Raw genomic sequence first — 72,089 nt, forward strand, 5'->3', positions numbered from 1 at the left:
GCAGACTGTTTTGCAGCTGCTGGCTGCAGGGCTCTTGCTTAGTACTGGACCAATTACAAAAACTGTTCACATTAGTCATTAAGTGACAAAAACATGAGAAAATACAGTCCAAGTTGGAAAATAGGCTAACAAAAAAATACCCTTTAAACCGAAACAAACCTGCAAACATAGCCAAAGCTGTAACAATACCTTCTGTGAGTGCTTGTGAACAGACAGATTGCTTTAGAAATCCTCTCCCATGCTGTAAAGTAATCCCTTCTAAATTATAGAGCTGCCTCCAGAGGCGTCACAGCTACAGTGAGGTCATGTATTTGAAGAGACCTGACACTCTGATTGTTTTGGTTGTTTTAAGGTGTGTAGGAAAAGGAGGATATTTCTTGTCTCAAAACCTTTCAGGTAAAAACGTTACAGCTCTCCGGGCTGCCTTCCATGTCTCACCCCCTTCCGTCACTCTCCCGACCAGACAGTTTAGGATGGGTGTAGTCTAGATGAGGAGTGGGCGAATGCCTGCCTAGCTGGCAAAATGCTATGCCAGCCGAGCATAAAGTCTTCCAGCCTTGAGCTGTCCACCCACTCCAGATCCTGTTCTTCTGTGATTAGCCTGCAGCCTCCTTTAGCTGCTATTCAGGAGCTCCCTCAGTCTCAGGTGTAAAGTCTGATTTCCATACAACCTATTCAGACTTTTCTGTACGCAATGTCCATCCACATCAGTTATGTGTAATGAAGCAATGCATTTAAATTGGGCAGCGTCCAGGCGGGGCACCGATTATCATCTTTGCTTTAGTTCTTCTTGCCTCAGGTTGATGAAATGTCAAAAGCTGTACTTATTAGATGAGCAATGTTCAGTGGAATCCCACTTCTCCTTTTGACTAAATATTTTCGGCCGGAGGCTATACATCATAGTCTCTGCTTAGAAGTAAGTCCCTGTGTGTAAACCTTTCTCTAACTTATAGATAAATCTTTTGAGATGACAAAATATGGTTTTAATCAGCAGTGTGTCAGCCAAGCTGCTGGCTTTGGGCTTTGTTATTATCTTTTTGCAAAGGCGCCATCAGCTGCTGTAGTAGTGTGTGTGTGTGTGTGTGTGTGTGCTAGTGTGTGTGTGAAAGAGAGAGAAAAGAAGAGAAAGAACTTCACCAGGAACAGACAGTGCTGATGTGATGAGGTGTGACACACGGGGCATCGCTCCATCCCTGTGTTGCAACGTGCCCAGACGCTCCACTGAGAGTTTGCATGGTTAAATCGCAGCCGCTTGTGAACATGCAAATTACTGCAGAGTCCAAACAGGTCCTGGCTGTAACAGCCTCGGCAAATGAGGCAGCTTGAAGAGGAGCAACCAGTTAATTAGCTTTCCCAGCAAAGGGATATCATGTGGTGTTAGAAGACATTCAGTAAGTGCTCTTTTCACTAAAAGCCGCAGTGTGATTTACTGCTCAGGGCTGCTACTGTTTGTTTGGGAATGCCCATATTGTGCCAATTTGTACTTTAACCCTTTGAACTTTGAGCATTGAGGTGCGATTTCTTTCAGCAATATAGGAAATAGGCAGTAAGAGCTTGGAAATGTTTCACAAATTGCATGAAATTAGTAGATTTTGAAAATTGTTAAGGCTGTCACACGATTCGTTATTGCGATTATATTTTTTACTCAGATGTGTTTAATTCCATTATTTTGCATTCTCACTAGAGTGGGCATTTTTTTTAATGTAGGAAAAAATGTCTCGTTGGAAAAAAAACAAAAAGTAAGGGAGTAACTATATTAATAATTTTCATAATTACATATTTAAAATCATGTTAAAAGTTATTCTAATTTCTAGAGCACTCTTTTCAGGTCATTTTCTTGTAATTTTTACTAATTTCTTGCTTATTTCGGGGTCATTTCTTCATTTGTTGCTCATTGCCTCCTTCCCACGTTTTTGAAAAAAAAAAAAAAAAATCTGACCAATTTGCTCAGGTTTCAAAGGGTTAAACACACCCCCATGTGAATGAAGACACTCGCCTCTGCTTTTTCTTTGGTCACAGAGAACTGAGTACTGGTTAAGAGCTGTTTAAGTTCCTCCGGCAGGAAAGAAGAAACTTTCCTCTGGTTAAAGCCGGCCCCAGACAGAGTGGGAGGAGATGGAGATGAAAGCAGATCCTGAATGTGTCAATGTATGTTTCCCAGAGTGATTTCTATCCTTGTTTCACGATCCACACCAACAGAATGACTCTGCAGTGTGTCAGCAGCCTGGATTGCTTTGAATCTATAAGAGAGACAGAAAAAATGCATTTTGAGTCACCTGCCAGCATCTAAAGGAGAGAAGTGTCTGCCTCTTCCCTCTCCCTCAGCTCTCTGTGTCTCTCCCTCCCTCACTGCATTTTTCCCAGACTGAGGCGTCCATGGACCCTCTGGCTCCGCTGCTTTCGTCAGTGACTTGGAGCGCTCTGAGAACTTTGTGAACTCTCCGTGTTGGGAGAGGGGAAGGGAGAGGAAAGGGGAGCAGTTGATGGGACGCAGCCCGGCAGCAGCAGCAGGCTCCTCTGGAGACAGCATTGGGACTCGCAGCTGGAGATAATCCCCCCCGGGTCATGACAAGACAGCGCCTCAGCCTCCTAACCCCCCTGGCTCTGCTGGGACTCCTCGTGGGGCTCGCGGACCTCAGCCACGGCTCTACCGGTGAGGATGAGGATTACTACATGCAGGAGCTGCTGACAAGAGAGCAGTACAACCAGGTCCAAGTGCTGGAGAAGCCTGTGGCCTCGATACCTGACAGGCATGAGCACCCCAGCCAAAACCCTGGCAAGAAAGTGCCCAAGGGGAAAGCAGACAGCAGCAGGCAGATGGATAAAAGTGCAGCTGATGCAAAATCAGGTAAAACTAATATCTCTTTAGAAGGACAACTTGAAAACTTTCTTAAAGTTTCATTACAAAAAGCAGAAGAAAAATAATCTTTACAGTGCCAAGGGCAACCAATCAGCTCTAATGATTTCTTAAAATTATTATAAAAGAGTAAAGTTCTGCTAACAATTTTAAAGTAACTCTGAGTCAGTGTTGCCACTAGATGACAGTGTATGGTTAAACAATTGAACTTTTTCAGCAAGTATTCATTAATTTTTCAGTAAAATAGTAATTGCAGAAAAAAGTAAGGAAATGCTTCAGATATTAACCCCTTGAAACCTGAGCAAATTGGCTTGTTTATTTCAAAAACAGAGAAAGGCAATGAGCAATGAAGGAAGAAATGATAAAATAAAAAAAATCCAGCAATTAGTAAAAAAAGAAAAAAAAACTATCTGAAAATTTGTTAAAATAAAAGACAAAAAAGGAAATGAAGGAAATGACTTGGAAAAAGTGAGAGTTATGACAAAATTTTAAATATGTATTCATGATAATTATAAATATAGTTTTTCCCTAGACTTTTTTCCTCCAGCTTTTTTTTTTTTTTTTTAAATCTGAATCAACTAATTTGTTGCAGTTTGAACATTTCATAACAAGTTGATAATTGCATGTTTTCCATGTTTTTGAATAAAACTGCACAAATTTGCCCAGGGTTCAAAGGCTTAAATAGTTTAAAGAAGCACAAGAAAAATTACATTGCTCCAGGTTTCAAAGGATTAAATGGTAAAATGCAAATTTTAATTAAAAATAAGACTTGTTTCTGTGGCTTTTTGTATCTGCTGATGCCATTAAAGTTGAATTTGTATGTAAAGCTGAAAAATCAATGTTGAAAGTTGCATATTTCAGAAAGTTTTTTTTCCCTCAGTGTCAGCTAACGCAGACTTCAGAGGAGCAGCTGATTTTAATTCACATGGTGATGGATGTGCGGAGAAAAAAACAATAACATGACCTCCTCAGGTAGTCTTCCTCCTCACTGCCCCCTCCTCCCCATGTACACATAGATCAGAGTCTCTGTGTGGCTTCTGCACAGCAGCAGGATTAACAGCCTCACCCGCTGCAGAGGTCAGGGCTGCGTTACATGTCGGAGCCAGAACACATGTGAAATCCACGTTTTTCCCAAAGCTCTGCTGTCCTGGTATAGTCCACACAGAAACGCACAGCCCAAAGCTCTCCAAACGGGACGCTCCGCACATGCAGTAGCAGGTTTGTAGGTATGTTTGAGATCCTGCCAGACGATTGGAGGACAGTAACAGGCGTAAGGGTTTTCGGTTGGTTGGTGGCAGATAATTTAGAGCAGCTGTGTCGATAGTGACCTCATGTTTCAGGCATCTGGCTTCACGTGTCTCAGCAGGGATACCTGCTGCAGGTGGTACTACAGGAGGAATATGATAACAGAGAATTATTACGTAGTCACTGCTTCCATTTGATGGGATTGTTTGTTTTATCTTGACACTGCATCATATTAAAAAGATACACTGTTGCTTTTAGAGGCCCAAAAATTCTGACTGCAAAGACTTTTCAAGTAAAGTCATGGACAGGATGTTAGTTGATGACAGGAGAGAAAATGAAAACTCACGTGTGGGACTCACACTCCACTCAAAGGGACAGTCCACCTCAAAACCAAAAAGAAATATTTTTCCTCTTACCTGTAATCTAGGTTTTTTTTGGTGTGAGCTGCCAAGTGTTGGAGATAACAGCCATAAGGATGTCTGCCTTCTCTCCAATATAATGGAGCTGTGCATTGATACACGTGCCAACCCAGCCCGTTCTCACTCCGAGCTTGATGTCTTGGAGTCTGGTGAGAATGCATCTGAGCAGAAACTGTCGCTTGCATTTGAAGTACAGCAACCATGTAATATAAGGAGCACGATGGCATCTATAGGGCGGGCAGGAGGCTCCAAAACACCTGACTTTTATGTGGGAGTCTGGTGTTTACATCCCATCTGAATGTGATGGGTTTTTTTCTCTACACCTTATCATGTGCCTCCTTCCCCTAATCCTTACCACCCATGCCAGCATGTGCATTTGTTGTGTAATGTATTTTTTTGGCACTTCCAGCACCACAAGCTGAGTGTCATATAGTTTCAATATATTCAGGAGAAGGCAGACATCTCTACAGCTGATATCTCCAACACTCTGCAACTCACACCAAAATAATACAGACTAATAAATAGCACTAGTGGTAAGAGTAAAAATATGTATTTTTCATTTTGGGGTGGACTGTCCCTTTAAGTACAGTTTTAAGATGCAGGTTCTTGAAATTCCCTTTTTGAGATTGTAAACTCATATTGAAGGCCGTTATTGGGTAAAATAAAAACTTGCTTTGTTTAAGCTTGATGGAATGAATTTTTGACATATCTGTAATGTTTATGATAGGGAAGGGGTTAGGAGAACCTTACCCTGTAGAGTAGCACGGATAACTTTAATTGATCTGAAAGCATACAATCAGATTTTTTATGATTTTTTCATAATTTCACATCATACATTTATTTTTTCCAATTATTTCATGGTTAAAAAAACCCGCATTTTTAATATTGGAGACTTTGATTCACCCCAAATGTTAACATTTAGACAAAATTGAGGGTAAAAACCTTGTATCTCAGGTATTTATTTATTATTATTTCTATGAAACTTGAACATTTGAGCGCACTGTAACTAAGTACCTGAGTAATATTTTAAAAACAGGACATTTACATGTTGTATTTCATTGCATTATAGCTACTTCATCCAAATGATCATATCTCAGAGCCGTTACACTGAATCAAATATGTAGCTGGGAGCATTGTGGAGGATTCAACCTGTCCCTAGAATAAGACAAGGATAAAAACTTTCAGATGTGAGATGGATTGTTATCACGTGGGGCCTATCCTGATCTGACACCGTGTCAAATACAAAGCACACGCCTGACTTCCATGAGTCCCTGCTCGCGTCCTGTGGCGCTGTAACAGTGACAGTGAACTTTGGCATTGATAAAGGAAAAAGACTGGCACTGAAAAAAGGTTCCACTGACAAATAAAACCCAGGCATTATTGATTTCATTTCTTTTCTAAAACACATTTTTTGCATTCTTATGTGTTTTACAATGCCATTTCTCCAATTTTTTCTTCATGTCATTTCCCCCCGCTGTACTTCTTACTGTTTCCCAGTCTCAACTTTCTGTCACTGTTTAGGGAAGAAGGGGAGTTTAAGGGGAGGAGAAAGAACAACATGATTTACATAGAATCTGCATACTAAGAAAGTAACATTTTTTCTGTACCCACAGATTGACGATGAAAAAAGTTGAGGATTGTCATTGAAAAGCACATCAGAATGCAAAAAAATCAAAAATCAAATAAAATAAATTTTAATGCATGTGTTTTAGTTTTTCTGCAGATTTTCTTTCTGTGCTAATGTTGCGCAATAATTTTTTTTTTAAAAATCAAAAACAAAAATAAGAAACAAAAACTTAAAATAATGAAACAAATAAAAAATGTTTAAAATAAAAAAAAATTAAAAACAAACAATTTTTTTTCTTACTTACTCTTTACTTTTCTATGCTTTAACTTACTGTCACTGTTATAGCTCCATACCGTCCTGCCTTTTGTACAGGGTGCTTACATTTTCCTATTTTGACTCTTGAGACAGTTATATACATGCTGCCACTGTTTAAAGATCTAAATGAGTTTCAGTGTAGTCACTGTAAGTGGTCAACATACTGTAATTGCATGTAAGGAGAAAAAGAGTTAAAAGTTTTCAAATTTTCTGCCCAGAGATTGTCTCTTGGTTCAGACCCCAATCTTGAATCTATCCATATGTGCAGGACTGAATCCAAACCCATTTTTTTTCTGTGTAAACACTCCCTCTTTTCACTAACAATAAATCAGCAGTTTTAAAGGTGACTGGACCTGTCGAAACCCCTTTAAAAATGGAAAGGTGTTGAAAAAGCCATCATGCATTAATTTTATTTCCTTTCTCAGTAAAAACAGCCAATAAAAAAGCCGAGAAGAACAAGAAGAACGGCCTGAAAACCCCAAACAGCATCTCAGAGGGAGAAGGACAATACAGCTCGCTAAAAGTGGGTGAGTGAACAACTGGTGACACTCTCGCTTGTTATGGGAAATTCATGATCTCATAAAAATTCATCTTCCCTCCGACGCGCATGGATCATTTCTCCGCTTTCACGGGAGCCGTTAGGATGAGAAAAAAGAGATGAACTCTCTCAGAGATGACAAATATTTTGGAAAGTGGAAGAGTTTTTCAGAGAGCACATTTTCCCTGAGAGGAAAGGTTTGGCACTATAAAATGATGCTCTCAGAAGTGGAGTCAAGCCACAGAGGCACTGATGTCTTCTTTACTTATGAAGCATTGTGTTTGGTTTCAATGCATCACTGTATATTTGTCTAACTGCAGCCAGGATGCCCCAGAAGCCTCCCTGTCATGTCAGATGACAGATTAAACTCGCTCGACTGAGAATGTGATTTAGGGGCAGAGCACATGTGCTTTGACCTCAGACTTTCCACAGCACTGAACGTGGTGCTAATGCCCTTATTGCACTTATTTACAGAGCGTCAGACATTTCTAGCATAACGGGAAGCTGTATTTAATAATTCTGGGAGGTTAGGAGTGGCTGTGGTGGCCAACTGTAAATTTATGTGTTTATGTTGAAGCTATTGTAAGGAACTTACCGAGACAGACAGAAAGGCTGCCATTGTTAATTTGGCACCAGGGAATGGGAGCAGAAAGTTGGATATTCTTGCATGTTGGAAAATGGGAACTCGGTGCCGACACGCCTGGCACAAAGAAGCCCACACAGTCAAGATCTGGAAGGCTCATGCTCCCAAAATCATGTTTTTCACGGTTGAAACTGTGACTCAACACCAATCTGGTTTCCAAAATTGTTTCAGTGTCTCTTGGTAACAGCTGATTTATGTCAAATGTAAAAGTCATACACTTTCTATATACTATCAAGGGCTCCATTACTCAGCTTAAGAAATGCTTTGGCCTCCGAATTTTTAATTATTCACTCATTGTTGGAGGTGTAAGGAGAACCTCAGTGGCTGCCACAACCAAACATACCATAACAATAGGGAATTCATTAAACACTTGTAGGACCAGGGCAGATTTTCAATGTCTGACGCAGCGGATGTTTCAACGACCCATTCATCGTTCCCATCGGACGTAAAAGAAATGTGTTGAAGCAGAATGTTTCCGCTCTGATTTTACAGTTTGTCACATGTGGTCAGTCAAGCTACAGAGGCTGAGGTTAGACTGCTGAAAAGTAAAATACTGTGCCATGAGGTGATGTGCAATGATGCTGAATAGTCATGCTCTAATAGAAAAATCATTGAACTTATGAAAGAAGAAATGACCAAACCTTCTTTCACAACTAAAAAGCTTAACCCATAATCAATAAAGTATGCAATAAAATACTTAGAGGTGAACTGATACACTGATTCGACAGCCTGTTCTTATTCCGAGGATGTCAAACATCGACCCCTTTTCACAACCTCTGCATGTGACATCAATGCGAAACACACCGTTTCGCATCTTTATGAGATGCACAGGGCTTTCAGCTAACTCGCAAAGCCAATGCAAACCCATTCGCAATAATACTTGGTGCTGAGAGCAGCTGACGTACTATAAGAGCAAGAAAGTCCACATAGGGTGGGAGGGAGGGGAAGTGTATGGGTCAAACAAAACTGGATTTTCCTATGTGAAAACAAAAGTCAGTGTTGTTTTATGATGTTATGTCATTTACATACATTTTCTTTGGACTGAAATCACTCCTGTGACATATTTACATCACAGTACTGTTACAAATAAACTTATTTTAACCCAAAACATTATCTTCTTTCTAAACCTAACCAAGTAGTTTTGATGCCTTATACTAACTGCAATCATTTCACATCATGAACCATGTGTTACAATGTGTTTTGTGTCACATATAGGTGCTTAAGGATGACTTGTATATCACTTTGAGACACAGACAGGTTTGACAAAACATCGGTATTCGACAACCTGGCAATGACAACAGGATTTGCTATTACAACCTTATTCGGTCTGGTATAACCAGTAGATTTTGGTGGCTACTGTCTACATTATTCAAACTCTTGATAGATATCACTGTCAGTTACACAATAAGTTAATTTGTTGACTTACTAATGGATAAAAATGTTATCGCAAAAATGTAATGAGAAATAAACAAACCATACGTCATGGTGAGACATGTTTGTCAATTGCTATTTGCATTCCCATTCATACGTATACTATGAATGACAACTTTTGAAAGATGGCAACTGATTCAAACTATTCAGATGAAAGCTGTTTGCTGGGCGTATAGCCAACGCCAAAACAGTTGTTCAGACTTCCATGTTTTTGCTGACAACTAAATTCAATGCGCAACAGTTGCTGTTCGTGGCCATAGGGGGCGCTGTTCAACAAAAGTTTCCAGGTCCTTAACGTTTACACAATGACAATTTTATTCCTGACCTGCCCTACACTCCCTCAGATTGGCTAGTTATTGTCTGTGTTGGTTGGATTGGTTAGGTTTTGGAATGAGGGACCGGATGGGTTAGGGTTAAGTAAAGGTAAAATCGCAGCATTCGGGCACACGGGTTAAAAAGTTATTCATTTGTAAAGATCTCTTTTTGTCCATAAAAAGCCTGACTAAAACGTATTTTAAAAACCCAACTAAGATGTTTGCAGGAATGAAAAAAAAAGGGTTAGGGAGGGTTTGAGGGAGTAGGGCAACGAGAGAGGATGGGAAGGTCCAAAAGCAAGAGTAATAAAAACGGGGGGGTGAAGGTTTGGAGAAATAAAAAAACACCTTGTGAGCTGGCTAAAAGGGGCGTAAAGGACCGGACACACAGGTGAGAGCGGATTATGTGCTAAAAACAAGATACAATGGTAAAAAAACAGGCTATACTATACCAGTTTTGTTGGTATAGTTGTTAGACAGGAGTTTAAAGCTTACAGTCCACAGACATGATAATGTAAATAAATCACACATTAAAGTATTCCAACACAGTACCACCAGATGTGAATTAGGAGCTTGTGACATATGAAGCCTGACTTAACAATAATTCCAAAATTGGTGTTAGGCCTCAGCTGTAACATGCCAAGTGGAGTACATAGCAAAAGACTGTCTTTTCTGTCTTTTCACATTACACATTATTGTTAAAGCCAGATGCTGTGTCCCCTGTGTGGTTCCTCCTGCGAAGAATTGCATTCAGATGGTGATAATGATTTAGGGCTTTGCAACATGGCAGGCACCCATCCATTTTTTGTCCTGCTAACCTTTATCCTTTGAGGGCCGGGCTGCCCTAATAAGTTCGCTCCATTCAGAAAGCCTGTGGACGGACGCCAAGAGGATTTAAATATAGGAATACAGGGTCATAAGTAGATCAACACGTGTTTTATTGCTGTATAGAGTGTCTGTGAATGCTACACTAACTGGCCGTAGTTGCTAAAGGCTTGTTAATCAACTTTTACGTCTCGGTTTCACAGCAGGAATTAATCTGCTCTCAAGGTTTGCTTTACGCACCAAACATAAATTGTCTTGTGCATGTGTGGATTTTGGATGGTGAACTTTTCAGTCTGTGGCTTTGTTTCAAATCCTGGTTCATATGATTGACGGCTTACAGTGTCTCAGACATGTCAGACTGGAAGAGTTACTCAATGCAAAGCCAGCTTCCTTTATGGATCAGATATACTGCTTCACATGCAGACATGGTGTAAAAGCAAAAGTCCACAATATTCTTAGAGACAATATCTTTGTCTTTTTTGTGCCTGTCGTACTTCTGGGTGTTCATGTGCGAAGGCAGACCTGGCTGCATGACAGTAACGTGTGCTGCATATGCTACATGTACAAACAGACCATTGCCCGATCGGAAATTCTTCCTCTGAAATTCTATCACCGCGGTCTGGGAAAGTCCGCAAACGACATGATCTGACCTAAAGAGCTGTTGACCTTGATTTGCCTGTTTGGCACTCATTGGTTGATATCCATTGTAGTGTTAAGGATGAGCCAATCTCACACAAAGAGCTCCATTTAGAGAACACCAACTCGGTTTCTGCAATCACTTAAAGACAGGCATTTGTTCAAATGAACTGCAAACTCCCTCCAGCAGCAAATGAAAACATTCTTAAGTGATGTGCAGCTTTCTTTCTTTAAAGACTGTGCTCTTCTAGAAGAAAGGCGGAGCGCCTCAAAGACGGCTGCACGCCTGCCAAACCATTGCTGTGGCATCAGTGGGCGTTACTGGATAATTGCCATACTCAAGGAGTTAATTATAAGATGATTAGTCATATGGATGACTGCTAATTGCCATCATCTGCACTGCCAGTAAAGATCTGAACAACGGGACTCATTGCATAGATTACTCACATCCTTTGGTTTGGGAGGATACCTGCACATTATCAGTAGTCTAATCTTTAGTAATGACCATGTGATTGTGAAGTGGAAATATGTCTGAGAGTAAAGTTTGACCCAAATAACACATAGTGTGTCATCAGGGTTATTTCACCTTGTGCTAAGAGACCTCAAAAAAAAAAAAACAACAGAAAAAAACCCAATAGATTAGGCCAAACAAAAAGGCATTTTTACGTTGCTTTATAGAAAATGCAGGCTTGACCCACACTACAAGCAAAAACCCAGCATCTGCTGCTTTAATTTCTTTTCTTTTTTTTTTTTTTTTAAATATATCTGTCCCACAACTTTATGGCAGAGGAATTTAAAATTGCTAGAGTGCTCCAAGGGAACTATGATGTGCAAAAGGTCTTGAAGGATCACACAACTTTTTATGGTTTTGACCCATTTGTCAGCCTATCCAATATCTGCTAATAGGACTGGCACTAAAAACTCTCTCAGTCAAGCACGCATATATTTCAGCATACAGTGAGCATGCATTAAAGGGACAGCTCACCCCAAAATCAAAAGTGCATATTTTGCCTCTTACTTGTTGTGCTTTTTATCAGTCTAGATTGTTTTGATGTGAGCTGCTGAGTGTAAGAAATATCAGCTGTAGAGATGTCTGCTTTCTCGCCAATTTCTTTCACCAAACAACAGTTGCCAATCAAATCAGTGCGACGAGAAGCTTGTGACAGCTCGAGATGTAAACATTAATGATGTCCTCCTCGGCTGAAATGTAATTTTAGCTATCTCAGTGGGGCTAGGCTGACTGTTCTCATGCACTGTGTGTAGGAAAAGTAATGCACCACAATTCATTATAACCCACATTATCATGAACCAGCAATTTGTGTATAATTCTAACAGGAGCAGAGAAGGAAGTAGTACAAAAACGGAGAGTCTGTCTAAGGAGGCAGGTTGGGGTGATGGATAGGTCAAATAAACACAAGACTTTCCTCCAGGAGACTGGTGTTCATGTCCGATGTTAAACCAGGTAAAATTCAATTTTGATGTCGTCACCATGTTTCTTTTTTAAACCGAACTTTGTAACTTTACGTTAGGTACGTTACAGCTTGTAACTGTAAGTTAAGTACATACCTTGACAGTGCTCAACCTTGTTTTTTTTGCTTAACTTAATCTGCATACCTTTATGTTAAGTAATTAATTAATAACTCAAGTACATTACGTCATTTGCAGGGCAGTATTTTAATATATATTATACAAACTGTTTTATAAAGTACGAGGTGAGCTAGCAGCAGATGCACTCTTTCTTCTGCATGGTGATACATTTGATGGGTGTAGTTCGGCAGAAAGAAAATAGTTCCTACATGAAACTGCTCACAACAAAGTCTGTGGATTATTTTAATTCCACAATACGAGACAATAGTAATAATAGTAAAGCCTTTTTGACATTGAAATATCTTGATTTGATCAAATTATATATCTTTTTCACCAATACCTTTAAACATGCTTGACAGGTTTGCAGCTGTAACTGCTGCAATTTCCCATCATCTCCCTTTCATGATATTGCCAGACTCATTTCAGCATTTAATCAGGGATTCAGGGTGCAGTGAGATGGCTGTGATAGGTTGCAAAATTAAAGAAAAGGAAGCGTTCATAGTGTATAGTCATTAATCATCCGTGAAGACCGAAACATTTTAAATTCAGAGTAATTTAGACATCAAAGCCTCCGTCGCTCTGTCAAACTCCATTTCACGCACACAAGCTCACTTTTTGGAGTTTTGAGACAATTAGTTATTTACGCACAGACGTGTGAAATGTTTGAAGCACATGAACTTGTCTTTGTTTGTCTCCTACAGGTGATCAAATTAGCAGCAAAACAGACTCACTCAACGACAATGACTCGAGAGTTTCCATCTAGAGTTGTCTGATTTGAAACACCAGTACTGATAACAGCCACCAACCACCATCATAACAATCACATTCTACTTAATTTGGGCATTTCGCTTTATCAGAATGAACATTGTTCACTGTGTGTTGACTACATTATGTTTTTTGTGTAGAGCTCCTATTATTAGACCTCCTCATTAATAAAGAGTGCAGCTGCTGTCTTGTTTGCTTCACACATTTGAGCTCACTTTGCAAAAGTCTAAATTGCTCATTACTGTGGAGTCAAAGACTCAGGAGCTATACTGTGCAGAAAGCAATGCAACACATGATACATAACATTAACATCACAGGCCAATTTATCATTCTCGTTACCCAGAATGCCCTCCCATGGGACTGGAGACATTGAAGATTGATGATTTCCAGCTTCACGCCTCAACTACAAAACGCTACGGCCTTGGTGCACACAGAGGTCGTCTTAACATTCAGGTAAGACGGGAATGTAAAGTGTTGGTAGCTTGGGCAAGCTTAGCAGAAATGTCGGGGCTCGCATTATACCCTGGGCAATCTCACCTTTTCTTGGAAGCTTCCATGGAAGCGTCTTTTTTTTTTTCCCCACAAAGCAGCATCACAAAAAAAGATCCAGAGATTGCATATTTTAATTTCAGGATTAGTTTAAGTTCATATAAAATGTCAGCTGTGATAACTGGCTTTTGCTCAGTTGAATGTGACATTATGATTCTGTTTCAGCATATTTTTAACAATAAGAAAACCATCTGCCATCAAACTATAGGGGTACATCCCTAAGCCTACACTGTAAAAATGTTCTTAGAAATTACAGTGAAGAAAGTTGAAAGTTAGTTGTCTAAATTACAGATTTTGCTAATGTGTAAATTTAAATTTACAGAATGAAACCTTTCACCATTTAACAAAAACATAGACGTAGACACAAAAGTCCACTGACAAAGCGGTGATATGTGAACTCTTGGGATGAGAGCATGTTGATAACATATATATATATAAAAAAAACAATAGTTCTTAAATGGTTCTATAAAAAGATTTTCTACTTCTACAAAAAAACTATCAACCTCTTTATTCAGTACATAGTTTTTAGGGTCATATACCGTAGCTCTTTTGAAGTATTAAACGTTCTTTATTTTATTTAAGTTATGTTAAAGTGGGTGATGGCATGATGGTAGGCTTATTATTAAAACGTCACTCAATTGTTTGGGGTGGTTGGCTAACTGACAGTATTATAAATTGGACAATTTGGCGGAAATTACACAGATAAAAAATAAGTGCAAAAACTGTTCTAGTACAAATAAATATTGAGTAGAAATCTTACTCTAGTTCTTTAAGGATTGGCATCTGGGAGAAAAGGTATTTCCTGTTTGTGCGAGCTGTGCTTTGAGGGTATTAGCTCGTGTAGAGTGTGCAGCGTGCCTCGTCTTCTGCAGGCTGTGCTGAATCCACACAATTAATGCAACATGCACACATGCGCTCTTAATCCACACAAGACAGCAAGGCATTATGTTTCAGGAAATCAACAAAACAGAGGATTTGTTTTTTTGGTGTGTGTGTGTGGGGGGGGGGGGGGGGGGGGGGGGGGGTTTATCTATTGGGTTTTTTTCTGTCTTTTAGGGATCATAGAGGAGCAGATAGTGTCCATTCTAGAGGACAATTATCTGTAAATCAGGAGGCAAAACATAGAAAGCAGATGCTGCCTGTTGAACTGGGCCTGTGGCCAGTGAGCTCGGTTTATTTCCACCTTTGTAGCTACAGTTTGTTTAGATTCCAGATACCAACAGTTTTGTAATGAAATTAACTCTCTTTAACCCTTTGAAACATGAGCCAATTGAAGAAGACATTAACCAAAAATTAAAACAAAAAATGACCTGAAAGTTAGTAAAACAGAATGAATATTAAAAGACAACAAAGAAAGTGCTTGAAAATTATACAAAATGTATAAAATTATTTTATATACGTAATTTTAATAATTAAAAATACAGCTTTATGTCTATCCTTTGTTGTTACCTAAAACAAATGACCCTAGCCTTTTCAGTTCTCTAAATCTGATGTCTTGCAATTTGTGGAACATTTCTCACCAAGTTTCTCATTGCAGTCTTTCCTTGATGTTTGGGGAAAAAAAAATCACATCCATTTGCTCAGGGTTTAGTGGTTAAAATACTTGTGAATGGCAAATGAACCCAGCACAAGAAGAACAATGTGCGCCAGGTTTCAAAGGGCTAAAGTGGAAGCAAACCAGCAGTGAAACATGAACGATTGAACTTCTAGACAGCACTGAAATACCACACCTTCTAAATTTGTAATTGTAATAGAAATGCTTAGAAAGTAAAGAGTGTATCCTTATCCTGCAGCAAAATACATATATTGACATTAATGGGACACATGCCAGTTTTTTTTTCCATTTAAGTAATGAAAGGTCCTGGCTCTGCACCTGGACCTGGATTAGCACCAAAAAATAATCCTATATATTTCATTGAAATCTGCCAACAAAGTTTTGATATATTCTGCTAACTGACAAACAGGACAAAAAGCAGGTCCTGCGTGGCAGAAGTATTTATTTGCAAATCTTACAAATCATTCAAAAGTAAACGTATAGTTGTTTTTTTTTTTTGCTTTAGGAATTTGGTTCAAGGCAGCTAAACAGTGACTTCTTGGCTACAACATGCCTCTCCTAAGAAAGTCTGGGTATTGTTTGGATTGTTTAGTTTTCTTTTGTACACATGTAAAACAATTTTTTTTATCTTTTCCATTTCGAACCTGCATCTCGACAGAAAGTTGGCTCAACCAGTCTGTTGAGCCACACAACACACTAACATTTAGAGGATGAATAGGTTGTATATTTACAGAACAATGACTTCAACTGTTACATTCTTTATGAATTTCCTGTCCAAATCCAAAATCCAAATCCATCCAGTGTTTCTTAACTTTCTTTGCATGCACAGGACTATTTCTAGTATGCTGTTTTCTGGTAGAGGTAAACAAGATGGCACAATCTGAAAATACATCCTCCTGCAGCACTCCCTCTCTGTCCTCCTCCAACCAGATGACCACAGACATATGCACACGCTTCATTCAGTCACCAAGTGTTTCCTCTTATTATCCTCATCCTCCCCCTTATGCAGCCATTCTCACTCTGAGCTCCTAAAACACTGCTGCTTTCACAGTGCTTTTGGTGTAAGAATGCAGCACCAAAAGCCAGCTTTTACATCTGCATGAAAACGCTGCTAAACGGCATTAGGAGAGTACGCAACCAGACAGAACTGGTCACAGTGTTATTATACGCCAGTGAATGGCGTATAAAACGGCGCACCTGCTGTGTCACTTGAGAACGTGACCGTAAATGCTGGAATAGCAACTTTCTCTGCAGGATTATCTGCCACTGAATCAGGCTTTCAGAGAAGGCCCTAGTTTTAACTCAGTCCACTCAAATTTAATCACATTTTGCCCAATGACACTAAAATAAAACTGCCTACCCCAGCTTTAATTTTTCTTTTTGTTAAAGACTTTGATAAAAACTTTTATTTTACAATAAACAGTGTACAACTGATCAAAGTTGAGGATAGTTTGCTTATACAGCTTTATGGTACTGATTTTGCCCCAGTTACAATCTTAATAAAAAAAAAAAACAAAAAACCTAAAAAAAATGTTACTTTTATGTGGATGTTGCATCAGGTAGTCAGTTAAAGCAATACATGTCATTGTGTGTCATATTGACTTACATAAAGTACCTTTCATCTTTGAGGTGAGAATATGTAAATATTTATTAATTATGTCAAGTCTGATTCTTCTGTGTTCAGATCTTTAAATAATGAGCTGCTTCATGTAAAATAAACTTCAAAGAGATCTGACAGTCACTATAAAAAGGCAGTGATAGTATGCACTCAGCATGTGGGCGCAGTATGTCATCATAATGTTAACATTCGGGTGGAGAAGATGAACAATGTGACCTGTCAGCACATACGCAGCACGTGTGTGTGACTGTTCTCGCTCTGAGCCAACAACGTCAAACCGTACAGTACAGGCTTCATGGAGAGAGCAGCATTTTATGCGTTATAATTAGTTTAACATTTTCAGCTGTTGAATGGAGCAAGCGTCAAGAAAATGTGTCTTCACGTTCCATCATTATCACGCACACTCAAACTGAATGATGGGAAATGGAAAAGAGACATTGTTTTCATCGCTCAGTCCTGTCTCACAGATGTGTCCTGCGTTCATTCCCGTAAATCCCCTGGCTTTGTTTTTGACCTCCATTTATGTGATCCAGTCTAGTTTGAGTGACGAAGCCTCTTTTATAAAATGTATAGTTGCTGTCTTCATCATTTTCAAAGACACATTTATCTTTGCTAATTCTTATCTCGACAGCATTTAAGATTCAGAGGATCAAATGTAAACATCACAGCCTTGCTGACTTTGCATGCTTCACTCTCTCCACTGTTAACACCGTTAATCAGTAGTGGAGTGTAACTAAGTACATTTACTCAAGTACTGTACTTGAGTACAAATTTGAGGTACTTGTACTTCACTTGAGTATTTTTTTTAAATTTCACTTTATACTTTTACTATATTTTACAGAGAAATATTGTATTGTATTGTATTTTACTTCACTAAATTCATGTGAATGCTTTAGTTACTTTGCAGATTCAGATTTTCAAAAAACATTTTTCGAAAAAACATAAGATGAGTTTATAGAATGTGATGTTTTGTTATACATTAAATTACCAAACAGTTTATACAAGTACAGATGTAATGATTAGCTGATCAATCAATCAGTCAACTGACAGAAAATTAATTGCCAACTATTTCGATAAACATTTTACTTTTTTTTTTTTTTTTTTTTTTTGAATAACATAATTAGGGGTGTTTTTTCTATTTCTTTTAATTAATCTAGGTTTTTTTGAGTGTTTTTAAAAAACTATTTATTATTCATTTTAGTTTTTGTTTTTAAATCAATAACAATAATAATAATAATAATAATAATTTATATAATAATGAGTTTTGAGGTGTTTGTTTTTAAGATGCTTTTTTTTCTGATTATTTTATATAAATGTTCATTTTTTTGGGTGTTTTTTTCTATACAATTTTTTTGGGGGGGTGCGGGGTATTTTATTTGTTTAAGGGTTGTTTTTTTAAAAAGATTTTTATGCATTTGGTACTTGTACTTTTAATACTTTAAGTACATTTTCCTGAATATACTACATATTTTTACTTAATGTAAAAATTTCAGCGCAGGACTTTTACTTGTAACAGTATTTTTACAGTTTATAGTTTTACTTAAGTAAAGAATCTGAATACTTCCTCCACCACCGCCTTTAATAAATAAATAACAAAAACAAGCAAAGCGGAGGTGGTCAGCATTACTAGTTGGTCTGTTACATGTATGGACAGTGTGTTTGTGTTGCCACATGGACATCTGGAATAAAATTCTGCTCTTCACGGCGGTTTCTGTCCTGCAGGCTGGCCTTTATGAAGATGACCTCTATGACGGGGCCTGGTGCGCGGGGAGAGATGACCCGCTGCAATGGTTCGAGGTGGATGCCAGGAGGCTGACAAAGTTCACAGGGGTCATCACACAAGGCAGGAGCTCCCTCTGGTCGTGAGTAGGAACCCCACGGATATGCATGGAGAGATGCAGATGGTGGAGGATGAGGATTTTCTCGTCAAAGCTAACTTTAAAGGCTCTTAAAGAGACAGTTCAAAATCAAATATGCATATTTTTCCTCTTACTCCTAGTTCTACTAATCAGTCCACTGCATATTGTTTTGGTGTGAGTTGCCGAGTGTTGGAGGTATCGGCTGTGGAGATGTCTGCCTCCTCTGATTATAATCGAACTTGATGGCATAGGGCTTGTGGTGCTCAAAGCGCCAGAGAATACATTTGAAAAAATCAACAGCAATGTCTCTTTCCACAAATCCCAATCCCGTTACTCAATAAACAAATCTTAATTTAATAATATAGAGTGTGCTTATACGTGGAGTAACAAACGTATTTTCAGCCAAACCTACCTATCTGCTTTTGTTGCCTAAACCTAAGCAATTAAGCCTTAAAAAAAGTTTGTTTTTTTAACATCCGCTCTAAGTTTATGTTAAAAGAAGTCTGTTTGCATTTAATGAGTGTAAACTGTACCGTTCCTCTGAAAATGGAAGTTTATTTTGAAAAGACACAATGCATGTAATGAGCAAATACTCTGGAAGGACACAGAGAGTGTCATAGTTTGATGTGTAGGGCCAAAGTTTGCTATGTGACAAGTTGGGAGTGCATAACTTTGTATAATAACAAGACAATGAGTCCACAGACAAGCTAGCAGCTCTGTAAGGCTGTACTTTTTGTAGGCACAGCAGTACTTTGAGCTAAATGCTAACATCAGAATGCTAAAATGCTCACAGCAATCATGCTAACATGCCAACATTTAGCAATTGTGTACTATGTTCATTATTTTAAGGAAGCATGTTAGCATGTTAACAACTGGTAATTAGCACCACACAAAAAGTACAGTTGCAATAAATTTCATGGCAATCCATCAGAGGCTGTCGAGACATTTCACTCAGAACCACAAATGTCAACATAATGATGGTGCCAATTTAAACATCAGGGGATCATCATCAGTAGGATTCATCCTCTGGGGATTATTAATGTCTGTGCTAAATTTCATAGCAATCCATCCAACTAGAAAGTCAGTCTAGACCAAAGAGGTGGTCCAATACAGCCATGCTGCTAGCATGGCTAATCAAAATCCAAATATAGTAAACTGCCAAAAAATCTAATTACATGATGGCATGAGTCTGAGAATAACTATGGGAAACTAAACCTGGAGGTAGACAGACAGAAATAATTGTTCCAGAACATTAAATGACCCTTGGATTTTCCTGTAAACCCAACTGGAAAATTTTACCTCACAAATATAAACAAAACAAGCTCTTCAATCTGGTCCACATGGCGCAGCACAAACCTTCACTGGCATTTGCCCTTTTCACAAGTCGTTTCTGATCCGTCACTGCGGGATTAAGGATTTATGAATTTGATTGACTGGAGTACAGCCTCGTTCTTTCATCTCCCTTAAAAGGTCACTACATTAGAAAAATCACACAGGAGAAAGAATATTTTTCTCCACTGTGAGCTTGTTCATCACACTCAGATCGTGGTTAAAAAAAAAAGAGAGAAACAATAATAGGACTTACATTTTAAACTGTACACATTTTAACACTTAAATAACATTTACAGTTAGTGTTAACCGACATAGGATGAGTGTGCTATGTGCTGCTAAAAGTGTCAGTGAAGCTCGTTAAGATATGAATTATGGTGCCATCAGGTCTCCATGGCAACTTACGTACTTAACTTCCAAATACAAAGATAGGGGTATAATCTTGCCTCCCACTGCTTTGGCTCATAACTACATAAGTCTGCAGGTCTTTTTTGAGCATGCAGACGTATTTTAAAGATATTCTCTATATTTAGAACCTGGCTATGCATCCCTATTGCTTCAGTTATGGTGTCATTGTTAAAATATGTGTAATAAAGTACAATCGTAGAGTGGCATCTTGTTTGACATACTGCAAACTACAAAACACTGGGTCAAATCTTACCCCAGCCAATAAAGCACCGATATGAGAAAATACTGGGTTAACTTTAAATTTAAAAAAAGACAGAGAGAGAATGGTTAATTAATTTTAAATAATTACTTTAATTGGTAAGACACAAATTAATTGTTTTTTTGTTGTTTTTTTTAATTGAGTAAACAAGATTTACACAATTGCTTTGAAATTAAGTTGAAAAGATATTTATTGATGTTTTACTAACTGAAGTAATTTTTTAAAAAAGTTTTGTCTTTTTTCAGTGTGGTGGGAAACAAATCACTAATTAGACTCAACATAATGGTGTGCTCGGAGCCAGTGTTAATGTTATTCATTTATTTTTTTATTGCACTTGCATTATTTCATCAAACTATTTTTTTTTGACCCAGTAAGACAGGCTAGTTAAAGTTAAATCTTAAAAACATAATGTATTGTAAGTTGTGCAAAACACTGAGCGTGTTCGACACATATTAATAACAATCATGTAGCAAGTTCATGTAAGGCAAGAGTAAATTATGAGTTTGACAGTTTGATGTTGACATTGTACGTTTCTGCAAACCATGGATGCGAAACATTTGTACGTTATTTTGTAGGGGATGTTTTGAAACTTGATGTTTCTTTAAGTGCAGTTATGTTTAGGCACAAAAAAAAAACACTTGATTATGGAAAAGATCATGTTTTGGCTTTAAACACCTGCTTTTGGTGGCACAATCGCAGCTGGAGATGCCAGCGATGTCTCACTAAAAAACACCTTTGGTGGCACAATTATGGCTGGAAATGCCAGACTTTCTCTTTTGGTAGCACGGCCACCCCTAGGAATGCCACCAATGTTAAAATAACAACAGGCGGTGTTGTTTGTTAGTCTCAAACATTGTTCTGCAGCTTGAAAGCGGTCTCACCTATGTGTCGCACCATCCACCTACTAACCACAAATTCAGCTCATGTAATCATGTAATCAGTAGTGCGTCACCTTAGAAATAATGATATAATGCATCTGAAATATACCAATGTAACATGTTGGCATTGTTTACTTGCAGAAATGTACAATGCCAACATTTTCCTCTGCAGCTTGCAACTGCTGACCAAATAACTCATGACCTAATGATTTTTTCTTTTGTTCAATTTCAGTTTTTCCTCCATAACACTGGGTCAAAACAACTCAGGGTCTTGGGTTTGATTGGTGACATAATGGTTTTCTACCCTGTGGGCACTCGGTATAGTTAACCCAGTAAAGTACAATGTACAAGGTAGATGTCATTTTTTTTAATTAAAATTTGTCCTAAATCCTGCTACATACCTAATGTATTGATGCTACTGTATATCAAACTAACACTACTACTGTGCAATACATCCTTGTTTCCATGAGGTCTTGAAAATCCACTCTGAACTCACAGAGGACAATGTGTGTGCCTGTAATCATAATAATTTATCTTGTATTATTCAGCCCACACTTTTCAACAAGACTAGATTCTCCATTATACTACACCTATTGTGTCAAACAATACAGACAACTATACAGGTTTGTGGCCTAAAAGCATTTTCAAAAAAGAAACTTATAAAGTATTCCTTCTTAGAAAGTAGCACCCGTCTTGGTAAAAATAAGTAGAGCATCCCCCACCCCAGTCCATGTAAGGGATTTTGTCAAATGACAAAGTAACGAACTAAAAGGAAAAGTTGTAATTTTATTTATTCCCTTATTCATCAAGAAAACCAAAAACTGCTTCTGTTCACATTTTTCCCTGCCATACCTACTCTGACTTGCTCTGTAATAATATTTGACAACTTTTGGCCTTTGCACCTCCTAATTGGAAAGGGTGGGCACAGACTTCTGGAAACTGCTGTGTAGTTAGAGAGCATGGGGAGATACTCTATCAGGCTGTGTTTGTAATTTTCCTTCAAGGCCGGCGCGATCTGAGGGTGCAGAGGACTCCGATGCCTGAGACAGAATTTCCCCGCAATTAGCTCTGTAGGCCATGTAGCTGTCTGTGGTGCCAGCCCAGGGGCTTCGAACAGCGCTTTAATTAGCAGAACTGGGAATTCTTACCAGGCTGGACCAGCTCGGAGCTGATGTCTTTATCCAGATGCATGAGAGTCACTGTCAGCCTACATCCTGCTCACACTGGGCATGATGGGGCATTAAATCATCAGTGAAGTCTTTCTGCAGACAGACAAAGAGTAGTGTTTTATTTTGATGTTTCACCACGCTGTGTGCTCTACCTAAGATGCTTTTAAGAAAAATAACAACATATTTGCAATTTTTGGCTCCTCAACTACAACTTCTGTATATTTTTAAAGGCTTCTTTTGTTCCCAACAGCCATTTCTCCCATTTATCTCCCCTAAAAATCTGTAAATAGTCTTTTAAAAGATTCAGAGTTACATTACTATTGCCAGGACAACAGTTTCAAGATTTTTTTCAAATTGGTTTATCCAGATGAATTTTCTGTAAATTGCCGGAATTAGCCTGTGAAACATTCCCCATTGTAGGGTGGGAAAACCCTCAAATATCCAGAAAAAATACTGAGGACATTGTCTAATCTGATTTTTGCAAAACAATGTATTCTTAAAATTATGTTAAGATTTTATTTTATTAAGTTAGCATTGTGTTTCTTCAGAATATAACATAACAATGTAAAATTATGCAGATTTGATGGACTACACAGTCACTATACAGTCGGGTGTGTTGTTACTATTAAAATGTAATAGATTTGAGATTACCATGTTAATAATATATTAAGTAATGTAACTATTAAATACTTCAAAGTAATATAACATAGTACATTTCATTTCTTTTTGATTACTTACTTGCACCATTACTGACAAATGTTTTACCAAAAAGAATATATTCAAATACTTTGTATATCCCCTTTGTAATCACTAACATTTCATTATTTCTCTAAGTAATTAATAATAACGCAACGAAATGTACTTGTTTTTCACCCCCCCCCCCCCCCTTTTTTTTTCCAATTTTTCATTTTTTTATTTCTTTATTTGCTTTGAGCTCCACATGCTGAGTGCACTCCAGTTTCACTATGTTTGAGAGAAGTCAGACATTTATGAGGCCGATACCTCCAACACTTAGCAACTCACACCAAAACAATCTTAACTGATAAATGGCACTACAGGTAAGAGGAAAATATGTATTTTTTATGGGGTGAATTATCCCATTAACCTCATGTATAGAATAGACAAATGAGATAAACTGTGTTAATTTCATGAGGTTTAGAGGTGCCAGTAGGCAAATTTTTCTAATATGGACGAAGCCAGGGTATTTTTTCTCCCTGCTTTTAGTCTTTATGCTAAGCTAACCTGCTGCTGGATAGTTTTATATTTAAACCTCAAAGTGGTATCAATATTCTCATCTAATACTCAGCAAGAGAGCAAGCACAGTGCATTTCCTAAAATGTCAAAGTGTTCCTATTCCTAGGGATTCAAATCAATGAATGAAGTAAAAACAAAATGGCAATCCAGTCTGATTCAAGTTTCCTGGAATTCAAAACGAGAAGTCGATCCAGTTAAAATGAAAATCTTCTGCATGACAAACTTCCCTTTTGCTCATATTCCAAAACTTTAAGCAATAACAGGCTCAAGTGACACTTCTAATAAAAATTCTTTGACCTCCGCTCACATTGTCCTATTTTTAAACTGACTTCCACCCTGTGAGAATAAAGCGTGTCTGGATGTGTGCTGAGCGACTGCCTCACAGTCACCTCATTTGCATTGAATTCAGCCTTATGGGATATTTCATTTCTTCCTCTCGTTCACTGATTTTCTCCAACAGGAGCGACTGGGTGACCTCGTACAAGGTCATGGTGAGCAATGACAGTCACACCTGGGTAACGGTGAAGAACGGCTCCAAGGACATGGTGAGTAACAATCGTGACATTTAAAACTGTATCTCCTGACATATACATCTACAAAGCAGGCAATTATTATCACTCTGTGAAGCTTTTGAGCTCAAGCATTATTACTCATTCTCTGCGTAAACAAGCTTCAGAAGGAGTCTTGTTCTGTGTGTCCCTTGTTGACTCGGAGCTGATAGAAAAATGAATTCTTGCCCGAGAGCAATTACAGAGGAAGATTTAGATCTCTGCTTATTTCCAAGCTTAATGAGCTGGGAGACAGTAGTAAATACTGATGATCCTCAGGCAGATGGGAAACTCGTCCCAGAGTTACATCTCCACACTTGATGTAATTGAGTAGAAGGAAACCAAATACAGAAATTCACAAACTAAAGCAGCAACTGACGCTATAAAATAATAACAATATTAATAATCCTGTTATCAGTACACATGCAGATCAGATTATATTTTTTGAAATCATATCCTCGTCGCTCCCTGCTGCGGTTCACGTTCCAGCTAATGAAATTTTGGTGTAACTGTACACTCCCCTGGCTGGTGATGTCATAGATGTGGGAGATAATGCCCCAGCAGTAATTTAGTCTACAAGCTACACGCTCCCCGCCCACCCACTCGCACACCTTTCATGCCAAATGCCAAACTGCACAGTTTGTCTTGCAAAATGCCAAAAGGTGCAGAGAAGAGCTATGAACCTGGGTGTTAAAATTTACAATAAAATCTCATGGTGTCATGGTTTAATTATGCTCTACAGGTACATAGACGTGTGTTTGCTCAATGGTTAGTTGACCAAAGCATAGAAACTATTCTTTTTATTTTCATTTTTATGCTCCATGTATGTTCTAACAGAATTTATTCTACGTCCCAAAAGCGTCTTAAGCATCTACTATATGTCCTGTCCATCAAACGAAGTGACTTTATTAGATTTTGAGGGTGGCTTTCAACTAGGGCTCGACTGATTTTCAGGGTTGATACTCATTATTAGTACTTAATGAGACCGACAACTGATATTTGGAACGGATATGCATTTACAATAAAAATGAAAATATTTCTGTTGAAATTTATAATCTGGAATATAACAAACTCCAACACAAAACTTTGTTTAAATGCCTTTAGCAAATCCTTAATCAAAACTGAACCTTTCAACTTCATGAACACCAAGTTCCCTGCCACTTTTTTATGAAGTTCAGTGAAAATTTAAATTAAAAAAAAAAAAAGAATAAAAATAGCTCCCTGAAGTTTTTACAAAGCAAAAGTTCCTCCCATGCTGACACCTTCGCTGGTTTTGGTTGAGTAAAATATGCACACTTATCCATTAATTTATTTTATCAGCGATCATTAAAACAAATACAAATACAGATTATCAGCAAAATGCCAAATATTGGCCCCGATAATTGGCCAGGTTGATAATCAGTCAAACCCTACCTTCAACATCTTTTCACAAACAGTGTTTGACTACATAGCTAAGATCAACTGAGGTTAACGTAACAAAAACAAATCCTGTTCTTTGTTGACGATCTGTCTGAATGTGTTTGTCTCAGTAGATCTTCATTGGCAACAGGGAAAAGGAGATCCCGGTCAGGAACGTTTTCCCAGCGCCAGTGGTCGGCAGATACATCCGAGTCAACCCTCGCTCTTGGTTTCACAGCGGCAGTATCTGCATGAGAGTGGAGATCCTTGGCTGTCCTATGCCAGGTGACGGGTTTGTATGGACAAAGCAGACACATGAACAATTTCTGCTACAAGGAGGCTACATTTGTAACTTTTGCAAACAGACATTAGAGCTACAGAATACAGCATTTGTGCGCTAAGAACAACACGTATCAGAAATTTCTGACATGATGCCACGATCAAGCAAACAACATCACTGTTTCAAAACTACATATATTATGCTTTAGGGTTAAAATTATTCATAGTAGCTGCTGATTTTAATCAACTCAACCTTCAGCTCCAAAAATGTTGCAGGATCAAGGATATGACCAATAAATCTACAATTTACCTTTTACTAGGGTTTTTAACAGGGTTATGGGATTTCAAGGTATACCATGTTGTTAAAATTGACAGTTATAATACTGTGTACATTTTCTTACCTACGGTCATGAAAAAAAAATGCAACTGGACAGAGGACCTTCCCTGTGAGTGTGCATTTCCTTTCCCCCTCAACTTTATGTAAAACTTTTTATACACACTTAAATTTTTAAAAATAGTCTCAAGGTTTAGTTATGATATTTTGTCCAACATAACAATCCTTCTGTTTTCATTCTTTAGAGGGTCATTGTAAGTGACAATGGTAATAGTAATTATGTAATATTGTATACTGTGATACCATAAATATGTAGTTTCTCATTCAGTTATCGTACTGTAAAAGTAGCCTGTGTTAAAGTCCCATGTTTTTTTATTGGAGCACCCACTTAGCCATATAACCAATTTAGAAAACAAACCTTTTAATTGACTCAGATTTCAATTTGTACTTTAGTTAAAGGGATAGTTCACCCTACATACAAATCTGCCCCACTCACCTCTACACTCCTCTCACATTTTCTACTGAAACAAGAGTTTAAACAAAAGCTTTGCACAGTAAAATCTGTGTAGATTATCCACAGTAACTGGGACATTGTCTCTGGAAAGACATGCTGCCATTGAGTGATTAATGTCTAATTGTCAAGCGCAAGGAGAACAACAAATTAAATTAGTTTTCACTTTGTTTGTGTTGGGATGATGTCTCAAAACGCTGGCACAAAACACCAACACAAGAAGAAAAAAAACTGGCCGAGCTGAACCTTAAACTGCAGGAAATAGAGCAGGTGCTCAGCGTTTATAACCTCGACCCACCTGACATGATCATTCCTCTCCTCTGGTATCACAACAAATAAAAATAACTCATCCACCTCCTTTATATGTTTTCTGATTCTCCACAGATCCAAATAATTATTACCACAGACGCAATGAAGTCATAACAACAGACGACTTGGACTTCAGACACCACAGCTACAAAGAAATGAGGCAGGTGAGTCACCGCGAGCAGAAAACAACAGATATCAGCCGCCTGCTCATTCAAAGACTCCAGAGCAGGGAGCAATAAAACATCTTGTGTAACCGCGAGCCAACACCAGACAAGTTGTGTCCTTTTCAAGAACAAAGTGTGCAACGGTAACAAATGAAGTGAGCGCTGCCAGCCGCATGAAAATGCATTAAGCATCTCCAGGGTTGCATCATTACTTATTCATATAGTTGTCATGAACAGTAGCCTGTTTGTACTGAGGAGGAGGACAGCTGTATTTGTCACTGCTTACACTGTGACTGAGTGGTTGTGAAGGTACAAGTGCTGCGAATCACAATCACCTCTAATGTAACGGCTCCCCTGTGCCAAACAGCCAACAACAGGTGTCCCCAACTGCTGTCATGACCAACGATCTACTCCAATTAATGCGCTATACCCCTATGGCGTACTGTAAATGTTTTTTGGGGGAGTATGACAGCCTGAAATGCGCTTTTTATTTTCTTTTTTATCTCTCTGTACCTTTGAGGCTGTAATGTATGTCACACAGGGTGTCCATCCTCAGAAGGCATTTACAAAGCAAGAAAGGGTTATTTTCAAAGCCTTTTCATTCTTGACATTTCTTTTCTTCATGCAGGTACCTGATCCACAGCAGTTTAAATTGTTCTGTGGCAGAACCTCAGAGTGAAAATAGTCCATTGTGGCTTCTCAAATAAAGTGCATGCCCCAAGAGAGCAGTAAAAAAGATATGTTATATTGCTTAAAGTCCCCCTCCACTAAAAAAATGTGTTTTTTTTCTGTTTATGCCCCCTAAAATGTCTGAGCTTGACTGTCTCCGTGCAAAGTTTGTCACTATAGGGAGGTGTTTTTATATTTCTCTACTGATGTCTGTGCACTTCCCAAAAGAGATTCAAACATCTACCCGTGTTAGCTAGACTGGAAAAATCACTCCTACGAAAGCCAATCGCTGCCTAATGCACAAAAAATATACAACGGAACAGACTTTGACACAACACCAGTCAAAAAAGCTCCCAGCTGGCAACCAACCTCATCAGATGCTGATATTTGATTGAATTTAAGGTGTAATGTCAGCTGACCAAAATTCAATGTCAGGCCAACATCAATTTGATGTAGAATACTGACGACAGATGATGATAGATGATGATATTTTGTTTGTTTTGTTAAGTAACCACCTCCTGAGTTTCAAAATCAATGTCATCTTGACATAGAATAGCGCCATTTTGTCATGAGGTGGAGAACAATAGCCAATGTCTGCAAAACTTTGTAAATTTACATCTACACAATTTAAATCTTTACACCATTAGACATTTAAAATATCGTCAACCCAATTTTCATTCCAATTAAAAGGTAATGTTTGTCTGATGGTTGCACCTAACGCATGTATGGTGGTTAGCTGACTGTCCTAGCTAACTGCATCCAGTATTTAAAATTTGCCAGTATGAATTTCCATCCAGGGACTATTTTCCAAAATATTTGGGTGAGCCCCAAACAAGAATTTTTTCACATTTTTTAAAGAGGAATATGGTATATTACCGTGACGTTGATCTGGCACATCCCAGCCAAAAAGCTTATATTTAATGACAACATAAGTTTAATTATAAAGTCACTATTGGCACATTAAAACACAGTCTATATCATTCAGTAATAGCGTCTTTCTTTAAAAAACAATAAAAGTGGTAATGAAATGACTTGTGTGTAAAGACAGGATGTTCTGAATTGATCCTAGTAAATACAATCCAGGTATTTTTGACAAAGCAACGCTGCACTTTATTAAATTGGGAAAAAATGTCACTGTCGACTTGTAATTCTTGGTTTTATGAACCAAACCAGATGTTTGTCTAATGATTTCCTTGGTTAGAAAAGTCAGGATTCAACCCAGCCTTAATTAAAACGCCATCACTCCTGACTGGCTAATGACTTCTGCAGCAGCGGGAGGAGCGACTCAACACAGATTTCTTAACAGCTTGTTAGTCCTGCTGCACTTCCTCTTTGTGTCTCCACTCACGCCCACATGAGTAAATGATAGTTGTTGCTATTTTAATCAGCTCCTTTTCAAGCCTGTCTTCATAATTACCTTGACTGCTTTTCCACACAGCCCCCCCTCTTCACTGAGTGTTATTTAATAAGGTCTGTGTCAGCGCTACTGATATTGTTGTTTTCTTTTTGTTTTTTTTTAAACAATACTGAAATTTCCAATAACATGGTGATTATTTAGTACTATTTTAAATGCAACACATATCTAGCATTTACAGTAGACATATCAAAGTGTAAAAATAATTGAAAACTTTTCTATAAAATCTTACATTGATGACACAGTCATCGGATTCTGATTCAAATATCGTAAATCAAATGTCAAAAAAATGAATCCTAATTAGTGCATGCAACTATGTGATATGACCTTTTTCTAAATAAGCCCCACAACTAGCGTGGAGAGCAAAGAAAAAAGAGAAATATAGAAAATCTCATGAAAAATAAACAAATCTGTTTAAACTTGGGCAGAAAATTGTCTGTCAATGTAGGACTTTTCTCTCATTTTAACACTTACATGGCTGTATTTAAACATATAGCTTGGGTACTTAGCACATGGCCTCTAAGCATTTTGGCCTTTTATTTGTATGCAAATTAAGTGTTAGGTCGCTGAAAACAAACCCTTTCTTATTTTGATTTGTTTATATATTTATTTAATCATTTATATATGACAGACAGACTGACTGACATGTTGAATGAATGTGATTGACGAAGCTGTTACACACTCTTACAGTAATGCCTATCATATACATGAACCACTAAAAAAAGTGGTGACTTGTCAAACAGCCTTTTTTTTTTTGAATGGAGGCTGGCTTCACTGCAGTATAAAACACTTTTAGCTTATTTTCCAACACCACTGACTAACAACTGAATACAAGCGCATCCGGATATGTGCATCATTATTGCATGTCATCTGGAAACCCTTCCATTATGTTGTGATGTATTGAACTGCATCTTCTTAATGTTTTGTAGTATTTGCATTCTCAAATTGCTGCGCATGTGTCTTCAAACTGATGATGTTTTCTTTATTTGCATGTGTTTTCTTAAATTGCAGCGTGTTTTCTACTGATAGCCTCCATACATTAAGATATCAGAGTTTGCACCGTTCTCTGTTCAATGGCCGACAAAACCAAAATAGTCCTGGCTTTAACTTTGCTAATGGGATTTTTTGCATTTTTACACACCAAATGGTACTCTTCCACTATATTGAGGAACAAAGGCATCAAAATATGCTACGCACATCACTGCTACCTTTTTTTTTCTAATGACCAATGCATACTGTCACGGCAAACACAACCCTGAGCACTTGATACTATCACATAGGCAAACACGTGTCGACATACACATATTACCAGAGAGTGAGCATTCGGTTGCCAGGCTAAAGGTAGGGGATGTGGGCCTACCTGCTGCCTTGTTGTCCCAGCACTCTCTGACAGGCGTCACTCGGTCAGTTCACTCTCTGTGGTCCGAAACTGCTTAGCATCGATCCTCGACTGACAGTTTTTCTGTAGACATTAAACACATCGACAATAACTTAAAACAAAAACTTGTTTTAGAGAAGAAGTAAACTCAACTGTCCATTTTCCTCTCAGCACTCAGACACATCTCCGATCCACTGCTGTTCTCACCTGGTCCAAATTAACTCCCTTAATTACTTTGGCACGCCCACTTTTAAACTAACAGGCTCTACACCTGAATGAGCCCAACCCTCTGAGCCTGGTGGCCATGCAGGACAGCCAATAGGAACGATGTGCCGTGACAATACCCTCAGAGGCATGTCAAACCAACACTGGCTTCTCGGTTTGACATGCCTCTGACCAGGGATGGACTAGAGATAAAATTCAGCCCTGGCATTTTTCATCTGGATGAGCCCATTAACCTCCCGCCCAAGCATATTGTGGCAAATAACACAGAATGACAGATGGGAAGAAAGTTATTTCACTTATGACACAATACTTACACCAGTCCCAAATACAATACAGCTTTAATTATGAAGTGTAACAGCCAGCTCACTAATGGTGTAAACACACAAAAATGACAGAAACCAGCATAAATAAGTCCAGCACTGGGCATGATGGGAAATGTAGGCATCACTACAATATCAATTAAGACACACATCCACCTGCATCTCAACAGGATTTACAAACTCAAAGTTTACGACACAACAAGTAGAAAGAAATTCACCTGTATCTCTATCTCTATAAACGCAAAGCATGACGCAGGTGCACTCTACTAACAGCAACACAGTATAATACCTAATGACATATATTCACCTGCATCATCTGTCCATATTACTCTCTCCATCAGCATCAGCCTCAAATACATTTTTCTTTTTGTCTCTGACCATCTCTGCTCTATACTGATGATTGTACATAAGTAACCGTTACTCCAAATGTCACAAAAAATGTTCATCTTTCGTTTTTGTAAACTACAAATTTGTTGCTTTTGCACTTAAGCATGATGTAAAGGCTATGTTGAAAGTATACATTTCAACAAAACTGTGGTTATGATAATTTGTGGTTAGGTTTGTTGATATGTACACGAGCCACTTGCAGTCCATTCAGAAGGGACCCACGACCCAATTTTGACCCAACAGTTGGGAACCACTGGTCTAGGTGACATGCCATCCAGATGACAGTCAGTTTAGTAACATTAATATGATACATATAAAACGTACAAATAATATATTTGTAGTTTACAAAGGTAATGTTTGTCCATAACAGCAAATATTCCTAACTAAATGTCCAACAATTAAATAAACAAAACTATTTTGCATACTTCATCTAGAGCTGATGTTTCATTATTTACTTTCCACAGCTTATGAAGGTGGTGAATGAAATGTGCCCCAACATCACCCGGATCTATAACATAGGAAAGAGCCACAGTGGCCTCAAGCTGTACGCCATAGAGATCTCTGACAACCCAGGAGAGCATGAAGTTGGTGAGTATATTTAAAGCAACAGTTCGTGACTTAATGTACAACAATAACAATAACAGAGACATCACACTGTGTTCCTCGCAGTGTTTTTCTCTCTGTTGTGTACACACAGTCACAGACTGCATATTTAATCCCTCTCCCCTCATCTCTCCCTTCACATGAACCTGCTGACCCAGGTGAACCAGAGTTTCGTTACACAGCGGGTTCCCATGGTAACGAGGTGCTGGGACGAGAGCTGCTCCTCCTGCTGATGCAGTTCATGTGTCTGGAGTATCTGTCGGGCAACCAGCGGATACGTCACCTGGTGGAGGAGACCAGGATCCATCTACTGCCATCTGTCAACCCCGATGGGTACGAGAAAGCCTTTGAAGTGGTAGGTCTGCAAGACGGCCATCAGTGACCTCATATCACGCGCTGGCCTCTGGTGAAAACAGCACTAATATCTGTTGGCAAGTCCTCTCCTGATAAGAGCGCATGTGGTGCATGGCAGAAAATTGGTTTGAATGAGTCGGTGGAATATATAAAATGTATACGAGTGAAAAGAATTGGACACGAGCTGCCTGTAAAATAACACTCAAACACATGCTGCTGGTATAATCTTAAATCAGCTGCAGGCCTGCAACATTAAACACAAATAAATAAAGACAAGAAAGGGAGGCCAGAAGTCAGTCTGACTGTGTTTGGCTTCTGTACAGACGATTACATCATGTCATTTGGTGACCTGATGTGTGAATGCACTGAATGTACTACAACGTGTTTTTAGTTCCTGTGATAGTTTGTACTTTAAATTGCATGTTCTTTTACAGATCATTCAACCATGTGTTGCATATAAAAGGCAGAGAATAGGCCTTTTTTCAGCTCAATTAACCACATTTTATCATGGCTGTTGCAATGATTAAATGTTCATTAAAAGGGACATCCCCCAACCCAAACTGAAAATACATATTTTTCCTCTTACTTGTAGTGCTATTTAACAATCTAGATTGTTTTGGTGTGGGCTGTCGATTGATGAAGACATCGGCTGTAGAGGTGTCTGCTTTCTCTACAATATAATGGAACTAGATGGCACTCAGCTTGTGGTGCTCAAAGTGGCAAAAAATTACATTTGAAAAACTCAGCAGCAATATCTTTAACTATCAAACTTTGATGCTCTTGGTTACCCGCATATATTTTTTTACTTCTGTAGATTTAGGGAAACAAAAGTACACAGTTACTGTCAGGAAACAATAGCACTTAGTTACGTTTAGAAAAAAATCATGGTCAGGCCAAAAACAAGCAAGTGTCTTACAATGTTTAATTATCTAGTACATGTAATATGTCACTTGCGTAGTATTCTACACACAGCAACACAAAACGTTATTCTTAAATTAACTTGACGGACTTTTGGTTTCATCCACCTCATATGTGGGCTTCCTCAACCTTTAAAGCTACACCTTGCTTGGAGTGACAAAAAAATTCTGCCACCCGGTGCAAACTGCCGCTAAAGGGTGTCTTGAAAACTGTAATAAGGTTGGACAGTGTAGTAAGAAAATAGTTCCTACATGGAACTGCTTAAAACAAGGTCTGTGGATTATCTTGAGTAATGAGGTCATGATTTCTGGAAAGTGACATTGCTGTTGAGTGTCATCTATTTCCATTTTTATAGAGCAGGCAAACATTGCTACAGCCAGTATCTCCAACATTCAGCAGACACTGAAACAAGCTAGATTGATAAACAGCACTACAGGTAAAATGGAAAATATGTATTTTTGATTTTGGGGTGAACTGTCCATTTAAACTATATATTCTTTAAAATTTACACTGAATCATAGGACCCTGTCTAATGTAAAAGGGTCACTTGGTGCTGCATCCACTCAAAATAAACGGCCTACTCCAAACAATTTAGCAGTTTTTAGCCTCAGTTGCTTCAGCCTCAGCTTTAAGTGCTTTTAGGTTGCCAGTGTCGACCTTCCTCCACTCCGCAGCATGTTCCTTGGTTGACCAACTGTGTGCTTGGACTGCTGGTCTTTGTCATCAGCAGGAGGTTGGCGGTGTTATGATTTGTTCAAATGTTGCCCCTGAATGAGCTTTGATGGAGTGTGATGATAAACCATTGTCCCCTCTTCACCTGAGCTTAACCTAACTCCACACTTCCCATTAAGCCATCTGAACCATGTCACTGGGCTCCATCTGCAATCATAGAACTGCTGTAACCACTTCTTTTTCTCTGAATCTCCCTCACACTTTCTGTTCTTTTTTCTTCTTCTCGTGCCCAGGGTTCAGAGCTCAGCGGCTGGTCTCTGGGTCGATGGAGCAACGTTGGAATAGACATTCACCATAACTTCCCCGATCTCAACTCCATACTGTGGGAAGCCGAAGCCAAGAAATGGATCCCTCGCAAAATGTTCAACCACCACGTGCCAATCCCAGAGTGGTACCTGTCCAACAACGCTTCAGTGAGTCTGATAGTCTGATGTATGATATGTTAAACGTATTCAAAGTAAAGATTTCAGCATCCATAGAGGTAAAGGCATACAATTATTAGATTATGGCTCATTGATATGTTACATTTGTGCATTAAAATCCTACTCTCTGCTTTTAACTGTTTATAATATGAAATAAGAGCCCATTTGCTGCATCTTTAAAGGAACAGTTTCGATTTAAAAAATAATTTTTTCAACGCTGTACAGAGGGGCTACTAACTGCGGTGGTCGATGCAAAAACGTGAATGGCTCTATCTAACACCAGTGTTTTGTTTGTCCCTTCTGAGCTACTTTAGAAACATAGCAGACTGTGAAGATGAGGACCTACTCCTTATTTACAGCTCAATCTAAAGTAACAAAAACACAACAATGCTTATTTTCAGGTTAACACTAAAGAAAATATACTTATTAGGGCTGAATTGTGCCAGTTGAATCAGATATGGCTGTTCAGTATTAAGTTTCAAAGTTTGAACAACCTCGCCTGGATCTTCAATGCAAAAGTGACATAGATGTTATAAAGTAAACAATCTAACTGCACCAATAATGGCTGTGAACTGTAAATTCACCACTTCTTAGCAGAAGAGAGAAGATAATGTTATCTTAGAGTCCTCAGTGCCTCTGCACCTCTCTTTACCAGAGAGCAGCCAGACAGTCAAGAACGCTCACTCCACAGCAAAATCTGGGGACCAAATCATCCCCAGAAATACATCACACAGCACACTGACAAGCAAAAAAAACACCCCAAAACAAAATAAACACTGCTTGACTTGAAGCAATCTATATATAGCAATATATCCCCCTAAATCCTACACACTGGAGCTTTAATAACATCACTGCCATTCCAGTCACATCCCCTTTAGGTGACAAATTATGACAACTCCTCCAGTTTAACAAACAAATCCCACAATAAAGACCATCTGCCACTTGAAAAGGGTAAAACAGCCTTGTGGGCAAAGCTGCACTGTCTATTTTGGGAGAAGCGGATGCGTTTGCTATTTGTGACGACGAGGCTGTGAGCTAAAATACACCCGGCGTTCTATTAAAAGCTCATGTTCACGAGTGTTTTGACGTTACAGAGAGCCGCGAGTGAGTCACACAGAGCCTCCAGAATTGCTGCTGCAGCTGCGGAGCTGGGATCCCCATCTGTGCTCAAGAAGCTGTGAAAACTAACCTCGCTCGCCTCACTGACCAGCCCCACCAGCGCTTAGAGATAGAAGCGCGGGTTTAATTATGAGTCCAAACTGCAGCAGCAGTTTTCTCAGTATCCTGATTGTTACATGTAAACACAAGCCAGTGGATGGTCGCGGCCTCTTGATGAAAATTTCACTTTCCAGAATAAATGTTAGTGACATTATAGCATGGGAGTGTGTAACCAGCATTATCACTCCCTCTTGAGAGCACGCAGCAATGAAATTGTTTTCAAGGCGAGGGAGTTAATTTAGCAATCACAGTAGTGAGAGGACTGCACAAATTACATCATCCTCCCCTCTCCTGTGTCTCTTCGCTATAGGTTGCTGTGGAGACCCGAGCTCTGATAACATGGATGGAGAAAATGCCCTTTGTGCTTGGTGGTAACATCCAGGGAGGGGAGCTGGTGGTGACCTTCCCATATGACAAAACTCGCTCCCAGGGTGTAGCCAGGGAGACGACCCCCACCCCAGATGACCATGTCTTCCGCTGGCTGGCCTTCTCCTACGCGTCCACCCACCGCCTCATGACTGCCGCCAACCAAAGGGTCTGCCACACTGAAGATTTCGCCAAAGAGGACGGCACCATCAACGGAGCGTCTTGGCACACTGCAGCTGGCAGTTAGTGTCCATAGCTGGGTGTTTTCTCACTGATCCTAACACTGTGTTATGCAGGATTTCTCCGCTCAGCGCTGAGCCTTTGAGCTCAAGCTTTGTTTAGCACACATGAGCACATCTGCATATTCAGCACTGAGCCCCTCTGGCTCTTTCAAAGCTTCACGGCTTTAGCTCGAAGCATCATGTCAGGATTCAAAGGCAAACAAACAAAGAAATCAAAAGTGATTCAAAGACCACAGCATTTCACCAATAGCTGGACAAGATGCTCACCTATGTTTCTCTTTCTTGGCAGGTATGAATGATTTCAGCTATTTGCACACCAACTGCTTTGAGCTGTCGATGTACGTGGGTTGTGACAAATTCCCTCATGAGAGCGAACTGCCTGAGGAGTGGGAGAACAATCGCGAGTCTCTTCTTGTCTTCATGGAGCAGGTACAGAGGCAAAGCAGCCCCCGCAGCTCACACATACACACAAGAAAAACTGTGCAAGCGAGCCTCATAAACACATGCTTTTTGTTATTATTTTGGCTGTATTTAAGCAACACGGTAGCCCTATCAATTTGTTATTTGTCTGTATCAGTACCATGCACGGCACTCTACACATTGTTCAGAGAATTCGCCACTCAATGGTGTCGTGTTAGCTACTCTCATTTATTTCGATAGCTTTTTGACTGATAACTGTAAATACTGTAAAGAAAAAAAAGGAATGTATACCCCGTATACCTGAGTAGGCCTATCACGATAATTATGCTATTTACTTATCGTACAATATATGGATATGTCCTTGTTCATTTTGCTGACCTTGATATTGCCCGTTTTGTCCAGTGTTTTGCTTCCATTAGTATATTGCACATAGCCAGAATAAACAGCAGGGTTTTCACAAGAATTTTAAGATTTAGGTGCAGTGATTTACCCCTTTTTTCTTTTCTAATCTACTAGCACCATCTCATTCTCATGAACGCAATCTCTTAAGAACACCATTAGAGACTCTCCTCAAATTTGGCACAAATGCTGACTTTGAGTCTAGAATTAACTAATTCAAATTTGGTGTCAAAGGTCAAGGTCACTGGGACCCTGTGTCCTTCTCCTTCCTGTGAACTCAATATTTCAAAAATACCTTGAGTGAATTTCTTCAAATTTGGCACAAATCCTTTAAGTCAAGGATGATTAGACTTTGCTTGTCAAAGTTCAAGGTCACTGTGACCTTGTGCCTTTTTATTCTCATGGATGGGATATCTCAAGAAGGCTTTGGGAGAATTGTTTTTTCAAATTGGCACAAACATCCACTTGGACTGAACAATGAATTGATTAGAATAAAAAATTCAAAGCTCTTTGAAAGGGTGTACTTCCATTATTAAGCTATTATCAATATATAAGTAGCATAAATTGGTATAAAAATTACAATAATATTGTTTACTGCACTTCTGGGACAATATATTGTCTAACACAAGTAGTCCTCTTTACAGGCCTAGGCATCATTTAGATAAACGGATGTTATGATAAAATCAAAACCCAATTTGATATAATAGATATTGAGGGTTGCAAAGGTCTTGTCCTCCAAATTCAGGCAAAATAAGGCTGCACTCTCAGCCGTACTTTGAGAAAATTTGTCGGCCTGTGATGTTATAGTCTCTCTAGTGATGTGGACTTTAGAGGATCCAGCCCCATGTTGGGGCATGGGTTTTATTTAAATATTAAAGCTCGATGAGGAGGAAAGACATGATTAACTTTTCTGTTAAACTGAAGATCATACATTATACATCACATCACCACATCATGTAATATACATTGTGTTAAATTATGAAGTAGATTTTGATGGGGTACGATTCACACACGGTTGCACGGGTCATGCTTTTCATGTGCAGGTGCATCGTGGGATAAAAGGTGTGGTGAGAGACCTGCAAGGACGAGGAATTGCTAATGCCACCATCTCTGTGGAGGGCATCGGCCATGATGTTCGCACAGGTACAAAATCACATTTCACCTCATTCTTGTGCAGCATTTCAGCTGTTAATGGTTCATTTGCGCAAGCGATATAAGGCAAATATTGTCATTGTCTGTTTTGCTGCATGTGTATATTTTTCCCCTTCATCTCAGAAATTTTATGTGAGTAAGCTCGGATTTTTGCAATCAAAGCAGCTGAAGCTACCCCAGGGCGCACTGACTCGACTGTCTCTGCTACTCACAGTATTCCTCAAGAATGAGTCACTCTTACAGTAAGTTAGTATTACAGCGTAACGTGGAATAAACAGCATAAACAGAAGCAGCTGGAGCACGCTGGAGTCTAATTCAATTCGCAGTCATAGCCAGTGTCATCGAGGCCTCCTCTGAATCTGACTATCGATTGTGCGTCCTCAAGGCAATCTCTGCTGATGCCTGAAAAAATGCAGCCTTCAAAGCCAGAGCGGTTTTGCACTTAGAGCGTGAAATCGAATGTCCAAAAGGACATTAGCCATTATTATTCCTGGAGCTAAGTATAAGCCACCATTTCCTTTGCTGTTCTCAGTTGCAGTCATGATAGATTTTAGGCTATTTATTTTGAAAATTGTACCTTTCCAGCTGCTTTGAATTTAGCTTTTTGACATTTCCAAAGCAGATTTTCCTCTCATCTCAATCAACTGTAGTCACTGAGAATGCGCAACACACAGCCTGGATGATGCTCATATACTTCCATATCTAAGATTCATTTTATATCCAAGCATTCCAGGAAACAATTAGATTCCCCTGAATGTGAGCAATTCGAGCGCAGATGTCCACATGAAGCTGTCTGGATCAGCAGCGGGGGCAGACCTGCCTTCATATTTCATTTGTCTCAGTCGTCTTTCAGACGTGTCAGGTGGGTGTTTGGATGACCGGAAGGAAGCGTTGTTTTTCTGTGTGAGTCAAGAGCTGAAAATACACCACAAGCGCACCAGTGTGTTCCCAGGTTACACAAAGGCAGCGCTCAGCAGAGAGAGAGTGCCCGAGAAAATCCAACATGACAAAGCAGAGCTATTTTTAAAAATCTACATAGGAATATAGAACACCTCCCCTCTCAAAAGTGGAACACAAAGAACTCTCCAACTTTTATTTTAGGCTTTAGATGAAGGCTTGCTTTTTGCCACTGCTTAGCAGGCTCTTTAAATTCAGCTTTCTAGGACAGGATTTGCATTTTGCTTTTGTTGCACGAATAATGTGTACTGTAAGGCTTGTTGTGGTTCAACTTAAATGCAATGTTTACATGGTTCCATATCGGTAAAATGCTTAAAGGAATGCCTCAACCTCAAATGATCAGTTGTAAATCAATAACTCAAAATGTGTTACAGTGAATTTATGTAGAAAAAACGTTTTAGGGGTCCACGTTTAAGAGCAGCAAAACTACATCAAAAAATCTGTTTACAAACTCTCCTCGGACTCATGCAGTCCCATTTAATCCATTCACATGCTGAGTGCTTCCCAAACAGAAAGCTCTCTCTAGGCAAGTTTCCATTACAGATTTGTGCAAAAATGAAGCATTATTTCTTAAATGCCATAACTGATTAATAACTGCGTTTCCAGTGAGGGTTGTTTTGCAACGTCTCCCCCTCGCGGTAACATTCCAAGAAGCATGGCTATGGATGTTTAAAATATTAGCAGGTTTATTTCTGTTACAGCCGCCACACTAACGTCATTATTTCCAATTGAAGGCAACATAGTCATGTAATGGGAGCAATAATGGAAAGGCAAGCCCCTAATACGTGGGAGTGGTAACATTGAGGGATTTCTGGGAGGTGATAGGCCATGATTTCACAGAGGAGTTGTGGATTCAAAACTTCCAAATAATCTGCTTAACTTTTGAAGAGTTATGCCATGCAGTAACACCTCTTGTAGCGCCTGCTGCATCATACGCGAAGGGAGCCAGTTTAAACTGACAAGTGCATAGCCACAGCATCATGTGACCTATAAAAGCAAAAAAGGTGTTTTCATTGCAGTTTTGCAAAATATGGCTTTTTCTAATCACCTGAATTACCAGTTCAGTTTCCCGTTCCGTTTCCTGTCACAAAAGGCCATCTGTTTGGGAAGAACTGAGCTGTTTAAGAGTTTGTAAATAAACGTTTTGAAATAATTTGGCTGTTAAACAAAGACACCTATGTCTTCAATTCATAAAGGGTTTATTTTGGATTCCTTATTCCCCAGAGGCATGACAGAAACATAAAACAAAGCTTTCTTTATGTTTTGAACATAACGTAAGATTAATAATTGATATGCAAATCATCATTTGAGGGATGCAAATAATCACAACCCATCAATTATATTTAATTTGAGCATTAGGTAAACATTTACATTGACTTAGTCCATATAGAGTTCAGTGTGGCAAATTGGAGAGGTAGGCTGAGCATGCAATACCCCGAAACAACAGACACCACATACATAAGTGCAAAACTGATTGTGACTGTGCGTTTTCAGCTGCTGATGGGGATTACTGGCGCCTGCTGAACCCCGGAGAGTACAGAGTAACAGCCAGGGCCGAGGGCTACAGCGTCACTAGTAGGAAGTGCGAGGTGGGCTACGAGATGGGCGCCACCACCTGCGACTTCACCATCGGCCGCACCAATCTGTCACGGATCAAAGAAATAATGGAAAAATTCAACAAGCAGCCGATCAGATTGCCCGTCAGGCAGCTCCAAGCTCGCAGGTCCAGAGAGAGACGCCTGGGAACATAATGACTGTACGAGGAAGAATTAAAAACAAACGTCTGCTCTGATCAGACTGGGGTTTGGACCTCTGTCAGATTCCTCCAGAGTGCTGTCAGTGGAATTAGTGTTGGAGAAATGAAAATGTGGATTAATTTAAACGGGATGCTTTGTTTTTTGTTTGGTTTGGTTTCTGTTTCGTCCCCAGGCATAAGCTCTCTCCGTGTTCACTGTTGTCATCTAAACTTTTCTTGATTTCCACTGTAAATGTTTAAGTATTTCACTCTGTCAAAAGCTAAGTTTATGTTCATGACCCCTCTTTTTCAATATATATATATATTATTGAGACATCAACCATCATTCTTTGTGACGTCACCTATAAATACTGACAAAATATAATCACATCAGAACTTATTTTTTTAAATAAAAGAAAATTGAAATACAAGTTACAGATGAGGATTTTTGTTGTTTCATCTAATTGTAACCACTGTGAGGAATGGCCATGACTGTCATTATGTACATACTTATTAACTTATGTAACACAGTTATGTAAACCATTACAAAAGCCTTTATTATCTGCACTTGTACAATTTCCGGTCCTTTGAAAAAAACTTGTGGACTCAGTGACCAGTTGTTTGTCACGGATTAGTTTTTTTATACACTTTGGTTTTTGCAAGTTAATAAATAAAGACTATGTTTGCACAAAATGAAATTTTTTACTTGTTTATGTGGACGTCTGTGTGTCTTATTGGTGGGCTCAGTTAATCAAACAATTAATATTTTAATCAAATTGCATTTGCACCTTTATAACAGGTTAATTCAGTTCAAAAGGGTTTGTAACAGTTTATTTCATTGTTTTAGAAATTTCCTAGAAATTAAAAAATGATAGAGAAAAGAGTATTTATTTGTTCATTTTTTAATTTAATAAATAAACAAATAATTATCACTACTTTTTATTTTGTTATTTTGCTATTAATTTTATTTATGTATTTTTGGTCAGAAATTATACATCCCTTCTAAATAAGTACTACAGTGGTTTAGAGACCAGATTAAAAAGACATGAGAAATTAAAAATTGGTAAATTAATGCACAAACCCTCCCAAAATATTATATAACATATATGTAATTACAATTTCACAAAAATGATAAAGGTTAAAACAAATTGACAAATTGCAGTAGTAAAAAAGTCATACATCCGGGAACATTTATAGTAAGGCCAGAGCCAAAATAATGAAATAATGTAGAAATTATTTTAGAAATCCATTTTTTATCTTCTCTCACCATGATACATCATATCAAAAGCGCCAAGAATTGCAGTAATTGTGTATGATTTACTAGGATGATGTTTGTAGGATTGATATTAAAATGAACTCTGATTTTAAACTCACTCCTGCTTGATTGAACATCCCTAATGGAAAAAAACTTCATTTCATCCCCATAACTTAGTTGTAATCACTGTGGTTAATTTCCAGTCTCCTCTCATTTGATTTCCGCAGTGTGTGGTGAGTTAGTATCTTGGGTGTCGAGGTGGAAAGGCTCTAATTATCAGAGCGGCGCTGGGGCTTTTACGGATCACTGGCTTATTCTGACAACAACACCAGCCTTCCTTCTCTCTGGCCAACATGCAATTATAGGAAGACCTCAGCCTCTTATCTCCTCCTCCAAAGGTTATTGAACAGAGGCTCATACACCTGTCATCATCTCAGAGCGCTGCAGAGCAGAGGACACACGAGAGCGTGTTAATATTACCATGCTTTCTGCAGCTCTATACCATAATCAGTGGCTCTGAATGTGAAACAGAATATGTCACGCAGATGAAGTGTTACATAAAAAAGGTTTGAATCTATAATAAGTTTTTCTGCCTCACACTCAAACTGTCATCTCATGATGCAATGAGAACTGCTGGATGTTTGTAAAATGAGAGAAATACTGTGACGAGCAAATATTTATCATTGATAAACGCAACCAAGTGACGAAGCTGAGAACAGCCCTGCTTGCAGTTACTTTTTAAAACACCATTATCTTAGGATCACAAGTTCACTATTTTGATATTTCCAAAAAGCGAGGTTTGTTATCTTGAGATAGAGATAATCGCACTGTTATCGTGATCATCATCAAGAACTCCATGACATAATGCCTCTTATCTCTGCAACAAGATTATCCGCTGTAATGATGCAACTTGTGCAAACAAAAGCACACATTTATGCCTTGACAACTGATCAGTTATGATTGTGCGTCTCTATCTGATGCTGAGGGCGGCTGTCCAACCGGCTTTTGTTTTTCTTTTTTTATGTTGACATCCTTGGAGCGAGATTTTAAAACTTTGTTATGAAAACTCTTGTATCAACTGTAGAACTGAACAGTCATGAATAAATATGATCCAGACAACAGAGTAAACTCATGTAATCTGTGTGTATTTTTTAGGAAAATATACAACTGAAATGGTCAAGTTATATGATTAGAATAAAAACAAAGGAGAAATTCCCGGGAAAAACAATGGGGATCAGTGTCTCTATGTGGTTGCTGCAGAGCCTGAAGCCTCCAACTCTCAAATGCTGCACTAATGTTGACTTGACTTCCAGGGGGGCTCGGAGAATTGAGCATTCAAAACAAAAACAGAGCCAGGTCAGCCCTGTTTAAAAATCTGTGGAGCTAAAAGATGAGAAACTGGCATTAATCTTCTGTAGAGTTTTCTCTCAGATTTTGGGCACTTTTTCTGCACCAAAGCCATTTCATTATAAATGGTGACATCTATCATTTCCCTGCAGTGCAGAGAAGAGATGTGGTCAGCAGTTATGCTGATCTCAGAGGTTTGATAATCCCAAAAGCATCTGATGCAGGAAGTTATAAAACCCAGATGTTTTTGGATAAAACCAAACTATATATTTACTGGAAGAGGCATTTCTGGCCATTAATCAGTGGTGATGTTCATTAATAATCAGAACTTGTAAGACAAGCTTCTCCCATATGGCCAGCAGACAATCCCACTGAGTTCAGGTGGGTGTGGATGGTGGCGGGGCGGAGTTTTACAGCAGTGTAGCCGCTGAGGCCTGCAGCTGTGATACCGTGCAGATGTGTGGGAAGACACAGGCACCGGCTGACCTTGCCAGCAGTTGAAAGGCCAATGCTTCTTCAGAAGTCGGTCCAGCCTTTGAAGTGTTAAGAGCGCCGGCCTGGATATCACAGGAGTGAGTCGCCACGCAGCGTTAGTAAACCAGCTCTTAACCTCTCTGAGACAGATTAGACTCTTCACTGGTACATCAAAGAAGACAACCAGATCAGCAAAGAGAGGGATGATGGTTGGAAAGTTATTTGATTTCTGGATTCATTTACCAGCTTTGGACACCTAATACCGCAATTCAATTTTGTTCTCCAGCATTTGCCAATTAGTACTAAATACAAAGTAACCACAACAATTTCACAGCAGTCCAAATGTTGAGACATTTCACTCAACACAAGAAATATCTACCTCATGGTGGCGCTAGAGGCAACGTCAGATGATCACCAAAGTCACTAGACTTCATCCTGCAGGTAACACGAATAATTGTACAAAATTTCATAACAATCCATTCAGTAGGTGCTCAGATTTTCCAATCTGGACCAAAGGTAGCGGCCCATCCACCAGCCAGAAGGAAATGCTGTCGTTGTCCATTTGTGAAAGCCAAGGATATGTTACATTTGTATGGTTCATATGTATTATGTCATATGTTATTAAAGTGACATAGCACTGATTACATGCATATGAGCTGATTTCCTCATCTGAGGGTAATGGTAGATGGCATGAAATAGGAAAGGCGGCTGCCAAGCTACAGACTAGGGATGTCAGTCGGTACGTTTACGTGCACGGTTAAGTCAAGACGCGGTTATAGCTCTATTAGGACATTTGACTGGACTACTCTCCTTGTCCAACTATACAAGACAGTGGGGCAGAATGGACTTTTGATGAAAGCAAGTCCGACTCTGCCACATTAGGTGGCGATATGCCCCCGTTCAGCTCGTGGCTATTGGACCTTCTTCAGGTTGATCTATTACGTCACATACCAAACAAGTTAGCAGGCGGCAAACTGGTTGCATGTCGAGCGGTGACGACATGGAGAACTTTTTGGCACTGTGCATTTTGTACATACTACTTTTTTACCTTGATCTTGTTTTGTTTTCTTCCATTCTTCTTCTTCTTTTGTTTTTTCCTGGGGAACTATGGGGCATGCGCAGAACGCTTAGGCCAGTTCAGGTCCAGTTGAGGTGTTACCATGAGGGTACGTTACCATGCAGAAACATGGCCAAAAACAGTCAACCGTTGACATCCCTACTGCAGCCAGACTGATAAACGACAAAAGCAGGTGTTTTTTTTTTTTTAGAAAACATCAGCAGCATTTCCATCACTGATCCTGGTACCAAAACACGGTACCATAAGCTGATTTTTTCCTAACAATAACCAACAGCCTGAACAAAAACACATGTTAACCACAGCAGTGTTCAAACAAAGTTCCAACATTTATTGAAAATACAACTGTTATGACAGACATGCTAAATGTCTTCATATTATTATTTGTCTCATCTGTGAATCAGTCTGGGTTTTTTTTAAATGAAACTTTTAAACAAATCCTCATTAATGATGATAAAACCATGACTATCCACTACAAACAATAAAGGCATGTGAATGGGGCACAGATCAGCATGTGTACACAGCTTGAGTGAGTAAGACAAAAGATGAGCGCTCAGTGAGACACTCCTTTAATGCTGCAGCGGCCCCGGCACACATGTTACAGGTTTAGGTAACAAGCAAACCAACTCCACCCACCAGCAGCAGAGTCACACAGCTGGGCCAGACTGAGGAAAATGAGAGTGCTGCAGGCGAGATTTTTTGGGTGATATTTAATGGATATAAAATATTACCTGACTTATCTACACAACACAGTAATTAATTACAACTGCAACAGTTTTGGCGAAACACCATCATATTGCTTAGGAACCTTCACAGTTCAAATATATGCACTCGTCATATTTGCTTTGTGACAGCTGCATGATACATAGCAACCAAATATAGCAAACCATGGAGGATATCAGACGCGTTCATTTTCACGCTTTTCCAGATATATTAAAGACCTTCACACTCGCACAGGTGTTCGCACTTCGCAAAGCCCTCAAAACACAGGTGTCCTGAGATATCGTCTCTAATTAGATTTCTGCTCAGAGGGAGCGATTTTTTGATATTCTTGTGATGTCCCCAAACTCTGGCTTGTCAAAAACAACAAACAAATAAATGAAACCCCGCAAAAACAACAACAATTAACAAAGTAATGACATTAAGGACTAATTCATCAGTCAATATCATTGAGCCAGTATAGCTGAGACAATATCTAATCTCTCAATGCGAATTTGCTGATACTTTTGTTTACTTTTTTAAAACTAGACTATTAGGAAAAAAAATTACATCATACACTTTTAGAGACTGTAACATGAGGCATATTTCTGTTATTTCAGCAGAATGCTTCATAATAAAGGCAAATAAACTAATGACTGTTTTTATGGTCTTTTTTCCTCCCAATTGAAAATCAGACATCACAGTAGTCTGCACCTTAAGCAGCCTATCAAGCTCTTTCAAAAAGCCAGCAAGCAAGCTCACAAGAAAACACAACAACAAACAAACAACAAGTCCACAAGTCCACCATACGGAGTCCAACAGATCCAAACGTGTCCTCATCATCACAGTTTTTCGCATCAGCTCATGTCTGTGCGATTGTCCGTGCAAAAAGAATAACTCACACAAAACTACTTCAACTTCCCGACAGGTTTAATTAAAATCGGATGTTAATTTAGACAATTTGGCAAAAAAAAATCAAACACCACACAAATAAACCTCCTTGTTGGAAGTACAGTAAAGTCGTGTCGGAGTGGCAGCTCCACATATGTCACAGCTGCACGGTGTCCACTCGGTCAAACAGAAAATCATACGGTGACAAAGGGGAAAGAAACGAGAGCACAAGTGGGATAATGAGCACCACATGCCTTTTTGTTTAGTGATACACTAAACGAACAGTCATCCTCCATCACAATTCTCACAAATTCACTAACATGTCATTCAGATGTGGAGGCAAAAACTGAGGTGAACTTTGTTGGGGTTTTTGGAATTTGGATGAAACAAAGCAGCATTGATGATCTTCGCTTTGAGGCTTTTATATTTATAGTTTTGTGGTTTTGCAGCGGAAAAAAAAAAAATCCAACAAACACTGATTCCTTGTTATCACTGCCCTCTGTATATCTCGTCTTTTTTTATGGGTTTCCAAGTACCTGTCAAAAGAAATGTTATTCTACGCCTTTTTCACCAACGACAGGATAAATGTGTCATTTTACATTCACACATTTAAGGGAAAATGAATCTTCACTGCACCAAATCATTTGAAAAGGACGATGCTTTCTAGGAAATCGGATTCAGACCTTGAGAGCTTTGAAGTTAGCCGCTCTTGATGTCAAAAGGTTACGAGGAAAAAAACAACAAACATTCCTTTGTTTTACAGAGCGAGGTGTCCACTTTTCACTTTTGAGTCGTGCTTTATTTCTCAGTCAACAGAGTGGGTTGAGGCCTGTCATGATTAAGCCACGTGTTACGGTCAGTGCCACCCACCTGAAGATAATCACCGGCTCCTGGGGTGTGAATCAGTGTACAGAATCTCAGACGAGGTCGACTCAGCCAGCCGCTGATGTTTCATTACCACCTGCGCCGTGGTGTGAACAGAAAACTCGCTTCTCTCTGGCTCCGACTGATTGCTGGTGGAAACAGTCCGAATTGCTGCGGATAGAAAAGCTGGAAGTCATATTGCTCTTGTGAAACCCTCCCGTTGATTCTTAAAGACGTGATTATGGCACTGATTTATCAGTGGAGCGATGATGGAGAGCCAGTTTCTACAACTTTTTCGGAGCAGTGAGTGGTTAAGCTATCTTTTGCAGTTGTGCCATTTTTTTCCTTTTTCTCTCAAATCTGAGCAGACTGAAACCAACCATGAATTCATCTAATTAGGGGTTAACTGATATTGGTTTTTCAGGGCTGTTACCAATACCAATTATTAGCAGTTAATGAGACGAATAACCAATATTTGGAACCAAAATGCATTTATGATAAAAATTTTTAATCTTTCATTCAATATTTAGAATTTGGAATATAACAAGCTCCAACACAAAACTTTGTTTAAATGCATTTAGCAAAACAATCTAATCCAAACATAAATGTTCAGCAAGTTCCCTGCACCTTTTTTCATAAAGTTAAGTGAAAAACAAAACAAAACAAATAAGAATAGCTTCTCTAGGTTTTACAAAGTAAAAGTTCCTCCCATGCTGACACTTTGTTTGCACCTTTTAATTAATTTTATCAGCCATGATTAAAATAAAAAACACAGCAAAACACCAAATATCGTCTCTAATAATCGGCCAGGTTGATGATCTGTTGACCCCTAATCCCAAATGTCATGTGAGTAGCCACAGCCTGATGTAGGTTCTACATATGTGCAAAAGAGCTCAACTATTGTTTATTGTAAGATATTATTGCTAAGTTTGGGCGTTTATCCAGCTACGTTTTAAAACGTTCTGAAAATGGTACAATGCAATGTTTTAGTAACATTTAAATAAAAAGTTTGTATCAAAAAACAACATATTTCATGTTTTACAGCAAATGGCAAAGTGTCAAGCGTAATGGGAGATGCAGCTGCTAGACACTAACAAAATAGTCGTTAATTTACCTTTGTTAAAATGACAAGGTGTTCCGATTTGACTAGAGGTCTACCAGCCCTACATGAACCCAGTGTGCAAATCCACATCAAAGGGGACCTGTTATGCTTTTACTTTTTTCTTTCTTATATACAGTATTGGATTTTCAAATGAAATTATATACATATACATATATACAATACTCTGTTTCCAACATTTTTCTAGCTTCACAACAAGCTGACATCAGTTGGTGGCCGATTTCTTTTTATTACATAAACTGTATGTATTTACATTACAAACACTGCTATATGTTGCTATATCCTAACAGACAGGCACCATTACGCACACCGAACATCGGCAGCGGAGGACTGGCACCAGGGCATACCTGACATATGGTCCACGAGGACAACAAAGACGCCACGCCAAAATGTCTGCACGCCGCCAAGACGGGGGTCAGGCTCCGGATCAAAGGAAGTCACATCCGGGTAAAGGACATGGAGCTGCCTTGTGCGCACCGCAGCGCCGCCCAACAATTACGCACCGGTGAACACTACCGGACACATCACTGGAGCAGGAGGGAGGAAAAGGAAAATAACCACCCTGCTATGAAACGGTCATGTTAAAGAAAAAAAGTTAGATTTTGAGAAAAAAAAGTCATAATTTTGGGAGAATAAAATAAAGTTGTAATATTATGAGAAAATTCTTATATTACGACAATTGAAGTCGTAGTTTCATGAGGAAAAAAAGTCAGAATTTTATTGGAATAAACTTGTAATATTACGAGAATAATGTTGTACTTTTACCAAAAAAAGAAAGAAGTCCATGAAAAAAATCGTAGTTTTATGAGAATAAAGTGATAATGTTATAAGAATAGTAATTATAAGAGAAAAAAGTCATAATTGTGTTGTATTTTCACGAGACAGGGGTTTATTATATTACGGAAATAAACTATAAAACAGGCGAGAGCACAGGTCAACACATTACCTGTTGGCTGTGTGGCATGGCACGACTGAGACTAAATTACATGTATTAACAAAAATTCAGTTTATTTCGCTGTGACTCCAGAACAGCTTCATTCTCAAGGCCGTAAGACTCATCAACTCCTCCGTCGACTCCCAAAGATGTAGCAGAGTCAAGGACAAATTTTAAATTTCATTTTTTAAACTATGTTTTAAAATGACTTATTATTAATCTACCTTGTACCTTGTATCTTGTAAACAGTTCAAACTGACTGAGTGAGCAGAGAGACAATCATAATGAGGTGGCAGATTTTCCAGAACATTAGCACAACAGTACTAGGCCACTTTGATAAAGTCTACAGTTTACTTTAATCATCACGATCAACATCTCATACAGTCATCCTCCTCAGTCTCACCAACATTACGATAAATATAACCACTAAAACCAAATATTCAAATCTTCTCATCAACACATGGAAATAGTGGTCGTCATCACCTGTCGTCACGTCACCACCGTCGTCAACTGTTTGTCATCCATCTGTAGCAGCATCGAGCCAATGGTTTAATAAATTAGGAAGTGCATAACAAAACATCTCAGGCAGTCAAGTCAGTCACCAGAGCAAAATGAGGTATATTACACTCACTTCATTGTTACCAACAACAGTTCAAACTACATTATTTGCATGTGAAGCAGCACATTCTGTAACACTTGAACAAATACAGTGTCGTCATAAATTACATATCAAAAAGACACAAAAATACTTTTCACATTGTCATTTATCTAAATCGGTCGACATGTTATATATTATTTAGCTTGTTTTTTTACCAATAACCATCATGTATGAGAAAAATAACTACTTTACATCAGTGCAAAACATCAGCGAGAAAATACCATAAGCGGAGTTTGGGTACAGAAATACAGATTCTAGATGATTGTGTGTTAATGAACTGAAGTAAATAAGGCAATGTTTGACTCTGTCTGTTTTGTTCAATATATCTGTATGCCGTTGTGAATGGAAAAACTCTAAACCATCATATATTACAGAATTTAAGGCATCGGTTGTCTTGGAGTGTCATACAGTCCTTCGCAATGCATCATATATCCAAGACAACCATTTCTCCTCTGTTTAAACAAAAAACCCTTAGATGGACATTTTAATCTGAAATCAAAATACATATTTTTCCTTATACCTGTTTACTGTTATCTATCAATCTACATTGTTTTTTGTGTGAGTTGCAGAGTGCTGGAGAGATGTCTGCCTTCTCTCCAATATAATGGAACTGGATGGCACTCAGCTGGTGTTGCTCACAGTGGCAAAAAAATACATTTGAAAAAACTCAACAGCAATGTATTTTCCAGAAATCATGACGCAGTTACTCAAGATAACCCATAGATCTTGTTGTGAGCAGTTTTATGTAAGAACTATTTTCTTTTAATATAACTACACCTGCCAACGTATCAATGTGCAGAGGGAAGTGTGCATTTATTGCTAGCTCACCAAATACCACTGAGCTAGCTAACATTGCAATTAGCCAAGGAGGGCGCCATTAATTTTTACGTCCAGGATTTTTCGCAGGCCAGTTTTGGGATTATTACATATTGAAATGCCTGATTTCACAGCAAGTTTTCAAAAAAAAACTGTGATGCATGTTGTGATGTTTTCCACTGGTAATAGCTGCAATGCTGTTTTGGATTTAGAGCATTTGTTATGAGTATTCAGTGTTTCTAACAAAACATTGGAGATCACAAACAGCTGACTGCCAACACTTGGCTGTTCCTGCCTTTCGACGTAGCCCTGGAGGACCATCTCCTTGAGTCACTCTCCTCCTGCTCTCCCTGCCTGGTTAGCACGAGCTAACACAGCAGCAGTGGCTAACATCCAACTGCGAGCCGTTATACGGTCCCAACAATCTCACACCGACGCGGCTCAGCAGTTTATAAATGTTGGGTAACATAAGCTGTGTGATGCTGACAGTTAGCCCTGTCACTGTGTGCGGGACTTTGCCCCCAGCACAGAGCTTACGCTCCTGCAGCATTACTTTCATAACAGAGAGAGAGAGCGCTGCAATGAAACAAGATTCCACAAGTTTTATATGGTCAACTTTGCATTTAGTTGAATTTGCATGAATTGTTCTGATTGCAAAATCGCAACATCCTAAGGGGGCTGCTTGATGTTTACATCTCGTGCCTTCCCAAGCACAAGCCTCCCGTCCATGAGTAGATAAACATTTTCTTCAGGTGGTGGGTGAAGTTTGGTAGAAAGAAAATAGTTCCTACATGAAAGTGCTCAAAACAATGTCTGTGGATTATCTCGATTAACCAGGTCATGATTTCTGGAGCCAATATCTCCAACACTCTGCAATTAACACCTACACAAACTAGATTGATAAATAGCACTACAGGTAAGAGGGAAAATGCGCATTTTTGATTTTGGGATGAAGTGTCCCTTAAAAATGCATGACCACAAAATAAAAGAAAATATGTATCAATTAGTCATCATATAAATATTCTTATGTATCTTTGTTTTCAGAAAAATTGAACTGCAGCTACTGATATTTGGCTCACTGGGCATCATTGATAATTTTGGCACTGTGTGATACATACAGTATCTCACGGTTGGGCCGTGTTCATAGACAGGTTAAACACACCGTGTATCCAAATCCTTCAAAAACTGCAATATTCTGTATTCTCTGAACTAAGGCGTTGAAGCGTCTTTATCTTCAGTTTATCAACTCTATAACAAGTGGAGCCCAGTCAAAAGCCCTCTGATACAGAGCTGCCTGTCTTCTGATACAGAACAAAAATAGATATAATAGGTAGCACATGTAGTGAGTCAGATAACATTTTGTCAGTCAAGAGGGCTCATGGGGCTTAGTCTTCAAGAAATGCCTATAGGGCTTACAGAATATGTATTTATTAAAATGTGAGAGCAAAAAAGGTGATATTGCAGCAAAGTCACCAGAAGAAAATGTTGGCATTTTAATGTTTTTTTTTCTGCAAACCATGGATACGTAACATTTGCATGTTTCCTACGTATCAACATTTCTAAAGTGACGTAGTATATGAGCTGACTGTCATCGGAAGCTGGAGGGGATGGCGGATGGTGTGGCAACTACGCGAGATGCCTGCCAAGCTAAAGGCCGCTGTTCAAGACCAACAGACAACAAAACCAGCTGTGGTTCTCCAAGTCATTGCTGTTTCCAGCAGCTTTCTGGGTACCAAATGTGTTTTGTAGAGACCTGCCACGGAAAGATATATTTTTTTTTGGTGAGAAATTGGCATCATTTCCAGAAGTGATTGTGGCACCAGAGCCAGCTGTTTTGGGGTGAGAAATTGACAGCATTTTAAGCAGCGGGTGTGCTACCAAAACTGGCAGCTTTTTAGCGAGACATTGGCTGCATTTCCAACTCCACCTGTGGCACTGATATTAGCTGTTTTAAGCCAGACATTGGCTGCATTTCTAGCGGCGTTTGTGGCACCCAAACCAGCTGTTTTTTTAGCGAGACATCAGCGGCATTTCCAGTGGTGAATATGACACCATAACTGTTGGTTTTAAGCAAGACATTTCCAGTGGCAACTGTGGCACAAAAACAGGTTATTTTAAGTCAAAACGTGAGCTTTTCCTACCCGTAAGAAAGTGTCTTTGGTGCCCAACCCCAACCACATGTTAATCACATTTTTGTTAAAGTATTAAGTTTCAACATTTTCGCTACATGATAACACACAAATGTAATGTGTCTGTGGTTTACAGAAACTAAAATTACCAACATTTCTTCTGGTGATTGGGTTGGATATTGCCATCCCCTATAAACATCCATTTCACTAAAAAACCGTGCTGATTGCCATGTGTCTGTCTTAAAAACACTGTAAATAAAGCAGAAAGCAGAGACTACTTCTTTAGCTTTTATGGACGGCTGTCATTGATATTAAATGTCACATGATGTCATTTAGTTAACTTGACATCCATCATTTATATTTTCCTTTCCCGTCCATCTCGACTAAATGTTTTAGAAAGCATGAAGCAGTCTCTTCTCCTCTCTGTGAGTACAAACCCGGCCAAGTACAGTCGATCATGCTCCACTTGACTAAACAACCTGAGGGGCACATGTCAGTCATGACAGAAAAGGCAGCCAGTTTGAAGGCCTATTTTTCTGTTTCTGTTGAAACTCTGCTTGGCCGGGTTGAAACAACATGAGAAACAGAAAAACACTACCTTGCTTTTTCCTCCATTGGCCCTTACACTACAAGACAATGTACTACAAAAATAAAACTAGCTTAAATTTGTTGAATTGGGAGTGTGTTTTACCTAATCAAGTCTGAAATAACCTGAGCCAAACGGTGCAGCGGCACTTTCTTTTCATCTGCGATACAATTTGGAGACTGTCAAGTTTTGGTTAGGCTAGTTTTCAGTGCTACATACAGTGCCGACGTATCAACCCTATCACTTTGCACAGACTAAAACAGACATACAGCCATTCTCAATCCTTTTTTAAAGATAATATGAATATATACTACAGTAAAGTCTAAACAAACGCAATATCAGACTGAAAGCTACCCTAGTTAGAATAATGAGGCTTTGAACTGGCCATTCTTCTTGGGTGAGCACATCTGTCTCTCCAGGTGGATGTGAAATCTGCCGTTGCTTATTGTCCTCACGAGTTCACTGCACTGATCTGCTGTTCTGGGGACTCAGTATGAGAGCACAGTGGTATTCCTGTGCGGGGATTTGCCCTTGTCTGTAGTTTTTTGGTTTTTTTTCTGTTGGCGTGTCAGACCAAATTTAAGCAGACGTGGACAGGAACAACCAATATTTGTTCTGTTCTTCGTGGACGATAAATCAGCCTCATATTTCCCTGACAGTTGCCGGGGTCGACCCTCAGACCGTATCAGTGCGCTGCACGTCACTCTGCGGTCGGTATGCTGTGGACTTGGTTCTCGTGCCCACGCCCGGATGCGTTTAAAGAGCTACGCTTCAGCAGCCTGTTGATGATGTCAGCGCACGTCTTCTTGTACTGGTGTCGGAGCAGGGAGTACACAAAGGGGTCGCAGGCCGCCTTGCTGTAAGCTAAGCACTTGGAGACAATTCCCCAGTGGGGGTTGATAGGCACCGCTGGAAATAACTCCACAATCCTGCAGGCAAGCATAAAGAGAGGGAGGTGAGGGAGGGAGAGCAGGGGAAAGGCAACATGCTGGAAAAGGCATGCATGCCCTGAGCTTATTATGCAGAAACAGAAATACATTTGCAAGACATTGGACCTCCTGCAGCCACATTCTCTTATATTTTCTCTAAAAAATAATAAGAGAAGTTCTTAACGTTCTTAACCATCCAGATCTGCTCCTACTCAGGTGTGCCCAATGACGAAACCCATTTAATCACAAATTTGCGGCATGTGGCCAATTGTTTGTCATTACAAAAAAGTCGTCAATGTAAAAAAAAACATCAAATCAATTTTCAAAACGTGAACTAAATAAATAAAGAAATAACTAAATTTAAAAAAGGAAAAACAGCAAGACCTTATTTGAGAAGCTGGAACCACAATTTTTTTCATGAAAAATGACTCAAACAATTATCAAAATAATAATAATAATTTTCATATGATCTTTGCATAAAAATCTCTAATTTCTAAAGCAAATAAAGTTGTTAGATAATTGTAGATGAGTAAAAGGTACAATATTTCCCTCTGAAGTGCAGTGAATAGAAAGTAGAAAGTGGCACAAGATTGATATTTTTAAAATTGTTCCTCATATTTAAAAGTTGCTCGTGTTTGACAAACAATTTTTGTAGAATAAAAGACGCATTTTTCTTATCTTGGTAAGAGTGCCTAACTTTTTGGAAAACTATCTCCAACTCTAAGAAAGGAGCAAAAACAAGAAAACAGTGCAATGCCAACACGTTCTCATACCACAGCGGACTTCTGTCACTACATATTACACTCTAGGTATTCTTCTGAATCTGCCGTTGACGTTTTGAGATGCCGCTACCATGATATCAATACAAGCACATGGTGGGATTACACATGGTTATGTTTAGGCAACAAAAGTGCATGGTAACCAACGCGGGTTTGTCAACAAACACACAACCTGGCATGGCATGGTTAGGATCAGGCACACATTTAGGTGCCTTCGCGCTCCTTATTGGCAGTGTTTCAGCCTGATGCCATCCTGCCGCGTTTCATGCGGATGCAACAGGTTCCATCCGACTGCGTTCTCAAGCAGCAGGTGCCACTCAGCCATCCAGTTCTGTCTGGCTGCGTTCTCACCTGATGCCGTCCAGTAGTGTTTCATGCAGAAATGAAAGGTGGCTTTCGGTGTTGCAATCTTACGTAAAAGTACTGTCAAAGTGGCGGTATTTCACCAGTCCAGAACGAAACTAAGGGATTGCCGATTGCAACCAGCTGAAACTTCTCTCAGTTAGAATTCCTTCAGTGTTCATTGTTGAGGTTTTTACTAGGAACAGAGGTATGCAGAGAGTCTCCTCCTCTTCAAAACAGATTCTATGGTTTAAATCAAACTGTAGAAACATTGTGATAACCATAGACAAGGATTCCCTCCCTATGTATATATAAATGTCTCATTCTGAGGTGACAAAAACACAATGATTCTAAATTTCTGGTGACCACACACTTAAGAAAACGTATTTATTATATTATTATCCCTTTCTGTCGATAGATCCCTTTAAATCCCACACACTGGACATCTAAGTTATTAAAATGTAGGCAGCTGTCAAGTGAAACTACATGTGGAGCTTCTCTTTCTGTCAAGCGTGTGGATTTACAGTGTGAAGCTACTATTTATCTCATTTCTCATCTACAGCCAGCAGCATTTCAAAAGCAGAGCCACAGGAAGAATAAAACAGACCTGTCTAAGCAGTAATGACAGCCTGGAAACAAGCCAGTTAACTCTGTTTGTTATTTAATACAGTATAATACTGTGGACAAAGCAGAAAACCATAAAGTACAGTGAGTTCTTGGGGACAAAATACTCCTGTACTGTAAATACCCCATATTTGATTTAAAGGGCACCTAATGAGTTCTGTCTGCTGTTTGCATCTCAGTGTGATCTCAGCCGTACTCATAAAGACGTAAAATTGGTGCTTTCACACTAATTTTTGTCAAGTACGAAAACATTTTACCGTACATCGTGTCATAAAAGGCATTAAACTAAAAATCGCTGATCCTCGCTTGCACTCTGTATGATTACTCCGTCCACAATCAAGCTCTGTCAGCACATTAACACCGGCCTCACATGGGCCAGTCGCCATCGCTGATATTTGCCCACACACTCCTCAGCAGCGGAGTGAACAGGAGGTTAAGTCAGCTGCCACGGCACACAGCGGGGCTTTTACTATACACATGATGACCCTGACAACAAATGAGCTCCAGAGAGGCAGCGGAGGAGCTTTTAGCGTAATATATTCAGACTGTGATGAGTAAACTGCCATTTGCAGAATGAGAGCGTGTGCCGTGCTGCTGCGGTCATTCATTACTGACAGTTTACTGAAAACAAGACAAAATAACAATGATAAACTCATATTTAACATTATTGATGGCAACCTGGTTACATTTTAAAAAATGTCCAAATTTTTCAGATTTAACATTTTGATCTTTCCTCCATGCAGACACTCCAGCGTAACCTGTAAGTGATGCATTAATGTTTTAAAAAAGAGGTTAATATAAATAAGATACAGGGGCACTAATGTACAGAACCCTTTCCTGAAAATGTATTGTATAAGGTCAGTTCACCTAAATTATAAAACTAAATTAATTCTAAGATTTTTTTTAGTATATAGCATGTCCCCACTAGGAAAGAAGAGACAATAAAGCATACTCAAACCAAGTGCAGAGACAGATGTTGTCAATATCTAAAGACCTGGAGCAGGCGCATGTTCCCCTGGGTTTTTTCTCCCAATTTAAGACAGCTCGATGTGCTATGTTAGATGATGGAATGCCTAAAAATCTGTGCATCATTTAGCAAAAACATGAAAGTGGCCAATGAAAAAAAAATCCTGTAGATCAGGGATACGCAACTTGCTTTGCTTGGGGGCCAGTTTTGCAAAATGACAGGAGGCCAGGGGCCAGTCACAGCAGCGCCATACCTGTTTCTAGGACGTTTCTAGGATTTGAGGACATTTCTAAAATTTTAGGACATCTAAAGAATGTTAGGACATTTCTAGGACTGCAGGACATTTCTAGGATTTCAGGACATTTCTGTATTTTAGGACATTTGTAGGATTTTAGGTCATTTCTGTGTTTCAGGACATTTATAGGATTTTAGGACATTAGGGGCTTAGCTAGGACCTCTTTCAGGGGGTGCGGGAGATCCTCTACTGGCACTTTAGGGAATCAGGGAATATTTCCTCATTGGGAAACTATTTAAAGTGAGGTGAAAAAAGACAGAAGTTATTAATATTTTTTTGAAATTTGCTGGAAATGACACTTGAAGTCTTACAGAACATGTTCAATTCTGTACATTTACTTCTAATCTTGCTTTTGTGGGTTTTTTTTTTTTCCATGTAACACACATCTCTGATATTTTGAACCCTGTTAATAATGGAGGTAATGGATTTGCCCCTTTTGGGTTCCTTTCGTGTCTCTAAACACTTTGTTTTCTTAAATCCTCATGTCCTATGATTTTAACTTCCAGTTTCATTTGAGCTTCTTCTCACATGTCCAATCGTACATCACGTATGTGTCTCACTGTCTACATCTCGTGTGGTATCCTCTCTATGTCCAGTGATTGATGCCAGTGGATTCCACCTAACTAACTGATGCACCCGACGAACTTCAGGAGAAAAGTGCTAATGCAGCAGCAACAGCAGAGCAGAGGCATATTACTTATCACAAGGTCAGCCAATCTCATCTTCCAACTCTGGCCGCTGTGGAGAGGCAGCAGAGAGGAGGCAGAGAGGAGGAGGTGGTACACAGGGAGGGTTGACAGCAGAGGAGGAGGGAGGTTTGGGGGATACCAGCAGAACAAAAGGGCTGCATACGCCGCAGTGTGCCAGCGTGGCAACGCTCTCCCACCTCCCCCATGGTCTCTCTCACCTTGTGATCACATAGGGAGCGAAGCAGAGCATGAAGGTGCCGATGAAGGTGCTGATCTTCCTTGTCGCTCTCTGTCGTCTCCTCTTCTGCTCCTCGAGGCAACGCTGGCGAACACTGGAGACACAGAGTGGGTTTATATTAGTAAGTAACAGCGAGTGACGACCGTAAAGTGTCTCCAGAAATCTCACTAGAGACAGATGGGAGTGGATACTGTGCAGGGGTTAAATATAGGAGGAAAGCTGAGGTAAAATAAGGATTTATCCTGGAACCCAACGTGACCCAAAGTCCCCCCTTCAAGAATTATAATCTCAACAATTAATCTGTGTGTGATGTCATGATGACACACTGATTGAAGTTATTCTTCGATGATATAGACGTGATCAGAGCGAGTGGAGACAAGCAGGAGTTCCTTATAAACAGTAGTTGTGATTTACCAACAGTCTCCAAAATAAAAGTGAAACAGACACGACCTCTTAACAACGACTCAGAGGTGGACACAAAATATTTTAAAATAGTGTGCTGGCAACAACAAAAACAATGCCAATGCAAAGTCTGTTAGAAACGGTCACAGTTTTATTGGGAAACAGTTGCAGTTTAATTAGGTTTAGGGAAAAAAAAACATCTGGTTAAGTTCCAGGCCGTTCTCATAACCTGTGTTTTCCTAAGAAAAATAACACACCCAAATTCATACATATTCCACCTATTCATGAGTCAGTAATTAGTGCACAACCCACATATTTTGGAAGGCTGTGATCCTGTGACGAATGGGCTGACGGGAGCCAACACATTTCCAAGTCGTCACATACTGCCGCTTTGTCAGTGTACTTTGCGTCTACATATTACATTCTAAATATCCTCTTGCATCTGCTGTTGAGGTTTCGGGATGCCACAACCAACGACGTGATGATAACAAAAGCACACGGTTATGATTTAGCAACAAAGGCGCGGGTGTTTAGGTTTCGGCAAGAAAAGCACATAATTAGGTTTAGAAAAAAGAAAACATAGTTCTGCTCTATTTATATCTAATTTTAATTCGGTTTTATTTATAAAGCCCAATATCACAAATTACAAGGGAAGCGAACACCGGCCTCCTTGGTGAAAGTGCAGGGTTTGTTTGATCCATTCATCGCCCCTCCCACCCGTCCGCCCTACAGGGACATTCCAGCTCCTTATGTTACCTTGTTACCACCAGCGTTTCACCCTGACACCGTCCAGCAGCCTATAATACAGCTGTGACAGGCGGAGTTATTAACTGAAGCTGCCCATCCATGTATCATACTGGCGCGCCAGGTGCTGGCATATCCATACTGGGTGGCTTTTGGTGTTGGTATCTTATGACAAAACTAGTGAAAAATCAGCAGTATTTACAACTTCAGAATAAGAATTGCCTGAGGAAGTAAACAAGGAGGCAGTCCTGAGTGGTCTAAGGAGGCACGCTGGGGTGATGGATGGGTCAAACAAACACAGGACTTTTCCCAGGAGATCAGAGTTGGACTGTGTGAACTTCAAGTGAACTCTGAGTCCTTTAAAGGTGCGTCCTCACAATGTCTCTTTTCCTGAACCGAAGCACAGTAACTTAAGTTGCCTAAAACTAACCTCCAGAACTTTATGTTTAGGAGTGCTAATTCATAGGATATTATACGAACCGTTGTATAAGGATACATAAGTTTGTCTGTCCAATTCTCTGAGCCACCTACCCACATCACACAGACTGTCTTTCTCTTTTTATTTAATTTGTGTCCACCATGACAATAGATCCTCATTGACTATGCATGTTGCATTTCATGTTTGCCAGCATGTGATTCTAACACATTGTACCCACCTCCTCATAATGAATTGTTAAGACTTTGCATCCACTTCACGTATTTCTATGAGACTGGATCTACAGTATGAAACCAAATGTACACTGCTGGATGTCTTAAACATACACACACACGCACACACACGCACACATAGAGAGGGAGAGAGAGAGAGCGAAAGCACGGCAATCACTTTGGATGGCATTTCAATAGAATCAAATTTTGCATCCCCTCCGAATACTGATGACACAATTGAGATGTCAGGGCAAAGACAGCAGAGCATCATTAACTGTACTGTTTTTCAATATGAAAAGGAACGACAGCTCCAACTAAAATAACTGCTTCCAGTTTCTCTCCTCTTTTGATCAGAGGGATGATTGGTACAGTTTGTCCCCCCCCAAATTCTTTCTTTGTATTGAGCTATATTACAATTTGTTAATATTCTTTGCAATGCAATGCAGAAATACTCTGTTTCAAATAAGAATCCTGCATTCAAATCTATGAGTAAAAGTACAAAAGTATTAGGATCAAACTTAAAGTACAACAAATAAAAGTAGACTTTGCACAAAATTTAGCCCTATTTGGAATAATATATATTATATTATTTGATCACAGTTACTGATGCATTAATTTGTTCATTACTTAAATGTTGCAGCTAGTGAAGGTGGAGACAATTTTAACATCAACATCTGCCTCCAAGATGGAGTGAGGTAGAAGTATAAAGTATCATAAAATGGAAACACTCAAGTACAAATATCTCAAAAAACTTAAGTACAATACTTGAGTAAATGTACTTAGTTACATCACCCCACTGGGAAATCTACACCTATGGCCTTGAGTGCAGATGGCTGTACAGCAGTTTTTGATGCAAGAGCAATACAAACAGAAATAATAAGTCAGTGAGCTCACCTGGGGTGTATATCCACCAGCAGCACCAAAGTTTGCATCGTAATAACGTCGATCCTCTTACAGTGAAACCTCGCCACTTTAAGCACTTTGAGGTATGTAACACACAGCACTATAAAAGACAGGAGAAAGGTGAGGGAGTGGAAAAACACGGTGAAGATAACAAACTGGGTCCGACTGCTCGCCCTCGGGTTGGACAGGGTGCAGGACGCGTAAAGCCGGTGGTATCCCACCCAGGAGAGGCAGGTGGCCACCGTGGAGAAGGACATGGAGTGCGCCCACGTGTACCCAAGCACAAACGCCGCGTCTTTGTGGCGCATTTTGGAGTGGTACCTCAGAGGGAACACCACCGCGATCCACCTGTCGATGCTCAGCGCTGCCATGCTCAGCATCGAGTTGGTGGACAGGAAGGTCTCCAGGAAGCCCACGATCTGGCAGAAGCCGTCCCCTCCCGGCTGAGCCTTGCTGACGAGTCCCACCAAAGTGAGCGGCATGTTGGACACGGTCAGCAACAAGTTGCAGAAGGTGAGGTTGAGGTTGAACAACCCGGGCACCTGCTTGCGGATCTCCGGGTTGTACAGAAAGCAGATCAGCACCAGGACGTTGGACAGCAGCGACACTATGATAATCACAACCACCAACACAGACAGAATCACCTCCGCAGTGTCCATCCTGGGGGCCCCGAAACTCACTTATCCCCACTTTTTGTGCGCATATCCAGTCTTGTTTTGCAGCAGCAAAATGATTAATCACCCATAACCGTGTCCATGCATCCCCAGATCTCTCCACCGGTGGAGTTTTCCTCTCCACTACATTGTCTCGAGCCACCAAAGATGATCAGGAAAATTCCGGCATGATAAGAAGTAAACTGGGGACCCGTGTATGACGATCTCCCCTCTTTTTTTCCTTCCCAAAAACTACAGAAAGCAGCGCTCGTGCCAAAGCTGCTCTCTTCTGGCACTGCGTCTTGCAGTGGGGTTTTGTCGTCCTGTGATGCGCTCTCGAGGCATCACCCCTCCGCACACACCGCACAGTGTGTGGGCTACTTGATCTCTCCCCCGTCTCCTCTGAGATACAGTAAAACACAAAGAACATTAAAGTGGGGATTCCTACTCGAAAAAGAAAACTGCAGTGATTCCCCAGAGTTTCATTTCCTTTCACATGATCCAAATTTATGCCTGAAGAAAAAATGTTTTAACAGTGAATCACACATCTGATGTGAGTATGATTCTTTTCTCTCCCTTTTTTTTTGGAATTGGAATATTTTCTATTGGCTAAATAAATAATTTAATATTAGCAGATCCTTTAAATAATGCCATCCTTGTCTGATGTATTTATGGTTTCTTTTCTTTTTTAGAATTTTTTTGTAAGGGAGACTTGGTTAAGGAGTCAGCAGTGCCATGCTTTTAACTCTGGTGTGGGGGAGCACATATGAAATACACACACACACACACACACACATAGATATATACTGTAGACAGATGTTTTGAAGCCTCAAGGTTGTGGCTGGGGTGAATCTAAATCATAATGTCTGCATGTAATGCTTAGCTGTGTGTTGCTTCATGCTGCCTGAGCGATTGTTTTGCACCAATGTTCTTCTGCTTCTTGTTGCTTTGCGTGGCTCGTGCTCTTAGTCACCTCGCTAAAACTGGCACATTTACAGAAATGTTGATTAATGTGTGTTGGGATGTAATAATGTTTATAAATAAAGAAAATGAAATGAAAAATGGTGGTTACGATGGGATGTTTACCTGCTCAAACACAACAGGATACTCCAAAATCCTGATCATAAAGGGGTTATTCACGTCCGTAAGCACACTCATGAGTGTAGCAATGCCTCCTTGACAACCTGTCACTCAAGCCACCCCGCCTTTAAACATGGGTAGGTTTGGGCCTTAATAAAATTTAAACAAGAGAGTTACACAAAAATTCATGGAGGTTGAAATTAGCTTTAGACCAATAACGTTTCTTTTACCAGACCGCAAACTATTTCTGCTGCAAAGTTGGGCATTTGAACATGGAGGACTTTAGGGATTTACTCAGTTATGGAGTCAGCCTCAAGCAGCCATCAGAGGAACTGCAGTTTTCGGCACTCTCACATTGGCTTTATTTTTCAGGGTTGAAGGTTGCTGCTGTTACCCCACAAAAATACCTACGCCTTGGCTGCTAAGAAGCCCATATTTGAATTTTTAAAGATCTCTTTGAAAAAATCCTACAGACAGAAACGGGTTGATGGAAAAAATAGTTCTTTTTTTAATTCTTTCATTTCAATTCATTAATCAAACTTTATTTTGTAATAAAACACATTGATAAGAGGCAGATGAATTTAAGTTTAAGAGGTCCTATTGCTTTGGAGCATTTTTCTATCCCAGCAGCATCTCTGTGCCACGTTCTTTACTCAAATATCTTCGCTAATTAAGTCTGCTTCATCAGATTGATGAGGAGCAAAATCTTCTGTTTCCCTGGAAGCCGGATGACAGCCCCACACTCTGCTGCCCCTCCGGACTTGAATGTGGAGAATTTTTCCTCTGGGATTCATCGGAGTGTGCTGCGGCACGTGAGCACTGAAGGCACTGGAGCAGAGGTGGCGGTTGTGGTTGCAATAAGGGGAAGGGGGGGTTGCCAGAGTGAGAGTGTGTGGGCGGAAAGAGTTATTGTTACTGCAACACAAATGCACATTGTATTTGACTGTGGAGATGTGCTACTATGCAGGCCACCGTGTTCTCCACATTCTCTCCTAGGTTGCAAATAGGTGAACAGGAGAGAAAAAAAGAGCGATTGAGAGCCTTGAAAGTGAGGCTCGTTAAAATGCCATTTTGTAATGGTGTCTGTGGAGTGTAGATGCTGATGTTTGCGCCTGATGCAAAGAGAAGGCGGCTGCAGGGGGAGAACAGACAACCCTACCAGCTGCTGGCTGTTATTTAAGCTGAATGTAGCGCCATTGTGGCTATGATGGATGCCTCTCCGGCATTATACTTGCACATGTGATGGGGCAATCAGCCCTTGGAAAGAGGCTCACTGTCATGCAACTGCTTGTGCATCTCCCTCCTGTCAGTGCAGAGCCTTATCAGCACAGAGCCACCAGTTGATCTCAGGCGCAAGAGCAGCTTTTCGTAGGCATCGCTTTAATTATTCTTTTCATAATTAAATGCCAGCTCCACAGACAATAAAATCTGTGAAAGAAGTCATTCTAAAAATATAGCTTTGAGGGGACTGAGTGATATGGATGGAGAGTTAATGGGTGAGAGGACTGTAATGGATTTTGTTGTTCAAATTTTCTTTTAAAAAAGTGACTAAGATTGAGTATTTTTGTTCTTTTGCTCAGTCGGAACAAAGCCACACAAACACCCCCATTAAGCATCATGCCACATTAGACAGACGTGCATGGAAATAGCTTTTGATAAACATGGATGGTGTTTATCAAAGACACAAAATGTCCTCTTTTATTCCACCTGAAAGAGGCTTTATGTGAGGACAGCATTATGTCTAAATAGATCCATGTAAATGAGGCTGATTAGAGCTGGACACATGGGCTTTGATGCCTCCTGGCTTCAGGTAATATCACCTTGGATGAATACAGCACAGCAGCTCTTTTGTCTGATGTTGGTCGAGTATGTCCCATGGATTAATCAGAGACACAATAAACAGGCAAAAAATTAAGGATACTTGCCTGTTTTTTGGAAATAAAAGTAAATGAAGTAAATTCAAATAAAAGCCATTTTAGAGGCTGTGAACTGATCAGTGTGCTCAAGTTACTTTCTTCTCAATTGAAAAGCTATTAACCCTCACTGATTTCATCATACATCCATTTCAAAACAGTCATGAGTTTGTGCACATTGTGCATGTGTGTAGCAGCAAGTTTTAATTTGTTTATTTAAAAGCAACATTACAGCAACCAAATATTTTCATTATCTATGCCTATTGTTTTTTAATGAATCACTTCAGTGTTAAGTCTTCAGAATGTATAAAGATGGTGAAAAATGACCATCACAATGTCCCGTAATCTCACATACTCTCTTCCAAGTGTGTAACAGTTGACCACACAACCCGAAATGTCGAATACCGACGCTTTGTTACTACTGACGGTGCAAAAGGCACCTTTCTGCAAAAGAGGTGCATAGCAATCTCTCGAGTGAAACATGTAGTACCACATAGTTAAGTGTCAAATATTGCCGCATAAGAGTTTGCATTGGCGTAAGATTCACTTCTCAGCCTTGTGAGTTGCTATGAGATGCCCAGGGGCAGTGACCAAGAGTTGATATTTAAAGGCCTGGATATGACTGGATTATCAGAAACCATACTTTAAAAAACAAAAAGGCCAAAAAAAGAAAAAAGACAGCAAATCCTTATATATGAGTAGCTGAAGCCAGTGATTTATTTTGCTTTTTGGCTTGAAGGATTTTTATCTATTACAAAAACTAACTGACTAAATGTTTAAGTGCTAACTGATTTGTTTTTAAGTTTGGCAGTTTGTCCTGTAGTAAAAAAAGGACCATATTTCCCCAGCATGCCATATTTACAGTCTTTGCAGAGGGCAGACTGTACAATCAGATGCACCCCTGGCTACATTTTAATCTGAGTGAAAGGCTCTTGTCTTCATTGATTGTCTTCTTAACCGTACAAACATTTACAGATGGATTTTTGTATAACCTAAAATCAGAATTTTGAAGTGGAATCCTCTGTGTTTACTGTGTTTGAGACAAGTCACGACATCTCAAGTGTTCAAATCTGCACTCTGAAGGTAATACCTCTTGTCAGAAGATTTAAAAAGTGCAGGAGTGGACTGTGAGAGACGGTACAACGAGAGAAAGCCTGCAGCACTCCTCCTTTTCGCTGTGACAGTGCGGATTTGAATCCGCTGCCAGTTCCAATTCCACACTTGACTTCCCTCGGATTGGCAGGCTGGCGTAAATTTTAAACCTAGATGTATGCTTCGTCTTCTACGTTTTCCTGACTCGTCGTTTGACTTGTCGCTTATATTTTGAACATTTCGCAACTAGTGACTTTCTATGTTGAGTTGAAAGGAACTTACTTTGGTGTAAATAAATTGGAAAACTTGTAAAACTCAGACTGAGACTACATGTTATGTAACTCAAAGAGCACATACTGTACCAGCTGGCTGGAAACACAGCGTTCTTATGGCTCGTAAAGGGCTCATAGGTGAAGACAGTAGGGAGATTCACTCAGACAAGGAGGTTTCTACAAACAGTGAAATGCCAACCTGCAAAAGAAGTCGAAAGGAAGGTGCTGACGCTACTGCTACTCAACTGCATTTACACTGCAGCCCAGCCTGCTCTCTTTTCCCAGGTTGTCAAATACAGATGCTTCATCACGCCTCTTGTCACGGACTGGGCTTTCAGCTAACTCCAATGTAAAACCATCAGTGGTAACACATGATGCTGAAGGCAGCTTACATGGTTATAAAAGCGAGAACGTCTACAGGAGGGCAGGTGGATGGGTCAAACAAAACAAGACTCTCATTAAGGAGATCACAGGTCATGCCCCGTCAGTAAATCCCCCACTCATGAACTTTGAGGAGGTTATGTCGCAGCAGTTGTTATCAAATGGCAAAATGAGACTACAGATTGTCATCACGCTGAATCCTGCTTTACAGCCGTGTTGTAGTATGGATATTAAGTAGCCTAATTTTTTTTTTTTTTTTTACTTCTGGCAAGTGCATTAAGGCCTCAAAAATGATAAAAGAAGTGCTAAAATGTGAAGATTATCCTGCCCAACATAACATGTAAGTATCTTCTTTTTTTTGCCACAGACTATTTTCTGTAAAAATCCAATGGAAAAATCCCATAGGCTTAGCGTGACTCACACCAGTCAACAGACATACATCGTATACTCTATTTGACAACCTAAGAATAAGAACAAGTTAAACAGCTATACTTAGAATGCAAATAAAGACTTTGTATACAAAACATATCATCTTATATACAATTATGCATTGTTGATACTTTATGATCCAGAAATACTTAAAATTAGCACCACCTTGACCAGCTACAACATTAAAATGTTCTTTAATGTGTCTGTAATAATAATTCAACATGACTTTCTCAGCGCTATTAATAAATGTTAGAAAAGCTTCCCTGATTAGTGGCTGCTGCCAATGCCCTCTATCTGTATGCCTGGCTGGGCAGTGCACCACCAAAACCCTCCTGAACAGTTTGCGGCCCCTGTCTTTTCATATTAGCAGTGGCGATGTCGAGGAAACCCAGCACCGAGGCCTGAGCTCGCCATCAGCAATTTATAATCAGAACGCTGTTAATACAGGCACTAGGCTATGGAGTACATGCTCATTTTCATTATGGATCCAGGAGGGTTTTGGCTGTGTGACAATATGCTCAAAGCTGCAAACAGTACAAGTTGTTAGTATGACATGGTGCGAGTGTTTTACAGTAGGGGCTGACAAATTGCTTTTAGCCGTTTTGTTAATATTTAGCCAGACCATAAAACATTAAGCAATTATCATCTGAAGGTGGAGAGTTTTCTGCAAATATCTACTGCTCAGCGACTCTAGCTTGGCGTCAGATTTATAGTATAATTATGTAAAATGGTTGAACCTTACAGGAAAGAGCTGTATTTTAGGCCAATGTTGAGAGAGGAAAAGTGCAACTGAGTTTAATACCAGAGGGATTTGCGGCGCATTATAAAATAAAAGACGTTTTTGCGCATTCACCCTTGAAGGTGTCAATCCAGGTCGACTTAAACAGGAAGCTCTCTGTCTTTCATCTGTTTATTTCACAGATGAGTTCACAGTGTCATTATCAGCTGTTCTGTGAAGCCTGTACTGCATCACACAGCTGAAAGCAATCACAATCTGCAATGTATTGATCTTCTTATTAACAATTCTCTAGCAAGTGTCAGACTTGTGGTGAAGCTGCAGAGCTTTTGTATTCAGTGACATCCAGATAAAATATAACAGAGGATTATAGAGTCTCTTGTTTGCAAAGTACAAGCTTTCAGTGTGTTGAAATGCACAAATGGTATTTTCTCTGATGGAGCTGACTTGATTGGATTTCTCCTCTGCGGTGGCATGTGGATCGAAATCTTTCTTCCTGACACCAGCATCATATTGTAGTCATGTGAAGGGGAAAGCAATCCTGTTTTCTAATAGACTTGCTATGTCTGCTGTCTGAGGTCGACTGATAAAGTCAGCACAATCCAACGCTAATGACAGAGCAGATCTGACAAATAATCAGTGCCATCAAGACATAAAGCCTGGAGCAACTCACTTCAAGTCTTTGAACTTTGACCTTTATCTGACCCCAATAAAATAAACCCACGTGAGAGAATATCTTTAATTTTTTGAATAGGATTTCTAGGTGCAAATAAATATATAAATACTAATTTTATGTCCAATAAAAAATATCCCTCAAGGGGATAATTATTTTTGTGACCCATGAAATATCAGTATTTGTCAGTATTAACTGTTTTGACCCCTAAAGCTAAAAACCAATAAACTATAACTGAAACCTGTTATGACAGAAAAGGCAAGCATCCAAAAAAAATCTATAAAATTTAGTATTTCTTAGGAATAAAGCTATTGTTCCCTTGAACAGAGCGCCACAGTGAAAGGGAACAGACAGGAAAGTTTTTCATTAAATAAACAATTTTAACACGAAACCATAAAAAATGCTTTGCCCTAAAATTTTTGACAGTTAATACTACTTTACAGTAATATTTTACTGTCCCATAGTGGAACAGTGTTGTCTGAGGGTCATATTCAGAGAAACCTATGAAGGAAAGAGTTAGTTTTTAACATTTTTCCATTTCAAATCACATGAATTTTAAAGAAAGGTTTTTGAATATTTCCCATTTGTAAATTCTATTTCAATTTTAAACATTAACCTTCTTTTTTTTCATTTCTTACCATAACGCCATGATGTTGCTTTGTGTACCCCTCCCAATTTTTTTTTTTTTTTTAAATTTAACTATTTTTACCTAAGTCTATTTTATGACAAAAAAACAATTTCTTTACATTCTTTTTGGCATCATAATGCAGACCATAGAGGGTTAAATGTATTTATTTATTTCTGTCTTGTTTATGTTGGTTAGTTTTGTCCTAACATGTACAGTCTCTTTATGTATGTGACCTTGGAAGGGGCGTGGGAATGGGGACGGGGCGTTCAAAGTAGGAGACGTCACTTGTAATTCTACACCTTTTCTTATGAACGAAGAAAAAAATAAAACAAAGCTCATAAAAAAGATATTTCAAAGAATAAAAACAAAAAAAGAGGTAGTAAACTTGCTGAAGTTGGTAATACACTGGGCTTAAAATAGTCATGCACACCATAATCACCCACAAAAATGAAGCAGCAACATGATTCCTAAAATTATCGCCTTAAAATTAGCACTGAAAATAAAAAAATACAATGAAATTCACATCACAATGTGACTACAATACCACACAAGACATCAGTGCAGAGCCTCAGTCGCCCTGGAACTGACACCAACAGTCTTTCAGTGAGAGACACAAACTTTTTTTTCTAATTACTCCAATCAGACACAGCTGTGGAGTTTGCTCCTCTGGCAGACCCAGGAGGACAAAACAGAAAGAGAAGCTCAGGAGATTCTCAGGAAAAATTCAACTCTTTACATTTGCTCTGCTGAAAGTCAGTTTGGACCCTCACAGTCAAAGGAATATAAAAACGGCTTTTAATTGTGTCCCTCACAAGGCACACCTGTGTAGTAATGATGCTGTTTAATGATGCTGCATCTCAATATGCCACACCTGTCACGTGGATGGATTGTCTTGGAAAAGGAGAAGAGCTGACTAATGCTAATTTAAAAAATAAAATTGCAAGCAGAATTTGAGATTGAGTGCATAGAAAAAGTCTTACATCTTCAATGGTGAAAAACTGGAGCAAAAATAAAAGTGTTACGTTTAAATTTTTGTTCAGTGTAAATCAAATAATAAACAGTGGTGTGTTGGAGTGTATATGTAGGTATATGGGGAATACCCACCTTTTTTTTTGGCTGTTTGCAGTCTACCCACACAGGCACGCTTTGGCACACCCTTTATGCATCACTGTAAAAACTGGACAGATTTTTCTGAGTGCATTGTAGGAATGCCTGGAAAATACAGTGGTGGGAGGCAGCAGCTTTGCAGCACAGTATTTCATGTCACTGAGAGGATAAATCAATATGCAGGAGCATCTAAGAATAAAGCAGCGTGCACTGAGGACACTTTGTCTCTCTGAAATAAGAAATATTAGAATAATGATGCTCCTGTATTTTTTCCTGGAGCCCCCCCACCACCACCTACATGTAAATGTAGTCCATGTGGACATCTGCAGTTAAACGAGAGCTGTTACCGTCCATCCGTGATAATAATCCAAGCTCAACAACCTGCTGTGTGTCTGCGTTTTATCCCAAATCCTGCCTTCTTTACCCCCTGCTTTGTGTTCAAAAGTCAATTTTCTCATTCACTGATCTAATTCACTGCGAGGATTAATTTGCTTCCCTAATTTGATTTCACAGTAATTTAATAAATCCCACAAAAATTTCATCAATGTTCCATTCACCTTTGAGAGAAACCTTAATTAGAAACACTAATGCGTAATTATTCTTTTATTTCCGGCTTATCATAGCCAGCATGAGTAGAATGCAACAAGGGGATGACAGCAGATTTCGGCTTCGGAGAATTAATTATATCAGCATGATTACATGAATATGAGAGTGTAATTTGTTTTATTTCCCGCTGTTTGCATGAAGCCGCTCTATCTAGAGTGCAGGAGACTGCAATTAACCTCTGATGTCCGCTCTCCAGCAGCTCTCATACAGTGATGCAACCATAAATGCATCATTAAGGTAAGTGTTTCTTTTAATATGAGGCTGTGTAGATGGAAAATTGATCAGATCCCTTAAGGATAAACTCTATTATTTCTCTGAAGGAATGTGATGGAGCCTGGTATTGTTATACAAACATACTTAAGATCTACCACCCAATGATATGTCTCATAATCACCTTGCTTATAAGTCATATCATATATAGAAACCTGCAGCTTAGCAGTAATTGTTAGCAAGATTGAAAAGCAAAAGCAGTGACTCTCCTGTTTGTTCAGGTGGCTGTTTTTTATAGAAGAGATTACCTTGGAACTTCACTGTCATGATGACACCAGCTCAGGTCACTAAATCATGCACTCCTGCCATCTAGTGCAGCACTGCAGTATTACAGTCAGACTCAAAGCCTCTGCTGAAGCGGCTGCAT

At 39.4% G+C, this 72,089-nt stretch overlaps 2 protein-coding genes and 1 long non-coding RNA gene across 4 annotated transcripts; 1 reads left to right on the plus strand and 2 right to left on the minus strand.

The window, feature by feature from the left end:
* The first annotated feature begins 1,112 nt into the window (after nucleotides 1-1,112).
* Nucleotides 1,113-42,157, plus strand: cpxm2 (carboxypeptidase X (M14 family), member 2). The gene is made up of 15 exons (XM_042508436.1): nucleotides 1,113-1,391; nucleotides 2,200-2,848; nucleotides 6,829-6,930; nucleotides 13,486-13,595; nucleotides 18,587-18,726; nucleotides 24,481-24,565; nucleotides 26,101-26,251; nucleotides 27,475-27,563; nucleotides 32,421-32,544; nucleotides 32,718-32,914; nucleotides 34,797-34,976; nucleotides 36,514-36,811; nucleotides 37,101-37,240; nucleotides 38,674-38,773; nucleotides 41,234-42,157. Exons 2-15 carry the CDS (start codon nucleotides 2,566-2,568, stop codon nucleotides 41,488-41,490), a joined length of 2,256 nt encoding a protein of 751 aa, XP_042364370.1. The 5' UTR covers nucleotides 1,113-1,391; nucleotides 2,200-2,565; the 3' UTR covers nucleotides 41,491-42,157.
* LOC121959214 lies at nucleotides 4,090-49,667 on the minus strand. Of its 2 annotated transcripts, none has more exons than XR_006106884.1 (4): nucleotides 49,547-49,667; nucleotides 48,086-48,250; nucleotides 31,007-31,108; nucleotides 4,090-4,244 (listed from the first exon to the last, which is right to left on the minus strand). It is a non-coding gene; the product is annotated as an uncharacterized LOC121959214 (long non-coding RNA). The 2 variants fall into 2 exon arrangements; XR_006106883.1 differs by lacking the exon at nucleotides 4,090-4,244 and adding an exon at nucleotides 22,801-22,859.
* A 5,181-nt stretch (nucleotides 49,668-54,848) lies between these two features.
* Nucleotides 54,849-62,541, minus strand: LOC121959356 (G-protein coupled receptor 26-like). Its single transcript, XM_042508626.1, has 3 exons — nucleotides 61,874-62,541; nucleotides 59,166-59,279; nucleotides 54,849-55,251 (listed from the first exon to the last, which is right to left on the minus strand). The coding sequence occupies exons 1-3, from the start codon at nucleotides 62,539-62,541 to the stop codon at nucleotides 55,023-55,025; spliced, it is 1,011 nt and encodes a 336-aa protein (XP_042364560.1). The 3' UTR covers nucleotides 54,849-55,022.
* Nucleotides 62,542-72,089: the final 9,548 nt, after the last annotated feature.

This window comes from Plectropomus leopardus, chromosome 19 (genome assembly GCF_008729295.1).
Source record: "Plectropomus leopardus isolate mb chromosome 19, YSFRI_Pleo_2.0, whole genome shotgun sequence".
Lineage (NCBI taxonomy): Eukaryota > Metazoa > Chordata > Actinopteri > Perciformes > Serranidae > Plectropomus > Plectropomus leopardus.

What these genes read in the sequence shown, in the direction of transcription:
- LOC121959356 (XM_042508626.1), bottom strand. Translation starts at nt 62,541, where the DNA reads ATGGACACTGCGGAGGTGATTCTGTCTGTGTTGGTGGTTGTGATTATC. An exon ending in CTGGTGGATATACACCCCAG is followed by an intron (nt 59,280 to 61,873) that starts GTGAGCTCACTG and finishes CTGTGTCTCCAG; the next exon opens with TGTTCGCCAGCGTTGCCTCG. An exon ending in GCTCCCTATGTGATCACAAG is followed by an intron (nt 55,252 to 59,165) that starts GTGAGAGAGACC and finishes GCTTGCCTGCAG; the next exon opens with GATTGTGGAGTTATTTCCAG.
- cpxm2 (XM_042508436.1), top strand. Translation starts at nt 2,566, where the DNA reads ATGACAAGACAGCGCCTCAGCCTCCTAACCCCCCTGGCTCTGCTGGGA. An exon ending in ATACAGCTCGCTAAAAGTGG is followed by an intron (nt 6,931 to 13,485) that starts GTGAGTGAACAA and finishes CTCGTTACCCAG; the next exon opens with AATGCCCTCCCATGGGACTG. An exon ending in CGGCCATGATGTTCGCACAG is followed by an intron (nt 38,774 to 41,233) that starts GTACAAAATCAC and finishes GTGCGTTTTCAG; the next exon opens with CTGCTGATGGGGATTACTGG.